This window comes from Marmota marmota, unplaced genomic scaffold (assembly GCF_001458135.2).
Source record: "Marmota marmota marmota unplaced genomic scaffold, marMar, whole genome shotgun sequence".
Lineage (NCBI taxonomy): Eukaryota > Metazoa > Chordata > Mammalia > Rodentia > Sciuridae > Marmota > Marmota marmota.
Genome location: NW_026000174.1, coordinates 18,087,449 through 18,143,437, shown reverse-complemented (window position 1 = coordinate 18,143,437; position 55,989 = coordinate 18,087,449). Strand labels below are relative to the sequence as shown.

General features: G+C 39.5%; 2 protein-coding genes and 1 long non-coding RNA gene across 10 annotated transcripts in view; 1 reads left to right on the top strand and 2 right to left on the bottom strand.

Moving 5' to 3' along the window:
• Trim34 (tripartite motif containing 34) overlaps window positions 1-1,415 on the bottom strand; it is a 21,635-nt gene extending 20,220 nt beyond the window's left edge. For 3 of the 7 annotated variants that reach the window (XM_048788190.1, XM_048788191.1, XM_015477543.2), the window contains exon 1: window positions 1,266-1,415. In XM_048788190.1, the coding sequence (XP_048644147.1) occupies window positions 1,266-1,337 (72 nt within the window). In that variant the 5' untranslated portion in view covers window positions 1,338-1,415. Of the gene's footprint in view, window positions 1-387; window positions 536-1,192 lie in introns of those variants that run through there. The other 4 variants (XR_001502587.2, XR_007342291.1, XM_048788192.1 and 1 more) reach the window with 3 other exon arrangements.
• A 15,788-nt stretch (window positions 1,416-17,203) lies between these two features.
• On the bottom strand, window positions 17,204-32,419 carry Trim6 (tripartite motif containing 6). 2 transcript variants are annotated; one of them, XM_015477548.2, is made up of 8 exons: window positions 32,222-32,419; window positions 24,878-25,364; window positions 24,285-24,380; window positions 23,427-23,657; window positions 21,109-21,131; window positions 19,556-19,656; window positions 19,247-19,273; window positions 17,204-19,033 (listed from the first exon to the last, which is right to left on the bottom strand). In XM_015477548.2, the coding sequence occupies exons 2-8, from the start codon at window positions 25,298-25,300 to the stop codon at window positions 18,468-18,470; spliced, it is 1,467 nt and encodes a 488-aa protein (XP_015333034.1). In that variant the 5' UTR covers window positions 25,301-25,364; window positions 32,222-32,419; the 3' UTR covers window positions 17,204-18,467. The 2 variants fall into 2 exon arrangements, with proteins under 2 accessions (XP_015333034.1, XP_048644151.1); XM_048788194.1 differs by having other exon boundaries at window positions 25,022-25,364.
• A 7,037-nt stretch (window positions 32,420-39,456) lies between these two features.
• Window positions 39,457-40,000, top strand: LOC125611987. The gene is made up of 2 exons (XR_007342219.1): window positions 39,457-39,509; window positions 39,851-40,000. It is a non-coding gene; the product is annotated as an uncharacterized LOC125611987 (long non-coding RNA).
• Window positions 40,001-55,989: the final 15,989 nt, after the last annotated feature.

Here is a 55,989-nt window from a genome sequence, read left to right as displayed (position 1 = left end):
AGATGTGTATAAGAGACAGATCTTATACATATTTGTATTTTATAACATTTCAGGAGGTAATAAATATGTAAGATGGAATTGTTGGGCTGAAGAGTACCCACATTTCCCCTTGAATACCTACCCCTTCCTAGCCTAAATAAATATCTGTGCCTCTAGTGACACCTGCTGAAATTCTTTTCTATCAATTATACCAAAGACCCCACTGGTCCTGAGCAGTTTCCTTCTCTCTCTGAGAACCCCTTGGGACTCTCTTCCGATTATAACTCTTTTCCCAGAATAGGTGTGCACAAGAGAAAGAATGATGAACAATTTCCAAGGCAGGGGAGGATAGAGGATTACATGCACTTCTGAAGTAAGAGTAAGCAAGTCAGGTGAAGAGGCACACACCTGAAGACCCAGCTACTGAGGCAGGAGGGTCCCAAGTTGAAGGCCAGCCTGGGCAACCTTGCAAGACCCTGTCTCAAGAGGAAAAATAGAAAGGGCTAGTAATGCAGCTCAGGGGCGGAGCACTTGCCGGAAGCCCTGGATTCTTTCCCCAGCACTGAAACAAAACATCAAAGTAATCAAGTGTATACAGAGAAAAACAAGCGACTGGAGCTCCAGGACACAAACTAAAAGGGGACAAAGAAGCAGACAGCAGTCAGGTCATCTAACCAGCTGTCCTGGGGTAGGCCAAGGGCTAGGGACAGGACAGGAAGCCAAAGCCTCTCTGTGGTTGCCAGGAGGCAGGTGAAAAGCGACATTCCATCTGCCATGGGCTGTGTTCTATCTGCTGCTAACAAGTTCACCTCAGGAGCTTGGGCTTTCACAAATCCAGGGTCCCTGAAATACAGGGACCCCTCTCCTCTGAGGAGGTAGAGTGGAACACAAATGAAGAAGCCTTCTGTTTCTCTCTTTGAAAAACAGAGGCCAAGGAGATTCCATTTTCCCTCCTGAGGTAGAAAAATCAAACCTACAGAACAGGAAGGCTGTTTAACAGGGATGGACTTGGCCTGGAGAAACAAGCACTCCTCTAGGAAATAAACAAGACCTCGGCCTCCTCATCACTCTCTTTCAAGGCAGTTAAGACTGTCTGCACTCCCTTCAGAGCAGACCAGTCTCTGAGCAGGAATTAAACTCCCCCGACTGACTTCACTTGTTACTTTCCTCCCAGGGTCTCCCACCCTCTGCCCCCTCAAGCCTCCCCACACACCTTCAGGCCCCAGCAGGGAAATCTCAACTCCTGGTTAAAGTGGTGGAGAAAAGCCAGGGCAGGATTCACTCACCACAAGCTGCTCAGCTGCAAGTAGTCCCTCCCAAAAGCTGGCTGAGAAACGAAAGTGAAATTCTTGGGGCATACAGGAAGAGGAACAGGGAAGAAGTTTCTGGGCCAAAGAACCTGTGGATCTTCAGGCCACTGGGGAGAGGGTGATAGATTAACAGTGTTTCTCCACGGGAGAAAGAGAAATGTTCACTGCAGGGAAATTCTCAAACTCCAAAGAGATTTTTGGTTGTCATAACAGAGGCTGCTACTGGTGAAGCCAGAATTAGACAGGCAGTCAGCCTAGGTAGGTCAGGCTGGATCAAGGAGGCCAATTTTGAGTGAGTCCAGGAAGTTGGAGACAGTCCCTGAGGGATTGAAATGTTAATTCCTTCAGAGCCCTTCTTTCACCCTAATCAAAAACCTACCCCCACCTTAATCTGCTGCTAAGGTAACCTGTCCCAGCAATTGCCCCTCCCTACAGGAAGCTATAAGCTGTTAATTAGTGAGTCCTGAGTTGCTCCATCCAGCCCTTCCCCCTTCAACCCACCCGTTTCCCACCTTTTGGCCATCCTACCAAGCATTCCTGGGCCTAGTCTGGTAAACTGAAAATAAAGAGATGAAGGGAAGAGGGCAGGAGAACAAAGGATACCTAGAACATATAAAAAGGGCAGAACACCTTGTTTCTGGGGATACCAAGATACCAGCTGTGGCCCCCTCCTCCCTCCCAGGAGAAATCTATGTTATCCCTTTTTAAATAAAACCCAGCTTTGTATGCTTGCCTTGGCGTGGGCGTGCTTCTCTAAGGTTCAAAGTTCAACGTGTGAGGAAGCAGAACTCATCAAGGGCAGTATCCCTTACCCTGAGGGTAAGGCAAATCTCCCGGTTGTAAGGTAGCGCTTTCTATCTGAGAGACTACTGGAAGAATTGATTCTAAAAATGCCTCCCTTTAGCAGCTTAAAGAGAACAGCACATTTTAAACATCAGAGCGGTAAAACAGACTAGTGAAAGTTACCTATGCACCTTAGGGAACCTGGGCAGCTTTTACTAATTATCCCATGCCATTCTCTCAGTCCTACAACCTGAATTGCTAACGATTCTGACCCGAGGAGGAAGGGGAGCATCCAGGAAGGAATGGATGCAAGGTTGGGAGTGTTGTGTAGCCCACATAGAGGCAAATATGATTGGGGCTTTCCCTCAGTGCCATTCATCTACCGATCACCCTAGATACCCCTTAGGGCTGTCAGGAGGGGACTCAAAGAGAAAGGAACCTTAGGAATACATCTGAGTGTAGCCCAGACCGGAATTCCGCAGTTGTTCCAAACTCCTTCCTCCACCTCCACGCATCCGAGGCAGATTGGGATTAGGGACAGTGTATACCCACGCCAATTGCTCTCTGGGCCCAGACAGAAAAGTTGGAAGCGGCTTTGGTAAAACCCAACATGCCTGCTCTGTATTGAAAAGGTGATTGAGAGCTGCCTAGACCAGGAAACCTCTCACCCAAGTCTTGAAGTCTTGAAGCGGCTGCACTAATTGTGTTTAAGTAGCCATCGAGTGCCCACCTTACCCTCCAGAAAGAAAGATGCACCTCAGACAGACATGGGGTGTGTGGAGAGGCGCTTACTTTGGTGTAGAATCTTGGTTGGGAACCTCCAATATGTTACCTCTGTTGACCGGTGACGAATCCTTGCTTCCCCAATGTTGAAGAATAACACCAGAGAAGCACGCGGAGGCAAGGTCAGAGTGGAAAACAGAAGTTTATTAAAGGACAGCAGAAAAGTCTTCTCCCGGAGGAAGAAGGGGACCCAAGAGGTGGAATCCATTGAAGGTCGAATGTGTTCCCCTTTTTATAGTTCTTTCAGTGATGGAATGTAGGTGGGAAGGCCCGAAGGGTGGGGCATAGGTGGGCCTAAGAAGTAATCTGGGCAGGAAGGACTTTTGAGTCAGCATCTTCAAGTTTGCTGGAAGCTGTTTCATTAACACTTCTTTGGGATAGGCTCTGGGCCTTGGGGACATTAACATTCCATGAGTTGTCCTGCATTTCCGGGACTTCATTAATATCCCAAGAGTTGTTCAGCTTTTCCCAGAATTCATTCTCAACATGGCCTTCATTTTGAATCTTACTCGATATTAGACCCGATTTACCTAACTACACTGACTACCTAATTTTAAATCTGGCTTCAACATGTGCCTGGATAACCTTGACTATGAAAGAAAATTAAGTTTTCTATGTGATCCTTATGTGAATCAGGCTGAGAGTTACTGGCCTCTCATACTGACACTGGTCTTTTGGGCCCTAGACAAAGAGGAGTGCTTTGAAAATGAGGTAAGCTTGAAACTTCTGATGGGGAGGAATCCTGAACTGGAAAAGTCACCCCTCTTCTTGTATACAGGATTATGCAAGCACATTGTGATTTCATGAAGAGAATTTAAGTTGATGGATTCATTTTCTATGTTTTATTTGAGAAAATCCTTGCTTCCTTCCTCCTGAAGATCTTGATGCAGAATGAACAGTGCTACCTTTGGAAACTGCTTGACGAGGTATAGTTGTCCTTTTGGCCTCTTTCATAATCTTACTCATGCTTTAGGACCCAAAGAAAGTCCCAGGGAGAAGGACGATAACAAATTTGTTGGAAATTTAGCAACTGTCCCATTAAAAAAAAAAAAAAAAAAAAAACAAAAAACTGCATCCAAAAAAGTCAGACATATGTTTTGGCTCACATTAATGGAGTCAAATATTATTCTCCCATTCCAGTTTCTACTCCTTAGTTCAATATTGGTAACTCATATCATTTAGATAGTTAATCATTAGGCAGATTTGTTAAATCATTAGTTGAGATGTGTTTACTAACTAAGCCCATGAGTTCTATTAAAGCAGGCCAGACACCCCCACCCAGAAACACTTACCATAATTAAGCAGAAACCCCCACCATATTTGTGGCATATAAGTTAGTTCCTCTTCTTCTCAGAGAGCTTTTTGGACAGAACATCAGCTATCAGCAAAAATCTACAGAAGGCATTGTGGTTTGTAGCTTCCTCTTTGTTTATACATGTCAGGTTTGCAGGAAAAAAAATGTGTGAAACTTCTGTCTAGAGTATAGAACGAAAAGTGCTTGTCATATGAACCTCCCCCTCACCCGCTCCCCACCCCTGCCAAAATGGGGGTATAAAGTTTAAATGATTTTTATCCTCATTGTTCAGGGGAGAATTTTTAGGCAACAGAGCCTGTCTGGACCCTACAATTAATAAGCCTGCTTCCTGAAAATTCCTCAGGTGTCCAGTGTCTTCTGTCCCACTTCACTGTGACATCCAATTTTTCATTCCTAGTTTGTTCATGCTGGGTGTGGTGGGTGGCACATTCCTGAAATCCTAGAAACTTGGAGCCTGTGGTAGGAGGATTGTAAGTTTGAGAGCAGCCTCAGCAATTCAGTGAGGTCCTAAGCAAATTAGAATGACCCATTTTCAAAACAAAAAGTAAAAAACGCTGGGAATGTAGCACAGTGATAAAGTGCTCCTGGGTTAAATCCCCAGTACCAAAAACAAAAATTATTTTGTTCGGTATTTTTTTTCCTCTATTTTTCTTTTAATTCATTTCTCTATGAATTCAACAGACATATAACCATGTCCTGTCTTTAGCTTCTGTTATCTTCTTAATTATTATCCACTCACAAATGTTAAAGGAAAAAAAAATATCACTTTTGGGGTATCAACAGTTCCTCTGCTGCTTCACTCTCAACTGAATCATGATACTGGGAGAAACAAATGATCCAGAAATAAAAATAAGCAAGTTTGGTCCATTCAAGAATCTGCAAGTATTCCATAGGTTATATTTGGAGCTATGGTTAAATAGAGAAGAGATTGAAAGAGGGGAAAAGAGATGTATCCCCAAGGCACAGAGAAATATCTGGGATTTATCTACTTACACCAGTGCAGAAGAAAAGCCTGGGCTTTCCCAGGTCCCTCTAGCTTGTTTTGCTCAATCCCCAAATTCTCCCAGTGCAGAATGGTACAGGGCTCTTTTCTCAGCTGGCTTCTGTTTGCAAAAATGCTTCAGAAGTCTGGAACTTACATATGTGGAAAATAATTTTATACATCTTTTAATTATTTTTCCTCCAGAAACATTTCTGGTTTTTTTTGGTTGGACATTTTAATTTTCATATAACTATTTTCCAGGAAGTTTCTGAAGCTTATTAGCACAGAACTGTACAGTACTTTTTTTAACAGTTTAATTATCTGTAATGAACCATTTTTTTTCATTTGCAATATTATTGATTTGCTACTCTCTGTCTTCTTTAAAAATGTTTAAAATGTTTGCTTACTTAAACTAAAAATTATTTTAGTATATATTCTATCAAAAATGAAATCTCCCCTGTATGGGGGGCGGGGGGCGGGAGACACACACAGCAATTTAGAGACAGAAGGAGCTGGGATTATTTTTTTAAACTTCAAATTGTGCAGTTGTTTCTACCTGTAATACCAGCTAGTGATAATTTGAATGACTCAGGGGAAACAGCTGGGAGTGGGGTGGGGTGGGGTGGGGGGTGGAATGCGATGGTCTTAGCAGCTAAATGAGGGGCTCTAAGCAAGATGGTCACCGTGAGAAGCAAACTCCCACACTTGAAGAGAAAGCTGTCTTTCCTTTAAAAGAGACACTGTTTCAAAATAAAATTTATCTTCAAAGTAGTTACTTGTTTCTTGTTTGTTTCAGTTAAAACTCTTTGGAGAAACTTACAAAGAACCAAGGCAAGGTTACAGGTTACGGAACCACTCTGACTCTGTTAGATGACCTAGAGTAAACTTGGCCCAGTGCAACATGGGCATGCCCAGAAGCATTTTTCAATATCCCCAAGAATAATTTCCAACACTTAGGATCTAGGAACACAAGTGTATGGTGTCAGTGGCAAAGCAAGCCTAAGGAGAAAAACCATTCCCCTCTTCCCACCACAGGGAGAATAGATGATTCACTGGAATAGGGAGGATGAAGACCTCAAAGAAAGGTACTGTGAAAGGGAAGGGATGAGGGGACCTATCTTAAAAATAAAACAAACAAACAAACAAAAATATGGGGCTGGGGTTAGGATCAAGAATTACCCAGCATTATTCTCACAAAAATGGAAGATCTCTAGAATTTCATATAAATGATGCCTGTATACCAACTCAAAATCCAAGGGCTGAGAAACTTCTGTTCGCCCCCTGGTGATGGCTCTGGGTACTGCTGCCTTCGCATTGCCCATAACCATCCTTCAAGTTAAAGACTGCTCATGCTTGGAGATTCTCCTGAACCTACCCAAACTTAACCCCATGTTATGCTCAAATTTGGGACCCCCAAAAGACCACCAGAGACCCAGATCGATGTAAGCAGCAAAGAGGTGTTTATTGCGAGCTAGCTCAGTCCTCCGCATGAGCCCAGAGTTTGCAGCAGTTTTATACACTCTTTGGGGAAGGCAGGGACTTCACATACATCATAGCATCTCTTAGAAAATCATCACACACCATGGGAAAATCATAAAACAACTCTAAAACATGATTAGCACATTCACTGGCAGGAACAAGTTGGGTAAGGGTGATTGCTTAGTATAAGAGGGGGATTCCTTTGAACTGATTGGTTTAAGCCATGAGGGGAGTATGCTGAACTACATGGTTTCCCAACATGTTATCAACCACCATAAACTACTGGGAGGGTCATCTGGCATCCCAGGTATTTCCCTGTCTCATGCTGATTGGTGGCTGCTAGGGGGTTGCTATGGGTCCCCACCTAGCCTGACTGAGTCAGGGACACCTGGCCCAGCAAATCTCTCCTGTTATTTGTAGATAAACAACTCAGCAGGGTGGGTATGTGCCTAGGAGTGCTCTGTGGGTCTTTCCAAGGACAAGGGTTGTTAGAGTCTGTAAACAAGTCAAAATAACACCTGGCATTTTGCCAGGGGAATGTTAAAGTTCGTAAACAAGTCTGGATGGTGCCTGGCAAAATGTCAGAGGGAGTGGTTTGAGAAGTAACAAAACCGAGCTATTAGGTGTAGAGATTCCTGATTGGTTGACTGATGTATCTAGTTTATGCTAATTAGATAAGCTGTGTGGAATGTATAAATACTGCTCCTGTCCTGCAATAAACGGCTCCTACTCCTGTTGTATCAACGTACACAAGTTATTCGTCACCCTCCGCTTATTTTGCCCAGCCAGCCGGGCTGCGGCAGATGGTGGCCCGTACGGGGAGCCCCGGGACACTCGGGGGTAAGTGACGAAAAAAAGCTGCCCGTCCATAGATAGGACGGGAGCAAATCTGCTCGTCCCTAGGCAGATAGGGCGAGAGGAAAAATGACCATTTCGAGAAAATGGAGAAGATTGATACAGTATGTTTGTGTCTTGTTTTGTCTCAGTGTATTGTATTGTCTTTGTGATGAAAATATGGAAGGGGTGAGAAGTAAATTACTAAGGGAAGAAGGCACCCCAGTGGAACCAAGAATAGTTAGGGCATGTGTTGATAAGAGCCCAGGAACTCTAGTCAGAAAGAAAAAGAAAGTTCAGAAGAAGAAAGATTATCAGAGGAGGAAGGATTATCAGGAAAAAAGTTGCAACAAAAGGCTATTACTAAATACTTTTCCTTACCGGAGGGTGCGTGAAGCGGAGAGGCGGCTGCCAAGTGTGCAAGCCGGTCACAGCGCAGCAAGGATTTTCCAAGAGGCGGCGGCGACTGGCCCTTCCCCGCCTCCTGGCCGGGGAGCTGGCTCTTCCACTGCCGCGAACCCAAATCTAGACCTGACCTGGAGGCACAGTCTCGCAGGCTCTTGCTCCCTGTGCCCAGTAGCAGTTTGAGTCCGGGACACTCCCCAGGGCCATCTGGGGCTGCCCAGGCACTACAGCCAGCAGAAGACGCTACTGGTGTCCCTGATGTTTGGTCATTTTCAATGCCAATAACTAAGCTACAATGGTTCTCCCACACCTGGAAGCTGATGAGTAATGAGCACTATTAATGCTTATTTCAAATGTAAAAAAAACCTTGAGATAATGTACTAAATTGTTCAGAAGGTTGTTTTCTTAGTAGAATGCTACAGGATTTTCTTTAGCCATCCGGAGTTCCTGCCTTCGTCCCAGTGCCGGTAAAGACCAAGGTGGAAGAATTTCCAGTGTTGCTGAAAACTGGATGAAACTTCGGCTGAGAAACAGACGAGACTTCAGAGCTGTTGCTGTTTCTGCTGCTACAGATTAAGCTAGCTACCTGCAGAACTTACCTGGACTGTGATTTACCTGGACTGTGAGTTAATCTATTGAGACACTGCTTTACCTGGACTGAGACAACAAACTGTAATCTATATCTTTGCTAACGGTGTCATTGCTGGTATAATTTTTCCAAGGGCTTCTTGCATGGAGCCATCAATTGGCTTGGTATTGTGGCATTTTGTATCCTCCCTTTCTGTTTGTAGCAGGTTATTTATGGTGTTTCTGTAAAAACCACTATGGTCGTTATTTAAATTAAACAAAAGGGGGAAATGTTAGAGTCTGTAAACAAGTCAAAATAACACCTGGCATTTTGCCAGGGGAATGTTAAAGTTCGTAAACAAGTCTGGATGGTGCCTGGCAAAATGTCAGAGGGAGTGGTTTGAGAAGTAACAAAACCGAGCTATTAGGTGTAGAGATTCCTGATTGGTTGACTGATGTATCTAGTTTATGCTAATTAGATAAGCTGTGTGGAATGTATAAATACTGCTCCTGTCCTGCAATAAACGGCTCCTACTCCTGCTGTATCAACGTACACAAGTTATTCGTCACCCTCCGCTTATTTTGCCCAGCCAGCCGGGCTGCGGCAAAGGGTCACGCCCCCTTCCTTGGACAGGCTTTGCTCTGAGGTAGAGGCTGGTTTTTCACCCACACAGTCCTAAAACCCTGCAATACAGGATGGCATGATTGCCACAGAGACCTTCAGAGTTGATGATTGAGGGAAAGAGAAGGGAGAGAGAGGGTGAGAGGAGAAGAGAGAGAGGGTGAAGAGGAGGAGAGAGAGAGTAAGAGCCCAGGGTTTTGCAGCAGTTTTATACACAAAAATATCCCTGTTGATATTTATGGGCTTAACACAGGATGAGGAGGAGTAAGGTGAGTGAGCTGTTACTTCTTCATTGGCTGAGAGTTCGCACCACTTCAGGGACTGGAGGTGACGGTTCACGCGCCCTTCAGTGCGTCATGGACCTGAGCTCCCGGAAGAGAAGCACTCCAGGTGCCATCTTTACCAACACTTTTTTTTTTTTTTTTGAGCATTGTAATTATACATAGTATCTGGGTTCCTTTTGACAAAATTATATATACAAGGAATTTGATTTCAATCTCCATTCCCCTACCCTTTTCCTTCCTTCTGCCTTTTCTCCCTCCTCTATTCTACTGATCTTCTTTTTACTCCTTATTGAAAGAAAAGTGACCACAACACTCAGAGCAACCAAGAGATCTTTATTGCAGCAGTGCAACAGAGGAGAAAAGAGAGAAAGAGAAGAGAGAGAGAGAGAGAGAGAGCGCACAAGAGAAACAGAGAAAGCAAGAGAGATAGCAAGAGAGAGAGGGGCCCTGCAGGAGGGAGTTTTTATAGCCCAAATTTAATGAGGTCTCTGGATCTGCAAGCTGCCTTGTTGGCACACAAGGGGGTTAAGTGTTCCGCCTTGAGGGGGGGCGTTGAGTGCTCAGCCTTGAGCAGGGGGGCAAAGCGCCCAGCCTTGAGCGGGGGCTTGGGTGTTTGGGCTTGAAGCAAACAGGTGATAAAGAACCAGACAGGGTTTGAGTGGCCAGATCACCCTGCAGCTAACTTTGTTTGGTATGCCCTGCAGACAACTTACTCAGCCTGTCCTGCACCTAACATTTATTTATTTATTTATTTGTTTATTTATGTACTACGAATTGAACTCAGGTGCAGTTTACCACTGAGCCACATCCCCAGCCTTTTTTATTTTTATTTTTTATTTTGAGACTGGGTCCCGCTAAGTTGCTTTGGGCCTCTCTAAATTGCTAAGGCTGGTCTCAAACTTGCAATCCTCCTGCCTTAGCCTCCCAAGTTTCTGGGATTACAGGTTTGTGCCACCATACCCAGCTATTTTTTTTATTCTTCATTAGTACTTTCTACATGTACATAAAGGTGAAATTCCCGATGGTACATTTATATGTGTATTGGCTATGATTCTGTTAGATTCAATCCATATTTCTTTTCCTTCCTTTATCTCTCTTTTATTTCTTTTACTCCACTGATTTTCCCTGTGTCTTTATGATATCTCATCCCCTCCCCCACTTCCATCTTTCCTTATTTTGTGTTAGCTTCCACGTGGAAATGGAGAAAATCAGGCTAAGTGAAATAACCCATTGGACTTTTTATGTTAAGTCCAGATCCTTTTCTTCTCTGGTCTTTTTGCTTAAAACAGAAAAACAGGAAGCAATTTACCCGCTTCATCATCCTGTCAGTAGAGGGTACCATTTCTGAGGTTCATGTGTTCTGTTTAAATTATAGGCTGTTGCATACACACAATTCCAGTTACTGAGAAGATTGAGGTAGATTCAAGATCAGCCAGAGTAATTTAGTGAGACCCTGTCTGAAAATAAAATAAAAGGGCTGGGAATGTAGCTCCTGTGTTCCAGGCATTGGGTTCAGTCCCTACTACCACAGTAACAAACAGCAAGGATAAGAAAGGAACCGGAAGTCTTTAGCACCCCTACAGCTATAACCAACATTAAATGCAGGTCCATTCCTAGTCACATAACATATAATTTCACACAAAAAGGCCTTTTCTTAAATTCCTCTTATTTGATGCATTATATCAGGTTTATAACAACAACAAAAATAGGAGGCTTGCCAAAAGCAAGAAAAAAACACTGAAGAGACAAACTAAGCATCAATAGGATTCGGGATCTCACATGGATTTTGGAATAATCAGACAGGGAACGTAAATATATAATTAAGTAGTACTTCAAGGAATATAATGTAAAAAGCCCATGAAGAAAACAGACAGGTAATGCAATCAGAGAGATGGAAACTGAGATAGGAAAGTGCTGAAGTGTAACAGAAGTGAAAAATACCTTTGATGTCTATCACTATTCTAAAAAACAGGATTGCATATTTTGGGATTGTGGCCCAAACCCCATCAAAAGGCTAGACATCAAGCCAGGCACGGTGGTGCATGACTATAATCCCAGAGACCAGGGAGGCTAAGGTTGGAGGGTCATGAATTGCAAGTTTGAGGTCTGTCTGGGCAACACAGTGAGACCCTGTCTCAAAAAAATAAGAAAGAAAATAAGAGAGAGAAAGAAAGAAAATAAGAGAGGGAGGGAAAGGACGGACTGGGGGGTGGGTGGGAGGAAGGAAAGGAAAGAAAGACTGGACCTGATCAAAGAAAAATCAGTGAACTTGAAGAGATGTCCATTAGAATTCTCTACACTGAAATATAAAGAGAAAAATGAAATGGAGAATATAAGAAGAGACAATTTCATAAGATATAATATGCATAATGGAATACTTTGAAGAGAAGAGACATACTTTGAAGAGAATAGACAAAAACTCCCTTGTGTGTGCGATAGTCAGTTGTTGTTTTGTTTGGTGGTGCTGGGGATTGGACCCAAGGATTTATAAGTGCTAAGCACCTGCTCCACCACTGGTTTACAACCCCCACCTGGTAATAATTTTTAAAGTATCAGGATTTGCATTCTGAAAAGAAAGATCAGAAGAAATATCTAAAGTAATAACGGCAAATAATTTTCAAAAAACATTGTCAGGCACTAAATCAAACATCAGAAAGGACACCAATCAGAGTAAGTTTTTTATTTTAATTTTTACTTATTTATTTAGATTGGTACTGGGGATTTAACCCAAGGGTGCTTTACCACTGAGCTACACTCCTAACCCTTTACATACACACACACACACACACACACACACACACATATATATATATATATATATATATATATATATATATTTTTTTTTTTTTAATCTTGAGACAGAGTCTCATTAAGTTGCTTGGGGCCTCACATATTTGCTGAGGCTGGCCTCAAACTTGTACCTCCTACCTCAGCCTCCTGAAAATACAACTCACTGGAATTATAGGTATGCACCACTGCATCAGGGAGAATAAGTTGTTTTAAAACAAATAAAAACTACATCTGGAAAAAGAACATCCAATCATTTTTTTTGTGTGTGTGTTTTAGTGCTGTTATTGAATCCAGGGACTTGCACATACTAATCATATGCACCTCAAATCAGTTTTAAACTAGTATGTCAATGAGATTTTTTTAAAAAAAGTTGGGAATAGGATCACAATAAAATTTTGTTTTACAATAGAATTGTTTATAAAGTGATGATTTTCTTTTCTTTTTCTTCCTTTCTTGTTTCTTTTTCTTTTTTTTAAGTACTGAGGATTAAATCAAAGATATATCTCAGCTCTTTTAAATTTAATTTTGAGATAGTATCTCCCTAAATTGTTGAGGCTGGCCTCAAACTTGCATGAGATGGAATAAAAAAAAGAAAAAAACTTCTTGAGGCTTGACAGACACTAATAAAAAATACAACTCAATCTCCTTGTCTTCTTGGAATCTATCAAGATTATATTAAATAATTAGCTGTAGAGAACCTAGCATATACATTTACTAGAATAAAGGCAACTTAGATTCTCACTATTAAAATACTTCTTGAGATAAAACATAATGGGGAATTTTTCCAATCATAAAAGGAAAAATGCTGAAGGTACACATGTTCTTTCATAAAATAGAAGAGAAAGGAATTCTGTATAATTCATTCTAAAAGACCAGCATTATTCTGATATCAAAACTAGAAAAAAGACATAAAAAAGAAACAAACAAAAACTACAGACTGTTCCTCATGAACACAGATGCAAAAATAATGAGCAAAACTTTAGCGATCAAATTCAACAACACATGGAAAAGATAATGCATCATGACAAAGTGGGGTTTGTTCTAGGGATAAAAAGTAGGGTTAACATTTGAAAATAAAGTAATATAGTGTAGCACACTAACAGACTATAAAATATCTACACCTTACACGCACCCCCCACACACACACACACACATGCCAGGCACATTGGCACATACCTGTAGTCCCAGCTATTTGGGAGGGAGGTTGATGCAGGATAATCACTTGAGCCCGTAAATTCAAGGCTGGCCTAGGCAACATAAGAAGACCCCATCTCAAAAAAATAAATGAGTAAATAAATGATTTATTTATGTATATTGCTTGACATGGTGGTGCATGCTGTAATCCCAATGGTTCAGGACACTGAAGCAGGAGGATCGCAAGTTCAAAGCTAGCCTCAACAATGAAGCGAGGCCCTAAGAAACTTAATAAAAAAATTTAAAAGACAGGGTTGAGGATGTGACTCAGTGGTTAAACAATCCTTAGCACCAAAGAAACAAATATACATAGTATAAATATATAAATATATTAAATGCAAATTTTATATATAATATTATATATATATTATATATATAATTTTCTTGGTGAATAAATGTCACATAATTACCTATATAATCAATTCTATGAAAGTGTTAAAAACTACTAAAGCTAACAAATGAGTTTTAGCAAGATTTCAGTATGTAAAATCAGCATACAAACATAATTATATTTCTAGAAAGTTATAATAAATTAGAAATTGAACAAATACAATAGCATCAAAATATGAAATGGTATAAAGATGATAAAAATGTATATATTAAAAACTATAAAATGTTGCTGAAGAAAGAAAAAAACATAAGTAGAAAAAATACATGGTTAATAGATCAGGTTACTCAAGATTTGTAAGATGTCAATTCTCACTCAAATTAATCAATAGTTCAATGCAATCTTAAACAAAATTATAGCAGACTATAATTCAGAAATTGACAAACTGATCCTAAATTACATATTAATACAGAGTAACATCAAAATGAAACAACTCTCTGATTTCAAGATTTATTATGCAGCCACAGTACTCAACACATGTGGTACCAGTGCAAAGGTAGCCAAGTGGATGAATGGAACTGACCGAGTCTAAAGAGACCTATACACATAGGATCAGTGGCAATATGACAAAGATGCAAAGCTAATTTGATGGAGAAAGAACAGTCTTTTAACAAATAGTAATGCAACAGTGCATCTATACATACAAGGGAGTGGATTTCATTCTACACCTTGCACTATTTAAAAAAAAAATTATCTTAATACAAGCCATAGTCTGAATGTAAAATCTAAAATTAAAAAATTTCTAGAGGAAAATCAAGAGAAATTCTTTGAGACCTTGGATTAGGAAAGATTTCTTAGATAAAACACTAAAAGTCTAATCCATAGAGAAAAAAAATCTGCCAGGTGAACATCATCAAAATCAAAATTTTTTTACTCTTTGAATGACACTATTAAGAGGTTGAAAAGGCAAGCCATAAACTGGAAGAAGATATTTGTAAATTTCATATATAATGAGCGACTTGTCAGAACAGTGTATAAAGCTTTCAAAACTAAGAAAATACACAACCACATTTTAAAAATGAGCAAAGAGTTTGAAGAAACAATTCATCAAAGAAGGAATGCAAATGGCTAAAGGCACATAAAAAAATGTTTGATATCCCAAGTTATTAAAGAAGTGAAAATTACACTTCTATTAGAATATTGGGCTGGGGTTGTACCTCAGTGGTAGAGTGCTTGCCCAGCATGTGTGAAGCACTGGGTTTGATTCTCAGCATCACATATAAATAAATAAATAAAGGTCCATTGACAACTAAAAAAAAATATTTTAAAAAAAGAAAGAATATCCAAAATCAAACACAAATCACACCAAGTGGTTGCAAGTATGTAGAGCAACTGAAGTCGATATGCTGTTGAGACAGACGTAAAATGGCACCATCACTTTACAAAATCGCTCCACAATATTTTTTTTAATTAACTATATACTTATTACTAAACATTAGCTTTACTATATAACCAAGAAATAAGAATCACGTTTATTGAAAGACTTTTATAACAAATGTTTATCACAGTTTTATTTGTAGCAGTCAAAAATTAGAAGTAACCTACACTTACAAAACAGATAAATGGATGAATTGTTGTCTATCCACTACTTGGCAATACACTTGATACAAACAACAGCTTGGTGAATAGGGGTAACCAGATAAAATTGTGTGATTCACTTCATACAAAACTCTAGGAAATGCAAATTATAATGATAAAAAGAAAAGTGTTTGCTGGAAGATAGGAGTATGGTGGGGTGAGAGATGGAGGGATTACCAAAGAGTAGGAGAAAGTTTTTAAAGGTGATGAATATCTTTCTTATCTTGGTGGTCATGATTTCACCAGTCAAAGCTTATCAAATTATATACTTAAAATATGTGAAAAGTACCTACATTGTATCAAAACAAAGATGTTAAGAAAGCTCCTGTCTCTTATACACACACACACACACACACACACTCACAATCTATCCTTTTAAGTTGAATCAAATTTAAATACCAGTTCTAGCCAAGACTCACTTATTAGGAAACATTAAGAAAACTGTCACTTACCTAGAATTCTGGCCACAGAGTTCTCTTTTAAGAACTACACTATAGGCTGTGGGATGGAATGAACAAAGCTCCACAAAGAACTGGGATCCTGAGTCCTCAGTAGTAAGAATGTTTAGGGTTCCCTTGTGACAGACTACTGTGTCTCCACCAAAAATTTTCCCTCTTTTGAGATTTGATAGTATATGATTACAAAAAAAAGAAAAAGAAAGAAAACCCTTCTTTCTGTTAGGTATGGCCACATGACTATTTTAGCAACAAAAAATGAGCAGAAATTATGACTCCCATATATGAAGTAGGCATTTAAAAAGCAAGTTGCCTCCTTGAATTTTATTAACCCTTCCACCATATTGATGCTAACAATATGGTCCTTGGGTATGACTGAGCCACAGGATGAAAGAAATCCTACATGGTCCATAAATTCCACATGGAACAATGACACTCACCACTAGTTAACACTCATGTTAGAATTCTTACATGAGCAAGAAATAAATTTCTTCAGTATTTCATCCATTATACATAAATAAAATTTTATTTTTAGAGTACATTATCCTACTCTAACACACCAAAAATTGCAAAGGTCAGGAAAACCTCTTCCCCCCCATACAGGGAAGGATCAATGTTGCCAACTTACCCTAATGATTTTCCCTAAGTCTATTTGGGCAAACCTTCCCCAGAATCTCAGGTAGTACTTCTATTTTTATAATTATTTAAGGTCATTGACTGATCTCTTTTGATTCTCCACATGAATTTAAGCTTTACTATGTAGGTAGAGCAGAGCTGGTCAATCCTTTTATCTTGGAGCTACTGCATGGGAAAATAAGTGGGAAGGCAACAATTACTGAGGGAGATTTCTCCCTAAACTTCCACCAGCCCCTTGGGCGCTGGTCTTCCCACTCTTATCTCCTTCCTATTTCTTCCAATTGATATGCAGATCAGGATGAGGAGTATCTATCTGGTCTCTGACCTTCCACAGATTTATCTCCCAAATGAAACTATACACTAGAACCAACTAGTACAAGCGGATTCTTCTTATCCCAGACATCAGAGTTGGTCCTGAGGGTGAATTAGTATTTTCTCAATCCATGAAGGAGCTCCAAGTGCCCAACAGACCTAAGGCTAAAGGCAGGGGCCAAATGCAGTAGTTACATATTCTCTTGCCTTACTATCATCTTTCAAAAGTTGACTTTGGGGATATATTGAGAATTTCTTTCCTCTACCACTACCCTTTATAAAAATTCCTTAGTGTGTGTGTGTGTGTGTGTGTTGCGGGGAGGGGTCGTTGTCAAAATGTGTCTCTTAATGAACATTTATACCCTGGTCCATAGGCTGTTACACCAGGGCTCCCTTTGGGATAGAAATTTGATCACAGAGTCCTGTCCAGAGCTGTCCAGTAGGAATATGATGTGAGCCAAATATGTAATTTTACATTTTCTAGTTATCAACATTAAAAAAGGAAAATGAAACAGATGAATAATAAATTTTATTTAACATAATGTATCCAAAATATAATCACTGCAATATACAATATAAAGGTTTATAGTGAGATATTTTACATTATTTTTAGTCAAAAATCTAGTATGCATTTTACACTTACAGCATGTTTCAGTCCAGACTGGTCACATGCAAGGTGCTCAACTCCACTAGTGGCTCCTGGCTATGGTGACAGACAGCTTCCACCACTACATTAACCTCATAATATGTTTATAGTTGACTCAGAAAACATATAGCACAAAAACAAAAAAGAAAGCACATGGCACCCCTCCACCAAAATCACAGTGGCTCATACCTGCTATTTGTGCTGGGCATAAATAAAAGGGGATATGGAGTAATGGGGAAAAAAAATCACCCTCTTCCTCAAAGTGTGTTAATTATATTTTTGCTTCCCATTTTTTCTCCCATTCCAAGAGAAGAGTCTTTATTAGGCTGATCATTTTCTTGTCATCCTCCCCTCAACTTTTTTTTTAAATTTTAATTTGCTTGGGAGGCATATTTCTTTTTCATTTTTTGTTTGCTTATCCTTAAATTTTTAGGTCAAGTCTAAAGTTTATGGTAGAAGTTAGAGGGAAGGATGAATTTACAATTTCTTTCTTCATTTTGAACTTAAAGCCACTGAAATCACAACGGGTTGTATTTAGCACTGGATTCTACATTTAATTACACAGTAATTTCTTTGCTCATTATTGCATTTTTTAAAAGAAATCATAAGAATATAAAATTACAGGTCAATTTCTTTCATAACAGATAAAAATAAGACCTAAACAAAATGTTAGCAATAATGACACATGGTTTATTTGCCTCTAATGATTAATAATAATTTATTTCAGAAATTTATGGTAGATTTAACAACTGAAACAAACTGATGTACTTGTCCCTGATAGCAGAATAAAAATGACAATTATCTCAATAACTACAGGATATCTGTTGAATTCAGTTTTTCATTTAGTACAAAAACTTGAAGCCAATTAATAGAAGAGAATTTCTTAAGTTGACCCCGTGTGTCAATAGAAATCTTTCCATCAAATACGATGTCTGCTTAATGATAAAATAGTGAAAGCTCCCCTGATCTTCTTTAACATTGGTCAAGGATGTTCAACATCACCACTGGGTGTATGTTCAACAGGAAGGGAGTGAGAACACAGAAAACTGATCAGAAAGGAGACTCATGCAGATGAGCTGCGGGGTGAAGGTTACTACTCAGCTGTGAGTGGGGGCAGCCGAATACTCAGGAGCTTGGGCGACGCAGGGTCATCGGGACTACACAGTCGCAAGGATTAAAATATGGACAAACGGCAGTAGGAAAGTAATATTTGGTGAAGGTGTAGATGGGCAAGCCATGGTTCGTGACATTATAAAAGGAGACAGTGCCAGCCTCATAGTCTAAGAAAACTCCAACGCGGCGAGGGGGCACTGTCATAGACAGGAGCAGGGAAGTGGAAGCATCCTCATAGGCTCTATATTCATGTTTATGCTGTAACCCAATCACCCAGTATCCAGTCTGTGGTTGGTATCTCGAATAGGCATTCTGCTTGTTAGCAAACTGGCTGCCAGAGAATGCAGGTCCCATGGAATTGCTACACACTCCCAGGATCCAGGCAGTCTTCCTGGTCACGTCTACTTCCCAGTAGTATTTTCCTGAGGAGAACTGCTGAGAGCCCAGGACACTAAAGTCATGATGTTCTTCCAGACAGGAAGTCTCAGACAGCTTAGTACCCACGAATCTCACCTGTCTCCGGTTTTTCGACAGGACAAGATTTAAATTAGCCGTGTGGGGATTCATAGTCACGTCCACTGTAGGAAAAGGTACAAATATCAGATAAGAATGGGCACAGGGGTCCTGTGACACAAAGAAGGGAAAGAAGAGATGGTTGGGAGGAATTGGAAGTAGGTGATAGGGGACAGGAATGTCTCAGACCTGAGAGAATGTGTGAATTTGTTTGGGGTGTGGAACATGTGAAAGGGCATCAGACAGGTCAACTCAAAGAGGCCATGGTTTCCACTCACCCCAGTAGCTCTGGACATCTGTCAGCTCTGTAAGATAAAGAGTAAAATATGTTGAATAGAACCAAGGTTCTTGGGTCTGACATCTCTCCCCTTACCAGACTGAGCAGAATGCGAGGGAATGCTGTGAGCATATGAACTGGTCATTTCCTCTTCCCTTAAGCATGAATGACATCTTTAGTACAACCCGTCCCTCACTTTGTGTCATCCCTCCTCACCATTATTCCCAAGAGCAACTACACCCTCTATCCTCATTATTTCTTACCACTACAGTAATTCCACATCCAAACTCTTTCTTTACATTCTCCTCACCTCGAAACACTCGCAGCATCTTTTTCAGATCTGGGGCTCGGAACATACTTCTCAGCTTGGTAGGGAGAGCTGGGGGGTCCCTCAGGGTCCAGAATTCACTCCTATGGAGGACAGACATTATGAGCTCCATAATGTGACCCTGGGTTCCTCCACAATTCTGTCTCCCTCACCTCTCAGGCCTATTGATGAATTTAAGATTTAACTTCTTAACGCCTCATGTTTCTTTGTTTTTCTGTTGTTATTTTTATAAAATGCAATGATTTTTCTTTTTTCCTATTTCCTAAAAATAGTGGGGAATTGAGGAGAATATTGGCTAGGTAATCCTCTGCTACCTCTAAAAAAGGTACAAAATATTTAAAATATCAGTACTGTATCAGAGGGTCCACCAGGAGGGCTGTGGATGTCAGAGCAGACAGGTAAAACCCAGGAATCTGCTCCTGGGGCTTTGGAAGTGCCCAATGCAGAGCTTCCTTCAGTCTGTGGGCTTAGGCCCTAGCACCACTAGATGCCCAGCAGGAAGGCTTTTAAAACAGGATCTCAGGATTCATTGTCTTTAGGGATGTTACACCTGGAGAAACAAGATGTCCTCACCTTCAAACTGAGTGAAAATAGACTCTGTGCTTCATTGTCTATAAGGAGCCTGAAGGTGCTGGGTGTGCGGGCAAATTTAGCTGTCTGTCATCTTGTTGGATAAGATTCTATACTACGTGATGGAGAAGAAAACAGCTCTGGGACCAAAACTACTTTTTTCTTATGTCTCAGGTCTATATTTTTACTGAAACTGAGACAAATGGAAATCTGAGAACTAGGTGCTAAGGCCTGGACTATACCAAAGCCAGTGGAGAAAGGCAAATTTAAGGCTCATGCCCCAAGAGCAAATGCTCAAACCCATGCAAACAACACAGATGGAAATTTCCCTCAATAAAATGCGGAGGCAAAGAACATCCCTGTGCATGCTGAGGTAGCTTTAACCAGGGATGAAAGCAGAGACAGAGGTTTGTGGAAAAGGAGTCATGTGACACAGAGTATGCAGGGGTCACTGACACTATAACCCTTTGTCAGCAACAGTACTTCTCAATGGCAGACAACTTTATTTCCTCCCATCATTCAAATTCTCCTATCATGGAATCTGCTCCCTTTATTTTGTGATCCCCAAATTTTCATGTGACAAGTGATTCAAGACACCACAGTACTAAATCTTCCCTCTCTGAGACTTTTTCCCCCTCTTTCCCATTTACTACAATACAAATCTGAGTAGGATCTTTTGTTAATCAGGAGAATCAAAAGTTGGGCATGGCAATGCATGCCTATAATCTCAAAAACTTGGGAGGCTGAAGCAGGAGGATTGTAAATTCAAGGCCAGCCTCAGCCACTTATCGAGACCCTCAGCAACTTAATGAGATCCTGTTTTAAAATTAAAAAGGTTGATTGTGTGGCTCAGTTGTAGAGTGTCCCTGGGTTCAATCCCTAGTATCACAGGAGGAGGAAAGAAAATAGGGAGGAGAAAGAAAATAAAAATCACAAGGGAAACAGCTCATGTTCTCTACACATACCTCTGCATGACATCACTCACATCCTAGAAAAGAAAAAGACAGTTTAAGCCAAGGCATAACAGGTCATGTCCTCAGCCCATTTCTACCACGTCATGATGCAAAAGGAGTATAGTCACAAACGAGACAAAAACTTAGGGCAGATTGACCCTTAGTACTCATGTGAAGACATCAGAGACAAATCATTATTCCTTTATTTTTACATTATGTGTGTGTGTGTATGTGTGTGTGATGTTATGTTTATACCACCTATTATTTGCCATGCACTGTGCCTTGGGAATAATGAAGTCATGCTTCCTAACCTTGAGAGACATTTTACTCTGGCTACTGCAGATGCAAACTCAGAGTCTTTTAAAAGGTTATCTTGCAAACCTTATCTTCTCTGACCTTCTACCTGACCTTTGCTGACTTCAACCATTGCCTTGATTTTAACATACATGTATTGATGATTATCAAAATCTGTACTTCTGCTGAGGCCTCTATCATCATGCAGATTATATATATATATATTTTTTTTCCCAGCAAATGAGCTACTAGTACTGCAATGACTATCTTGACTCCCAGCCTCCTGAATGATACTAGCAGCCACTTAGTCCCCAAACATAGACAAAATACTGTCATAAAAGCCACCATATATCGATCTGACATCTCCTCTTTGACCATGCCAGTTCATCTCACCCCCTTGCCTTCTTTTAGCCACCTGTCAGTCACCTTCATTATTGCCACTTCCTGGCTCATTTCAGCAGCATTGACCACTTACCTCCTATTTGACTTTCTAATTTCTGCTGTGTATACCTGAATGACCCCAAAGACAGGGTGGAATGATAAGAATGAGGAGAAGCTCCAATAAGGTGGAAAATTACTATTCCACGATTCCAATGCTAGCACCCAGGAACAAGTAAAGAAATAATTAGTTCACCAGCAAAGGCAGAGTGAAAGGAAAGCAAGAAGGTGAACAAAAAATAAGGGACAGCCTAAAGGTTCCAAGATAGGTCTACCTGGCCCCCACTCTTTAGTCTTACTCATCATTCCATGCAGTAACCAACCGTTTTAAGTTTCAACTCAGTTCAAGTTTCAGTCTCAGTTCAAATTCCTCCATCAAATCTTTCCAGACTGGATACCTTGTATTCTTCCAAACCACCCACACTTAGATCAGAGACCAGCCCCAAAACCTGTTCAAATATCTGTTACTGCAACCTGCTCAATGATTCTTTCTTAGAGAAGAGAGTAAAAGCAAAGAAGGGCTGGTAATTATATATCCTCTAAGAACCTGAGCTTGGCATGCATCTTCCTGTGACTAAACTGAGCAAATTCCCAGTATAGCAACAGAGACAGGAGGTGCCTGAAAAACAGTGGTTTTCAAGTGGGGGCAGGGTTTGATATGTTCTCCCTGGCAATCTGGGGATTGAGAAAGAATTGAGTATCACTGGATATAGGAGGTCTTTCCACACAAAATCAAACAAACTTTTAGACTGCCCTTCATAAGTAATAAATAAAAATATAGCATTTGTACTCTAAATTACCTTACGCTTTCTATGGAGAATCCTTGGAAAATTGGGAATGGAACCACCTTTTGACCCAGCTATCCCACTCCTTGGTCTATACCCAAAGGACTTAAAAACAGCATACTACAGGGACACACCCACATCAATGTTTATAGCAGAACAATTCACAATAGCTGAACTGTGGAACCAAACTAGATGCCCTTCAGTAGATGAATGAATAAAGTAAATTTGGTATATATACACAATGGAATATTACTCAGCATTGAAAGAGAATAAAATCATGGCATTTGAAGGTAAATGGATGGAGTTAGAGAAGATAATGCTAAGTGAAGTTACCCAATCCCCAAAACAAATGCCAAATGTTTTCTCTATCTAAGTTCATCTATTCTTCCCATCCCCCCCNGGGTGGGGGGGATGGGAAGAATAGATGAACTTAGATAGAGCAGAGGGGTGGGAGAGAAAGGGAGGGGCATGGGGGTAGAAAAGACGGTGGAATGAAATGGACATCATTACCCTAAGTACATGTATGAACACACGAATGGTGTGACTCTACTTTGTGTATAACCAGAGATACGAAAAATTGTGCTCTCTATGTGTAATATGAATTATAATGCATTCTGCTGTCATATATAACAAATTAAAATTTAAAAAAAAATTACCTTATGCTTTGCCATTCAAAAGGGAAGAGGCATTATTGGGCCAAAGGATTTAGTTTTCCTCACCCCTACCAAGCTGTTGGTTCTGTTTCCCAGAAAAAAAGGAAAGTTGGTTTCTCTTTTTCTTGACTCTCACATTTGAGGCTCCATTAAGTCTTACCTGCAGCAGATCCATTACTGAGCCCTGGCATCGATGCTCCAGATTTGAGATAAGCTCTTCCAGTGACTGGCTCTGGTAGATCACCTCCTCCTCGGCTTTCTCTATAATGCTCAGCCCCTTCCTTTCTTCCTCCTCCAGCTTCTTCAGTTCCCGCTGTTCCTCTTTGTCCAGGATGCTTCGCAGCTGACTAAACTCTGTCTGGATCCTCTGTCTCTCGGGCTCCATCTGAGTCTTCAGTATCAAGGAAGAAAAAGGGGTTGCTGTTGGGTGAGCTGAGTGTCTCTTCCACAGGGGATGAGGGAGGCAGGTTCAGCACTGCTCTCCTGGGCCAGCCTCACTGAGACAGGAAATGCCTGCAGGTACAGATCTGTGGTAGCTATTTCTTTTTTTTCTCCATTCTTTTGTTTTCAGACCAATAGCCCCAGGATGCCTTATCTAAGCCTTTTAGATATAGACTAATTCCATAAAGGTTTAGATTTCAGGGCAGCCTCTCTAGCCTCTCCTGGTTCTGTACCAGCCTCTGCTTCCAGGGATAATAAGGTCGTTAATTATTGGCCTATGACTAAATTGGCATTCCCAGGAACCCAAACTAAAATAAGAACCAGAATTATGAATTTGGGACAACTTCTAGCCCTGGTTCCTCTGCTAGGTGATTGCTTCAAAGACCTGGGTTCACTTTTGATACGTTATATAACTCCATCTGAGTCCCCCTGCACATGGGAAATGCTCTGGTCTGGAAGAGATGCGGCCAGGGATGAGGCGAAGGGAAACACTACTAGGCATAATTTCAGGAACAGACAAAACCAGGACTCCTTTGCCCTCTGCTCCTATAATACCCTTGGGAGGAATCTTTCTTGCCTTCCAGGATGCCCTCTTCTCTTTGATAAAAGCTCTTAGCTTCTCAGCTTCCTGCTGTTCTTTCCTCAACTTCTTCAGAGACTCCTGGAACATCTCCTGGAAGAAACACATCAGGGTAACAGGGTCAAACTCGAGATTGTTTCAGTACCTAGACGTGCAATAAACTAGGCAGAGATCATGCTGACCTTAGAAGGAGGCTGTCCTACCCTGGGATGAAAAATTGAGACAGCCCAGATCATCTTATATACACAGGGATGGAGATCAACAAGAATGGGCCAGTTATCTTTCTCCTGGGCAAAGAATCTGACCACAAAACAACTTCACTCCTTTACTTTCATTGCCAATGTACTTCCCACCTTCAATCCACTGGCTTCCTTTTTACCCCCAGCAGCTCATTCTAATCAATCTTGTGCAAGAAGGAAAAGACAAAGTCTACACTCCTGACCAGAAGGCATTTTCTAGGCTCATCCTTTGGGTAAACAGAGGGTGAGGGCGTGGTGGACTACAAAGAAGTTAGATCAAAGCATCATGTCAAGTTAAAACTTGCCAAGGACCCTGCTCCTCCCTGTCCTCTTTCTATCCCGGGCTCCCACCTGGTACTCCTGGGCGACCTCCTCCATGAGAAATGTATGGTGGCCACGGTGTTCCTGAGAACGCTCGCAAAGCCAGCAAATTAGCTTCCCATCCTCTTTACAGAAGAGCTGGAGTTTTTCTCCATGGTGTGCACAAAGAATTACCTGCAGCTGCTTCCCTGGGCACAACACTACCTCTCTGAGCCGCTGCGCTATGTTGGCCAGGTGCCGATTAGGCCGGAGGTTCCTAGGCTGGTAGCTGGTCTGGCACACAGGACAATTGCGCTCCTTGTCCTGGCTCATCTCTGATTCCTCTCTATTCTCTGTGATGCAGGCCTGGCAGAAGCTGTGGCCACAGTCTGTGCTCACGGGTTCGGTCAGGAGCTCCAGGCAAAGGGGGCAGGTCACCTCATCGCGGATGTCCCCCAGAACTGTTGAAGTCATTGTAGCTACTTTGCTGTCTCCTGCCTGTCTAGCCCTGCTTCAAAGGTGGTCCTGCTATGGAATCCTAGGTAAAAGAACAAACAAACAAAAGAGGCTCAGGCTAAGAAAGGAGATGTTTATTATCCTGTGCTGGATACAGGTCCGACACTTGGGGCAAACTTCTCATTCTAATTTCCAACTCTTTCTTTACCCCAACTCATATGAGACACCAGTTTCCACCTTATCAGAGTGATGATTATTATTTTTTCTTACTCCTATTGGATGGAAGGACAAAAGGAAACCCTGAAGAGAAGAGGCCTTGTGTGAGCCATCATCTGTCTGACCTTCCAAAACATCAAAATACATTCTCAAAGTGAAAAGCATGAAAACAGACTATGCCTATGGATTTTTTGCATTTGTTTTTCCCCCTGCAAGAGTGACCCTTCACCCTGGTATCTGTGTGACTCACTCACTTCTCGAATTTTCCTTATCTGAAGGGTCTGCTCTGTCTAGCCAATGTACATTGCAGCTACCATGGAATCACTCTCTGAATACTCACCAGCCTTTTCTTTTTCTCACCGCCTGATATGTATCTTCCTTGTCTGAATATTCCCACTGGAATGTTAAGCTCTCTAACATCAGACTTTTGTATTCACAGCTATAGCCTGGGAAGCTAGCACAATGTGCCTGACACACAGGTCCTCAACATTGGATGAATAAAAATCTAGAACCTCCTCCTCCCTCCATGTATCGATCACATCTTTCTCTCAAGCTTTTTGTTTTGATCTCTTTGCTTCACTCTCAGGTATCTGATCTCTGAGATCATAAACACCACTGGCTGTGAAGATACTGCCACGTTCCACTCCATACAGAGCTCTTTCATCCTTCTGCTCACCTTCCCAGCCAAGCCCAAAGAAACAGGAATGACTACAATAAGGGGAAGAAATATTTTTATAACTAACACTTCTACCAGTTGTGATTTCTTGCTTTCTTTGTCCTTCATAGGACAACTCTGCATAAGTAAATAAATACAATCTTGGTCCTTCAACAAGGAAATAGAGATGTTAAGTGACTTCAGAAAATCATGCATTTTCTAGGTTATAGAGTTGCCAGAAGCCTATTCTTTTCAGGGTCCTTGTTCAAAGCTGTGTCCTCAATCTCATACTTTTAACCAAAAATAGTTGGTGCTAAATGCAGTAAGAGTCAGGCATGGACCCAGTGCTTTTTGAGTGTGGAAATGGGAACGATCCTATTTGTTGAGGGGATTCCACGGAGGCCAGTCATAGCTGTTGACAGGATCTGCAGGGGCCTGTGTGTAAAGAAGGGGTCATTAGGGCAGGTGAGGCCTTATATCCTTCTTGAAAAACACCACCTTTACATTCAATTTATTTTTCTTGGAAGTTTTCAGTTGTTCAATTCAATTACCATCATTTGAAATCACACTGAGAATATTGTTTTGACTTTTAAAAAACTGTTTCCAGCACTGAATCATTTTCACTTGGATTTTTTTTTTTTCTTCCCCATTTGCTCTGCTTGCCTAACTGGTTTTGGGAACAAGCGGAATTCCATAATTTGTCTGTGGCTGGTCCTCAGCAAAAGTCATGTATACTGATGCAACATGATCAGTGTGGGCCCAAGACCACAAGGCCCTAAAAATTGTACCAATTTCCTCCCATCTTGACAGTCAAACAGGTTAAAAAAAAAGTATATATATATATATAAGCTCTCTGAGATCAGACTTTTTTGTTCACAGCTATAGCCTGGGCAACTAGCACAATGTGCCTGAAACACAGGTCCTCAACTTGGATGAATAAAATAGTTTGGAAATAAGAACACTTCCATCAGAACAAAAGGCCTTAGAAAATGCCCCAGACTACGGGGTGGGGTGGGGTGCGGGGGGATGCTATAGGACATAAGCATAGCTGAGGAAGGTGACTGTGAGGCACTGTGGCAGATCCAGTGAGTTGAAATGGGACTTCAGTACTGCCACCTAGTGGTCTGTGATGCTCTCACAGGTCCTGGACCTGGTCATCCCTCTACCCTGCTTAGTAAGAACAATGCTAATGTGAAATATTAACATTGACAGCCTATTAGGTACCACACACAAATGTAATTGTTCTGCATGTACTCAACACCACCATGAGTGTCCCTTAGGCCCCATTTCATAGTTGTATTAACTGAAGTTAAGAAGTCAGCTTAAGCGGTGGAAAAGGTATTTGAATACAGACATTCAGAGCTCTTACTACTCCTTTATAATCTTTCTCTCCATGAACATAATTGTTGACAAATTAATGAACCCTGAACACCTAATTAGTATTACTGATAAGTATTACTGTGATAGTATTTAACCACCACTAGAGACACTGTTTGACCAGAGTAATCACACCTGAGAGATCAAGTTGGATTTTCAATATCTCCTGTGACAGCCACACCATTTCACTTAGCACAAGCACTGTGAGGCTGTACTGTCTTTGTTAGATTAGCAGTGTGAAGGCAGAGGTGCAATCTCTCTTGACCATTCCTTGTAACCCAGAACCTAGCACTGCACCTGGAATAAAAGAGTAATTAATATTATTTGAATTTCAAATTATATTTGGATTTGAGCTTATATTTGGAGTTGATGATGGCATTGGAATATGGAAATAAATGTGCTAATGTATGTAATAGCTAATGTTAAAAAAACATTGTGATAGTATTATTCTTACTATTATTATTATTATTATATAGTATTATTCTTACTAAGGTCCACCCTATCTCCCCCAACACACACACACACACACACACACACACACACACGCAAAATTATATCTCAGGCAAAACTGTACTTGGAATACGCAATCCTCTTGAAGAAGAGTTTCAACCTTATAAAGGCATAAAATGGAAAGTCTATGAGGCCTTTAACTGGTATATGGACAAATTGTTGTATATGCATACAATGGCATATTACTAATAAAAGAAAAATTACAATAAATTTAAATTTGCAAATTCTAATTGGTTTTATTTGCAATTCTCAAATCAGGCAGCAGTCTGAACCAAAAATGGTTTAGAATACTCTTTCCTACTAGGTAGGCCAGTTATATTTATAACCAGAGAAAAAGAAGTGCCATGAAGGTGCCTGGCGATGTGGTGCACACCTGTAATCCCAGTGGCTCTGGAGGCAGGAGGATTGCGAGTTCAAAGCCAGCCTCAGTAACTGTGAGGCCTCAGCAATTCAGTGAGACCCTGTCTATAAAATAGGGCTGGGGATGTAGCTTAGTGGTTGAGTGCCTCTAAGTCTAATCTCCAGCACCACCACCCCCTCAAAAAAAAAAAAAAAGTGCTAGGAAGAAAACTGAAGTGAGGTTTAGACAGTCTGATTGGTTCTGGCAACTGCCTGTCTTATTTGAACATGGTTTCGTCAGTTGGCTGCTTGTGATTAGCTGAGACTGCTATTTGGTGGAAGGATAGGTTGCAATCTGTTTACCCAAGAAGTTAGGTTACAGTTCACTATGAAAGATGAAATCTTTATGTAAAAATTCAAATGCAGGAAAGCCAGCTTAGGTCAAGTTTAACATTACCAGTTAAATGAAAGTACTGATCCATACAACAGGATAAATCTCAAAAAGCATTACATAAGGGCTGGGGTTGTGGCTCAGCAATAGAGTGCTTGCCTAGCATATGCAAGGCCCTGGGTTCGATCCTCAGCACCACATACAAATATATAAACAAAATAAAGGTATTGTGTATGACTAAAAATAAATATTAAAAAAAAAAAAAAGCATTACATAAATTCAAAGCTGCCTGACACTAAAGATACTGTATGATACCAATCATATAAAATCCTAGAAAAGGCAAAGTGATAGCATTTGAAAGAATATCAGCGGAAGCCAGGCTCAGAGGGGATGAATTGGAAAGGGACACAGGGAAACATGGAGGGTAAAGAAAAGGCCCTTCATATATCATGATTTTGGGGGTATTACACAACTCTCTACATATCTACATATCAAAACAGAACTGCATGCTTATAATTTGCAACTTATTAGATATAAATTACAACTCAATAGAACTGACAAAAACAAAATAATCAGGAAGAAATGCAATGAGAAAAGGTGAAGGCTTGACTTGCTATCTTCTAAGCGAGAAGTAGAACTCTGCTGTCAAATACGCTAGCCAAATGTAGCTATTGAATATTTGATGTATAGATAGTAAGACAAAAGTATTGAAGTGTAAAATACACATTGGATTTTGATGATTTAGTAAGAAAAAAATCTAAAGTACCTCGTTAATAATTTTACTGATTATATATCTTAATAGTTTCCATGTATTGGGCTCAATTAAAAAACATTAAAATTAATTTTACCTGTTCTTAACTTTTTAATGAGGCTACTAAAAATATTTAAATTACATACGTGGCTTCACTTTTATTTCATTAGACCCTCAACCCTCATCTAATGCACTACTTTAGATATTCAAGACAGATTCCTGAATAGAAAAGATGATATACAAGTTGATATGTTTTGTCAAAGGGAATAACACTGAAGCTAGGTAAAGAAAAGAAATTGTGAAGGGGAGGAGTCAGCACAGGTTTGAGTGACCATGCTTATGTACCAGCAAGTCCTGGCTCTTAAAGAGAAGACAAGAGAGGCCATGCCTCAGAAGCAGTGTGGACAGGTTGAGAGGGTGTAGTCTGACTACATGAAGTATGCAGACCAGGAGAGCCTGAGGTCCCACAGTCCTAGGGGCTGAATCAGCAGATGAAAAAGCCAAATTCAGAACAAGGGGAGACTAGTCAAATCAGAAACAAATGCTTGGAAAAGGAAGTCATGTGGTCCATAAACCAACAGCATTGGCATCCACTGGAGCTCTTCATGCAAAATCTGTCTCACCCAGATCACTCACAATCTGTACTTTAAAAAGATCTCCAAGATGATTGGTATGTATGTTAAAGGTTCAAAAGCTCTGCCTTAGTGAAAAGACCCTGTTTCCGGGCTGGGGATGTGGCTCAAGAGGTAGCGCGTTCGCCTGGCATGCGTGCGGCCCAGGTTCGATCCTCAGCACCACATACAGACAAAGATGTTGTGTCCGCCAATAACTAAAAAATAAATATTAAAATTCTCTCTCTCTCTCTTTAAAAAAAAAAAAAAAAAGACCCTGTTTCCCAAGTAGATATATTTTAGGGTGCAAAACAGCTAGAAATGGGGAGGGAAGGCCAACGAATGGAGTGATATTAAGATCTAAAGCATCTATTACAGTGGAAGATGACATAATATCAGAAAGGATTTCAGAAAAAAAGTCAGTGACTGAGCAGGGGTTATGGTGCTGATTCAGGCTAGGGGCTCAGAAGAGAGAGAAATGAAAAGGGCAGGCTCCAGGGAGCTGAAGTGCCAGTGGGATAAAACAGTTGCAGTTACACTCAGAAGTGAGTTGGACTACTTGTGCTTTGAGAATCACATTTTTAATCTTTATGTAGGGCTATATATCACTTTATTATCTGGAATTGCTCTAAGAGCATTTTATATGCATTTGAATTAGAACATAATCAATTTTAAATATTTTTAAGCTTATCTTCAAATAAATTACTCACCTATATTTCAAAAAGTTATAATAATTTAATATATTGTCCTGCACAGGTTTTCTTCTAACTTGAGTCAGTGTTAGATAATCCATTAACTTTTTTTTTAAGGCCAGAATATAAAATTCTTATATTTCTTTCTGCATTGTGATATCTCACTTGTAATTTTTTATTTAAAGAGAACTTATAAATTGTGGTATACATAATTGCTGCATTTTTTTTTTTTTTTTAAGCTGGGTATGGCCGGGCATGGTGGCACAGGCTTGTAATCCCAGCAGCTGGGGAGGTTGAGACAGGAGGCTCTCAAGTTCAAAGCCAGCCTTAGCAACAGGCAAGGCGCTATGCAACTCGGTGAGAGCCTGTCCCTAGTAAAATACAAAATTGGGCTGAGGATGTGACTCAGTGGTTTAGTGCTCCTGAGTTTAATCTCTGGACTGCCACCCCCCCCCTCCCAAAAAACAAAAAACAAAAAACTGGGTATGGAGTTGTCAATAATAACTTAATTTACCATGTCAGTCAGTCTCCTGTGTGGTTAAACCTCCCTCAGTTAATCCTTCTCCAAACTCTAGGATGCACACATTACTCTGTCCATGTTATAGTTAAAAGAAATTAAAACTCAGAGAGGTCAAGTAACATGCCCAGGGCACACAGCCAGTGTGCACCTATGCTCTTAACCACCCATTTCTGTCTCAACTAATTGATTCGTTGCTTAAATGAAATATCCCCCAACCTCAGTGAACTCATTCCCAATGAGGAAGATTAGAAATATAGTTTCCTTAATTATTAAGAATTTATTATTAATAATAACTATCTTTATTTCTATATTATCTATATTTCTGAAAGTGAAGGGATCTTATCTCTTTCACCTCTTCCAGAAGTCACAAGTGATTGTCACAGAGCAGTAGCCATCCTCAGAGAAGCTTCAGATGTGAGCAACATCAGACAAAGTTCTCAGAGCAAATCAGGCAGTCTTAAATTAATTCTGGGGAACAGAGGGTCTCTCACTGTTTTTTATCCCAACTTAACCAGCTTGGCTCTGCTTCCTTCTGAAAGGCAGGACTCCCTCCTCAGCCAGCCTCAGCCAGCCTCAGGCCTTTGCAGACACGCAGAGAAGGCAGTGTGGCTCATCGCTCCCCTCCCTCTGGGAGAAGGAGGACCTCCCGCAGTGGAGGATGAACGGTGTCACTTCCTGGAGCAGCAAGGCTGGAGCTGGGGGAGGGGATGCTGACCTCTGAATCCATGCTCCTTTCCCAAACTTGAGCCAAAACTCAAAACTGCCGCGAACTCCTGCGCCTTTCCTCCGCCCGTGAACCCCAACCCCACCTGCAAGGTGCAACCAACTCGGTTCTAGAGGGGACAGCGCTCTCCTGAAAATGGATTTGCTCACTGACCTGGAATCTGTGGCCTAGATCAGAGCCCAGGATTCGCAGCCCTGCAGCCGCAGCCGCCTCCACCGAAGCCGAAAGACTCAGGGGGAAAGGGGCGGGGCCAGAGCGGAGGTGCCGCCAATGGGACCAGATCTGTCCAGCACCGCGTGAGACCCTGGGGACCCGACCGGTCTCGCAGGGTGTGGCCACCGCCGCCGGTCACGTGGCAAGCCACACCGAGATCGCTTTTGAAGGCCGGAATGGAAAACTGTTCGTCTTCCCTGATGAACACAATTCGTCAGGCGTTTGAGAACATCAGACTGCCACAGATGGCACTTGTAAATTAATGTCGGTTTACTTTAGTCTTCCAACATGATTTCACCGTTCAATAAAATTGGTAATAGGCCTGGACTCTCTATTAATATATAAAATGTCTAAATAAATTTAAAAAAAATCTAGTTATATGAGTAAAAGACCACCACTTGGCACTCCAGCATGTTTTGCCAGGAGATCATTAAAATTTATCAATTTAAAATTACATATATGTATGCCGGGCATGGTCGCACAGACTCCCAGCAACTGGAGAGGCTGAGGCAGGAGGATTTGAGGTCAGCCTCAGCAACTTATCGAGGTCCTAACCAACTTAGTGAGACACTGTCTCAAAAAATAAAAAGGGCTGGGGATATAGATTAGTGGTAAAGTACCCCTGGGTTCAATCTCCAGTACCTCCATCCCCACCCCAAAATTAAAAAAAAAGAAATAAATGACATATATATGCATATATACCTTGTGTGTGCACCTGTAATTTTAACTTATATAACTGAGAGGCCATGACCATGAATCTTTAAGTCCTCATACCTATGGACATGCAAAGCTTATAGAGCTTAGGAATTTTAATTGTAGGTTTTAATGGCTCAGAACTCTGACAAGAGAAAAAAAAAAAAAAAAAGAAAGCTAAACTTCCTGACCAATGAGACTAGCCAGATGAGTGTCACTGGCTGTAGAAATTGTTTGCTTGCCGGTGGGGTGGGCAGGAGGGAAGAGATGTGCAGATAAAAGTCCGGACAGAGGTCGGACAACATGGGGAGAACTTGATTAGGTATTAAAAGATTGTCTTGAACAGTCCTCTAGCAAATGGAAGACTCTTGGAAAATCAAATCTAGAAATATAGGCGTTTGTCTCTATTCTAATGAGTACCTCGGGTTCTCAGGAATAAGATCACGAAATGTACTTCAAACCACCTCTCATCACAAGGGGTCTAGGTCTGACTGACTCCTCATTCCCTGCAGAGATGTGCAGGTTGAAGCCTGCTGGTGTCCTGAGATTCACCCGCATCTGCCCAAACTGCCTAGAGTGGATTTAAACCTGGCCATAGCAAGTAGGCTGAAGAGACCAGGCAGTAACAAAAATGCCTAAATCCAGGAAGAGGAAACATCTGAGTTTGGCTGTGATAGGGAGAGAGAGAGAGAGAGAGAGAGAGAGAGAGAGAGAGAGAGAGAGAGAAGAAACAAAAAACAAACAACAACAATAAAACATTAAAATGGGTGTTACAGAGAAAACATAGATTTGTGAAACAATTGTTTTCTTCTCCATACAATTTGATGCCAATGTGTAGATGGGAACTAGGAATAAGTAACCTTATTATTCAGGAAGTGAAATACATCAAGTATTCTCTTACATCTTTTTTTTGTGTGTGTGGCGCGCTGGGGATTGAACCCAGAGCCTTGTGCATAAGAGGTAAGCACTCTACTGACTGAGCTACACCCCACAGCCCTTCTCTTGCATCTTAATGACAGACATTAAGAAGAATAGGTAAGTGAATTGAGACCAACGGTGTCAAGTAAGAAACGTGCTGTGACATTTAGGGGAGCACACTGAAGGGACATATTTACAGGGACAGAGCAGAGGGCCAAAGAAAAGCTCAAAGGAGCACTGATGTTAAAGGCAGAGGTAGGGTCTGGAAGAAAGATGTGAAGAAAGGGTGATATCTAGCACAGAAATTGTCTCAAACTCTTACTGCTTCAAAACTCTTTTGGGGACTAGGGTTGTGGCTGAGTTGTAGAGCACTTGCCCAGCATGCATCAGACTAAAATTTTTTAAAAATCAAAAATAAAAAAAACAAGAGGGATGAATAAATCAAAAAGTTGGTAAATGATGCCAATGAATACAGCTTAAATTTTTATTTTAACTTATAATTCTTCTGAGACTAGTTACTTCAAAATTCAAGTTAAAGATCCCACCATACCTGCTGTTTTGAGCATCATTTTTTTTTAAGAAAGTTTGAGTTCTACTAACAAGTGTTCCTTGTTCTCTCTTATTCCCTTGACGTCACCCCACAAGGTTGAAAAACCCCATCTTAAAAACAAAACAACCTAGCAGCCCTAACTTTTAAATATGCTTTAAAAAAATAATTTGTACTTAAAATGCAGCTTGTCACAGAGAAGATAAGGAAGGAAATTTGCTTTACAAAGAAACTCCCACAAGCTCAATTTGCATTTGTTTGCCTAAAGTTAAATTTCGGATTAGGTACTAAATAGGTACTGTCCTGCAATGTGTATGCTAACCTACTTTTTAGGCAGTACATATATATTCGGTGAGGTTTGATTTTATTTTTTATAGGCTTTGGAAAGTACAATTGTTTGAATTTCGGAGAGATCTCTTGGGTGGCTGAGTAAGGGGATTTGGAGGCACAAAATTCTGAAGTCAGGGAGAACAGTGGGTACACTATTGAACCAGTGGTGAGAATATGCAGGAACTACCAAAATAGGGTGCTGATGTGGAATGATTATGCACAGTGACAGCTGCATATAGAAGGAGGAAAGAAAGAATCTAAGAGAGATTCTTGTATTAATTTACTGGGAGAATGAGGAGGTCCTTCACTAATATGGGGATTTATGGAAAATTAGCAATTTAATCGAGAAAATATATATTTACTCTTTTTTTTAAGTTTTTTTTAATGTGGTGCTGAGGATCAAACCCAGCACCCCGCACATGCCAGGCAAGCACACTACCGCTTGAGCCACATCCCCAGCCCTATATTTACTCTTTTAAAAAATCAAGTTAGCCTTTCCTGTTTATCCCCCAGGTGAAATTAATAAATTCTGAAGTCCAAGTAAAGTCTAGCCACAAGTATAGCTTTTAAGTCATAACATGTTATAACTTATGTAAGTTATAATACTTGAGGGTTAAAGTCACAGTAGGAGAATGTATCGAGCAATAGGAAACAAGGGTTGGAGAATAAGCACACAACACTCTTAAGTCAGAGATCATTTCTATATTCATTGTGTATAAGGACTTAGTACAATATAGAGAATATACTAGTTATGAAAGAAAGGAAGGAAATGATTTCCTTTTTAGGATTCAGATGCATCTAAAGAAGTAGTCAATCTCCCCTGTGCCCTGCTGAATCTCAGCTTTTAGATGCTGGAGATCTTATTTTTAATTTATTTTAAAAATCTTTTGTATGACCTTTGTTATTCTCTGGATCATCTGCTTAGAACCAAAGCTGTTTTTATGATCTAAATCCTAAGACTTTCTGAAAGTTATCAGTATTTTGTGATTTCTGAACTTAACTTTTCTTTTTTTCTTTTTTCCTACAGGAAGTACAAATTGTCCTTAAAAGGAATACATGCATGGGTGGGACTGGCATGAGGAGTGAGTCATTATGCCTTTGAGGTATGGTATAGCCCTTGCAAGAATCACTGAGCAGGAGAGATGGGATATTGAGCAGCTAGTAGATAAGGGTCAATGACCTTGGTATTAAGGATTTATGATTAGCACAAATGAGCAGGTATCTATGGCAAGAGAATTTGGTGGGGTCTCAAGGACACCAAGTGTGGAATGAAAGAAATCTTAGTATTGGTGATTCTTCCAGATCTAACTTGGTTATTGGGGTATATACTTCATTGTCAGTCATACTCTGTCTGCTGGTCTCAGCATTAGGAGTTCTCTGACCAATTTGTTTCTTCAAATTCCAAATTGATTCTGGTATTTATAGCTCCCTAACCCTTATTTTCAATCATTGTTAAAGGAACACCAGGGATTTTGCTCTCAGGTCATATGTACCTGAGATAATAGGTTTTCTTTTTCTTTCTTTCTTTCTTTTTTTTTTTTTAGATTTTATATAAATTCAATAGTTTTTTTAAACCATAACTTTGTACAAATCAGAAATAACTAAGGTTTATGCATTACAGTCTGTTCATGTAGATAATAGATTTTCTATAGTTTTTTTTTTTTTTTTCATGCTTTCTCCTATGGGATTGAGGGTATTTTAGTTAACTGTTTTCTGACTGCTTCTAGCTCTTCCCTTAATCAAGGTGATTTGTCTTCTATGAAAACTTGACCTTAGTTCAAGATGCAAAGATTCTGAGTTTCTCTAGACTATAGCAGATATTCAAAAGTTATTTTAAATCTAGAACACTGAACACTGCTTTGCTCCCTGGAGTGGAACCACTTCTGCAAGGGGCTTTGTACTGATTGTATGCAAAAACTTCAAAAAAATCAAAGCAGAACAGAATGACTAAAATTTTTTAAAAATCAAAAATAAAAAAAACAAGAGGGATGATGGGCTTTTATTAGAGGTATGAGCTGTCTGCAAAGTCTGACCAAGGGAATGGTAAAGAAAAGGTAAGGTAGAAGGTAGGACCAGGAGCTACATTGTCTCTTAAGCAGTGAATAACCTCCTTCCTTTAGTTTCCCAGCACCTCTATCAGAGACCTAAAAACCTGGAGCAAAGACAGGAAGATGGAGATTTCCGTTCTCTTTTGTACTGAGCATTTGCTGAGCAAACGTCTAGTCTGGTGAGGACTTGGAAAGCCCACTCCTGAACAAACTTTCTATTGGTTTTCTTTCTTGACATTTGTATGATACTTAGATTTCACCACAGTCTTTCAAACCATAATTCAATTTCTATGACAAGCCCTGGAAGATAAATTAGGCAAGGTTTACTATCTTCATTAAGAAAGGAGGAAGATGAATTTCAAAGAAATTAAGTAATTTACTGAAGTCTGTGGAGCATGTAAATCACAGCACGGGACCTCTGGCTGCAAAGTCAGTGCTCTTCCCCTCTCCTGAGGTGAGGCTTCTAGCTCAGGAGGAGTATGAGTTGGTAAAAGGCAAACAATAGTGAGCATCACAGCATCAGAGAGGGCAGAGGCATTAGGATCTGTCATCATAAAAGGGAGACCCTCATCTTGAAGCATCCAGATATTTGGACAGAGCTCCAAGGTGCACGATGAAGGTATGAGGAAGATGCTGAAGATGCTAGAAGGTGAGGAGATGCCAAAGGACAGAGAGGGAATGTGAGGGATATGGGTGGAATATATAAGAGGTAGTAGCATCATGGAGTGGTGATTAGAGAGGAACTTGTTCAGAGAGGGAAGATCAAGTAATGCAGATGGAAAAATGCTCAGGTATGTCTTTTATATCCATTAAATCAGAGTTGCCTGGCTGTACATTTAGATTTAGGAAAGTTTGAATGGGTATAAATTAATGAGGCATTGGAGGAAGCAAAATGGAATTTACCATAATGGACCTCATGTCTATCTAGAGTTTTAAACTAATTAAATGATTTACAAGATTCCAGAAACATCATTATCAAGAAAAGTGGCATGTGAAAAAAAAAAAAAAAAGTGGCATGACCTAATCATCAGATTAGAAGAACTACCCATTTGGGAACAGTGTCAAAATTTGCTGGAGAGTCACCTAAATCCAAACATTAACCTTTTTGTTGTTGTTGTTGTTGTTGTTTAAATAGAATAAAAGAGGCATGATGAGAAACTAATGAGACCCTGTCATAGGAATTAAGAATAAAAATATGTTTTGTTGGTAGAAATTATCAGATTTGGGACAAGAATCTATAAATAACTTCAAAAACAAATATTTTTAGTTTTCACTGTATAGGTCTTTCACTTCTTTTGTTAGATTGAGTCTGAGTTGTTTTTTTTTTTTTTTTTTTCCCTTGAGGCTATTGTGAATGGAGTAGTTTTTCTAATTTCTCTTTCAGTAGATTCATTGCTGATATATAGGAATTAGTATGGGTATTGATTTCATATCCTGCTACGTTGCTGAATTCATTTATTCTAGAAGTTTTATGATGGAAATTTTTGATCTTCTAGGTATAGAATCATGTCACCAGCAAATAGTGATAATTTGAGTTCTTCTTTACCTATTTGTATCCCTTTAGTTTCTTTCTCCTGTCTAATTGCTCTGGCTAGAGTTTCAAGGATGATGTTGAATAGAAGTGGTGAAAGAGGACATCCTTATCTTGTTCCAGTTTTTAGTGGGAATGTTTTCAATTTTTCTCCATTTAGGATGATGCTGGCCTTGGGTTTAGCATATATAGCTTTTACAATGTTGAGGTATGTTCCTACTGTCTCTAGTGTTTCTAGTGTTCTGAACATGAAGGTGTGCTGTATTTTGTCAAATGCTTTTTCTGCATCTATTGAGATAATCATATGATTCTTGTTTTTAAGTCTATTAATATGATAATTATGTTTATTGATTTCCATATATTGAAACAACCCTTCATCCTTGGGATGAATCCCACTTGATTGTGATGCACTATACTTTTAATATATTTTTGTATGTGATTTTCCAGAATTTTATTGAGAATTTTTGCATCTCTGTTCATCCCCTGATGGTTTGAAGTTTTCTTTACTTGATGTATCTTTGTCATGGATAGGCAGAATTAATATTGTCAAAAAAACAAAAACAAAAACAAAAACAAACATATTACCAGAAGCATTATACAGATTTAATGAAATTCCTATTAAGATATGAATGACATTCTTCATAGAAATAGAAAAAGCAATCATGAAATTTATTTGGAAAAATAAGAGAGCCATAATAGCTAATGCAATCCTTAGCAAGAAAAGTGAAGCAGGAGCCTCCATAATACCAGACCTTAAATTATACTACAGAGCTACAGTAACAAAGACTGCGTGGTATTGGCACCAAAATAGGCTTGTAGACCAGTGGTACAGAATAGAAGACACAGAGACAAACCCACATAAATATGGTTGTCTCATACTAGACAAAGTTGCAAAAAACATTCACTGGAGAAAAGATATACTATTCAACAAATGGTGCTGGCAAAATTGGAAATCCATATGTAGCAAAATGAAATTAAACCTCCATCTCTTACCCTGTACAAAAATCAACTTAAAATGGATCAAAGATTTAGGCACTAGAACAGAGACCCTGTGCCTAGTATAAGAAAAAGTAGGACCAAATCTCCACTGTGTTGGCCTAGGATCTGACTTCCTTAACAAGATTCCTAAAGTGCAAGAAGTAAAATCAAGAATCAATAAAGGTTAGAAATGATGGTGGAATGTGATAGACATTTTTATCCAAAGTACATATGAAGACACGTATTGGTGTGAATATACTTTGTATACAACCAGAGATATGAAAAATTGTGCTCTATATGTGTAATAAGAATTGTAACGCATTCTGCTGTCAAATATAAATAAAAATAATTAATTAAAAATAAAGAATCAAAGGGCTGGGGATGTGGCTCAAGTAGTAGCATGCTTGCCTGGCACTGGGTTCGATCCTCAGCACCACATACAAATAAAATAAAGATGTTGTGTCCACCAAAAACTAAAAAATAATTACATCTTTAAAAAAAATAATAAAAAGTAAAGAATCAAGGGGATGGATTCAAATTAAACAGCTTCTTCTCAGCAAAGGAAACAATAATGTGAGGAGAGAGCCTACAGATTGGGAGAGAATATTTACCACAAGCACCTCTAATAAAGCATTAATCTCTAGGACGTATAAAGAACTCAAAAAACTTAACACACACACACATATACACACACATACAAAAAAAATAACCCAATCAATAAATGGGCTAAGGAACTAAACATAAGCTTCACAGAAGAAGAAATACAATTGACCAACAAATACATGAAAAAGTGTTCAACATCTGTAGCAATTAGAAAAATGTAAATCAAAACTAGTCTGAGATTTTATCTCACTCCTGTCAGAATGGCAATCATCAAGAATAGAGGCAACAATAAATGTTGGCAAGGATGTGGTGAAAAAGGTACACTCATACATTGCTGGTGGGACTGCAAATTGGTGCAACCACTATGGAAAGCAGTATGGAGATTCCTCAGAAAACTGGGAATGGAACCACCATTTGACCCAGCTATTCCAGTCTCTGGTTTATACCCCAAAGACTTAATCAGCATACTATAGTGACGCAGCTACATCAATGTTTATAGCAGCTCAATTCACAATAGCTAGACTATGGAACCAATTTGGGTGTCCCTCAATAGATGAATGGATAAAGAAAATATGGTACATATACTCAATAGAATATTACTTAGCTTTAAAGAAGAGTGAAATTATGACATTTCTCAGTAAATGGTTAGAGTTAGAGAATATCATGCTAAATGAAATAAGCCAATTGCACAAAACCAAAGGCTGAATATTTTCTCTAATATGCGGATGCTAATTCACAATAAGGTGGGGTGCACTAGAGAAGAATAGCATTACCTTATATTGGGTAGAGGGAAATGATGGGAGGGGAGAGGAGGCAAGGGTATGTGGGGATAGGAAAGATAGTAGAATAAAACAGACATTATTATTTATGTATATATGTGACTACATGACCAATGATTCTGCAACTTGTAAACTCAGAAAAATGAGAAATTACATCCCATCTATGTATGATATGTCAAAGTGCATAAATGCTTTCTACTGTCATGTATACCTAATTAAAACAAATAAAACATTTAAAAAACCAAAATTTGAATATGTAAATGAGAATAATAATAATTTCTCAAGTGGAGCAGCCCATTCCAAATTCCATAATCATGTTCTAATAAATCTATTCCCTCTCCCCAGAAAAATTCTTTCTATTTTTTCTATTTCTATGACTGCTCATCTCTTAAGTTACACTGATTGTCCCGTCCTGCAGGACACATCAACGTGGGCAGTGAACCTAGGTGGAGAGGAATGAAGGGACAAGAGACACAAAGGATGACAGCAAGACAGGAGTTCTGATCAAGCTGCAAACTTTTATTGTTCACACAGGGGTATTTATATGCTGGGGATGGGGAAGCTTTCTAATCAGCAATTGCTGGATGTGGGTGGTAAAACTGCCAGCTGCAAGATGTCTGATGATCCTGATAACCGCAGGATGTTCCAGGGAGATAGGTAGCTGCAGGATGTCTCCCAGGCAGGATGTCTCCCAGGGGGCTGTCAGGCTATTCTTTGAAGGAGAATTTCCTTCTAGCCCCTGACAACTGATCTCTGGAATCCTTTTCCCAACCCCACACACACAAACATTTAGAAACAGGTTTTCCTACTTCATGGTTCTCACCCTGTCTTTACAGACTTCAAACATGGTTCCTGGGACCAAGGCTAACTAAGTCAAAGACAAACCCAACTGGAGTGAGTAGTCCAAGAATGGCCTTCCTAGTGTGTGATCTGAATAATGCCTTAGGACACCATGGTATTTTGGATGTTTTAAAATTTTTTCCCCAAAGTAACACATATGTTTATTGGATTCTTTGTTAAGTTGATTAAAAGAAAATAAATCTTCAGCATTTAAGTTTTGATTCTCAGGGTTTTCAATGCTGTCAACTCCACAAAGGATATGCAGGGCTTGGAAAAATCTTTTCCATTTTCCCTTAGGATGTGACCCATAGACCCAGAAAGGATGAGTTTCAGTCATTTGCTTTCTCCTCGATAATTGATGGAAGAGTATTATTTAATCCCACCTGCAGCAGTACCCAGGCTGACCCAGGACTTGGCTTGCCCTCGTCTCTAATCAGCTCATCCAGCTCCCTATACAGTTGGATCAGTTGGGCATCAGCTGCCTCCAGAATTCTCAGACTCTCTACTCTTCCTACAACCGCCTCTGCTCCTTCTTGTTTAAACAGTGTCTGGAACAAATTATGAAAGATCTATCATCCCACAGTTTTTGCCAGATTCTGCAGAGTCAGCCTGAGGGAGAAGATATCATGGTGTTCAAGGAGGAGAGGATTCATACCCTGGAGAGGTTTACAGAAGAAGAAGTCCCTCCTCTGTAATCGGCTCTCTTTTCACCTTCTCACTTTACCCATGTGTCTCCAAAATTTCCTTCTCTACCATTTCTCTATGGTTAAGCTGGACATTCAGCTCAGGAAGGGGAGGATGGAGGTCGATTCTAAATCTTGGTTTCTGTACCAGCAAGTCCTGAGTATAAGTTTTTCTCTATATTGTGTATACTTCTCAATTCTGAGTCTCAGGAAGTCCTAAGTCAATGCCTATTGCATCCTTTTCACCTCCTACCTACAGAGTCTTCATGGCGCTAAATGTGAGTTCTTTAGATAGAAGCAAAAATCTGGAAAGCAGGAACTGTCACTATTTAAGGTTTCTTCTTATGTCTTTCTTAAATCCCTTGTTTGGTGAGGATCCTTTCTCACCATATAGTTTCCCCAAAAGAGAGAAAAGAAGAATAAGGATGGACCGTCTAATAAGGCAGGGGTATTCAAAGCATGGCTTGCTGAGCAGCTGCTGAGCAGTAACAAATTGTTACTCCTATATAATGAATTAAGGAGCTTGTGCTTGAATGTAAATCAACAACATATCCAAATTTAACTTAGTTGTCTGTAATTTTTTTTTAGTAGCAACACTTTTTTAGTAAAGAAAATATAGAACTAATTTTCACTGGGTGGAAGCTCCAAATACCATTTGAAAGGGCATCTTGATAGCATTGATCTCTAAAAAGTCAGCATATTAACCCTTTGTCTTATATACTTTGTTTTTTTTTTTTTTTTTTTTTTTTGGGTACTGGGAATTGAACTCAGGGGCACTTGACTACTGAGCCACATCCCCTGCCTCATTTTGTATTTTATTTAGAGACAGGGTCTCACTGAGTTGCTAAGCACCTCACCATTGCTGAGACTGGCTTTGAACTCAAGTCTGGCTTTGAACTCAAGATGTAGGAACTCCCTGGCACTAGGAATACAGGTGTGAGCCACAGAGACTGGCTTAGATTTGTATTTTGAAGAACAAATCAGATAGTAGTCAAGGAAGTTTGGAAAAGACCTGAGGGGAGAAAATTTAGAAATGAAGGGATCACCGAGGAAATATATTCACCCAAACCTTAAGAATATAAGATATATTGGGGACAAGGAAAATGTTACAAGGAAAATGGAAAATGTAACAAGGAAAATGGAGAGCTAGGATGACTTCCGGCATCAGAATTGAATGTGTAAATAAATAAATAAATAAATAAATAAAACCAGAAAGGTACACAAGATTTAGTTATCATCATTGAAAGACTAACAAGAGAAGAACCAACTAACTGTTATAGTTAGCTTTCAGATTAAAAAGATACATTGAGCACACAGAGAACTTATCCTAAACTTAATGATTTTGAGCATGTTTTCTAGGGGGATATGTCTCTACAGAGTCATGAAGCATTTATAAAAGTTAGCCAAAGAAACCTGGTCTGGAACATACAAGGAAGAGATGCTTAATGACATGAATACTATGAATGTACAAGAAACCTGGGTGCACGAAGTTTGGACTTTTTTTGATGTGACTGCCTTAGTCAAGGTTCTTCAGAGAGGGGCTGGGGATGTGGCTCAAGCGGTAGTGCGCTTGCCTGGGTTCGATCCTCAGCACCACATACAAACAAAGATGTTGTGTCCGCCGAGAACTAAAAAAAATAAATATTAAAAAATTCTTTCTCTCTCTCTCTCTCTCTCTCTCTTTTTTTTTTTTTTTTTTAAAAAAAAGGTTCTTCAGAGAAACAGAACCAGAAGATTACAAATATATATAGAAAGGGATTTATTTTAAGGTAGCGAGTCCCGTGATTATGGAGACTGGCAAGTTTAAAACTGGTGGCCTGGGCCAGCAGGCTGGGGACCCAGGAAGAGGTGATGCTGCAGTTTTCATTCAAAGGCATTTGCTAGCAGAATTCCCTCTCCCTGGTGGGAGGTCAGTCTTTTGTTCTTTTCAGACCTCAGAATAAGGTCCACCCACATTATGGACTGCAGTCAGCTTCACTCAAATTCCTCCTATTTAAATGCTGATATCATCTAAAATGCCCTCACAGGAAGATCCAGAATTAGGTTTGGCCACACACATAACTGGGTGCTCTGGGCAAGTTGACCCATACAATTCATCATCATAGTGATTAAAAACAACAGAAACCTTTTAAGCAATTATTTAATTTCCCTTTCCAATTCAGAGAGGGAGCCTGGATGCTATGTATTGGGACCTGAGAAAGCAGGACTTGGCCTTGGCTACAGGAGAAATAAAACAGAAATCTTATGCACTCACCACCCTAACTGATTTGGATTTATGTTAACATATTTTCTCCATTACTCCAGTCTTTCCAACATTAAATGTATACTTCCATTCCCAGGGGTTTGAATGAGGGCCAACTGGGAGCTGGAAAGAAATTGAGTTTATCATTGTTAGCTGTTTAGGGAAATGCAAATCAAAACCAAAATGAGGGCTGGGGATGTGGCTCAAGCGGTAGCGTAGTCGCCTGGCATGCGTTCGGCCCGGGTTCGATCCTCAGCACCACATACAAACAAAGATGTTGTGTCCACTGAAAACTGAAAAATATATATTAAAAATTCTCTCTCTCTTTAAAAAAAAATGAGATACCAATTTATACCCACTAAGAAGGCTAGAATCAAAAAGACAGATAATAATAAGATTGGAAGAGGGTGTGGAAAAATTGAGATCTTCATACCTTCTAGTGGAAATTTAATATGGTGTAATCACTTTGAAAAACAGCCTGGCAGATCCTTAAAAGTGTAAACATAGTTACTGTACTACTTAGCAATTCCACTTCTAGGTTCATAACCAAGAGAAATGAAAACAATTCCACACAAAAAATTTGTAAACAAATGTTCATAGCAGCATAATAGAAATAATCGAAATGTGTACCAGTTAACATATGGATACATGGTAATACTAAAAGGATATCATCATCTGTGGGGTCGGATAATGATAATGCTCTAAAATTGTTGGTGACAATGGTGGCAGAGCTCTGTAAATAAAAATGGAATTGTATGTATTTAAAAAGTGAGTTGCATACTATGTAAATTATACCTTGAGAAAACCTCTTATGTAGAAGAAAAGAAAGAAATCACCCTCATATCTGGAGCAGAAAGGGAAGGGGTAATGTGGGCTGCTGGTCTCAATCCATCCTGGTCTAAGGGAATCCTCCTAATCCAAGGATTCAGTGCCTCTTCTCTCATCTCATTTAGCTTCCTGCAGCAGGCTCTGCTGGGCACTAGCCTTTTAACAGCCACCTCTTGGTCCAAGATTAGTTCTCCTGTGCTGCCTCCCCAAGCTTGGGTCACACTTTCAACTGTCCAAATTCTTACATTTCTTCACCAAACACCAGCAAATTCCTGAGGTTAGGTAGAGGAATCGAAACTCTCAGTAAAGAATGTGAGAGGTGCCCGTTTTCCATAGCCTTTGATGGATATGCAGATCTGGACCTGGACGGGACAAGGAAAACTCCTGGGGTGGGGGAGGGGAAAGGAGACAGATGGGATGCAGAAGGGTCTTGAAGGGATTTAGGGGCCAGAAAAGCCTGCCCAGAGGGCCAAGTTCAAGTAGATCCAGTCATTCCCAGCTGTGCTTTGTTCAGGGATGCTGCAACACCCATCCTGGAGTGGTGGGAGGTAGACGATGAATTCCCTTTATGGCCAAAGCAAGGAAAAGCCGTGGCAGGATCTTAGAGTCCAGGTATGTTCTGATATTGCCAGAGTTCAGTGGATGCTGGTGTTGGGGTTTTAACGTCAATAGTGTTTGCTTTTCCCCCACAATTTAAAGCAAAAAAACACAAATAATATATACATACACATACCCACATTAATAATTAGCAAGGAAAGTGAACTGAAGTATAACAATATGCTTCATAAATAGTAAGCGTTCACTAATTTTGGTTTTAAACTGTCCCCTCATTCCATGAGGTCAGTATGTTATTGTTTTAAGGATTTAAATATTTTTATAAGTCCCGAAACCCTATCATTGTGTGCTTAAGGGGAAGAAAAGGCCTAGGGAGTACTTGACTATGCTGTGAAGAGCAGAGAAGTTTCTTTTTTACCCATAAGGAAAGAGGAATGTTGGGGGATGCCCCAGGAATCAGGAAGAATACTTGCCTGCTCCAGAGAATACCAGCTCCCACCACTGTGCCCCAACCTCCCCAGCCTTAGCATTTCCATCAGCTGCAGCAAAAAGCAGTGGATTCTCCTGCATACTCTGCTCATACCTCCCTCCAGATGATACTGCCACTCAGTGCTTTGAGACCACAGGGAACACTGAAATTATGCAGTTTATCTCTATTAAGATACAGGAAGCTCAAGATTCAAAGGCATTGCTCAGATCTCCATCCATAAGGCTCTGTGTATCCCTATATTCAATTCCATATGCCATTCCTCTGCCACCTTTGATTTTCTTTATTGACAATCAGGAACTTAGCTATCAACAAAATTCCCTGTATGGCCAAAATCTTTTTGGAATTTTCCTTTTCCTTTCTTGGTCTAACTGACTTCTTGCTTTCCACAGGACAATTCTTTATTTTCCCCCACACTTCTTATAATGTCTTGTCCTGGAGTTGGGGTTAGTTGTTTTCCCTATAATATACCACTGATTTCCTCCCTTCTCTTAAAACAAAACATACCCTCCCCCCACATCTTTATTTCAATTCTTTATTTAACAGCTTTCACTAATTGTCTTTAGGCCAATTATCTGCTCATGGTTGACATTCCCCTTCTTTCCTTAGTAGTTTCTTAGTCTCTCTTTCCATAATTCTTTTATCATGAGTCTTGATGACTTTGGGACTCTTGCTTATTCTGTCACTTCTAGTCATCATTTTCTCTAAAACGAATGTGTCTTTCATCCTCCTTTCAGTCTTTAACTCCAACAGTCATGCATCACCCCTATTATCACCAGTAATTACAACCTGCCTGTAATCTTAATTTCATATAGTTTGCTATGTTTCTTTATCCGTTAAACTTCCCTCTGTACTATCATCACTCCAATTTCTTCTAACCTGTGAGGATTTATAATCTACTGGCTCCTGTCACCTTCCCCTGTCCACAGCACCTCCACGGTGTCCACACTTCCTCCCGTTTGCTCAATTTAACTTTCAGTACTATAACCACTCTTTGCCATATGTATTCAAACACTCTATCATTCTCCATCTTCATTGGATTTTCCTTGCAAAATGTCAAGACTATTTAAACTGGGTATTTAAATTTCTCTCTTCCTCATTCAACCCAGGTTGGAGACACATACACATTTATACACAGAGACTTTTTCTTTCTTTTTTTTTGACACTTTTTCTTTTTACTTTAAATTTATAATCACAAACTCAGGTGAGTCTGCATTGCTACTTAATCAGTATCCTCTCTCCACTTCCTTATCTTCTCTCTCTTGTTAAAAAATTTAAAACCAAGGTAAAATCATCCTATTCATACAGCTATAAGATAACTCGTGCCAAAGACTTATTGAATTTGTTAATTAATGAGGAAACCATATTAGAATCAGCTCAAGTAAAAATGTGACTTCAAGACTAAAAAATTAAATTGTCTACCTCCACAATTTATTGTCTCATTAAAAAAAACAATCAAACAAAAAAACTTACTATCCCACTGTATTTGTCAAGATGATTTCATAAAGCTCTTGAATAAGAAGATGTAACTTTCTAATAACTTTATTATTCAACCCAGAAATACATTTAAGTGAGCATCAACTTGTTCAATTCTTCAACAGATAGCAACAAATAATAGTTTATTCCTCAGACAATTTTAAGCACCCTATTTAAATATTCTTTGCTGTTTTCATCAACTCTAAACTGTTATCTTTATTAATCCTAATCAAGCCCTTGAATTGAAAGAACCATTTTAAACAAGACTCCAAATTTTTATAAATATTTCAACTTTGGCTTCCTTCTTTTGAAGACTATATCTTACTCTGTTAAGATTAAACTCTGCTTTGTCTTTATTTTCATATGATTTATTTATTTATTGGTATCAGGTGCTTAAGCACTGAGCCACATCCCCAGCCCATTTTATTTTTTATTTTGAGACAAGGTCTTAGTTGCTAAGTTGCTGAGGCTGGCCTTGAATTTGTGATCTTCCTGCATCAGCCTCAGGAGAAACTGGGATTACGGGTGTGTACCATGGTTCCTGGCTGAAACTGAGGTTTAAAAAGGTTAAAAATATTCTACTGGGACAAACAGCTACCTAGTATGTAGTGAATATGGGTACTAAAATACTAACCCAAGTCTGTGTGCCAACAAAGCTTTTGAGTACCTGGGTAAAAGTTACCGAATTCTTACATTTCTAGTAAGCATTAACATGTAAATTTGGAATCCAGAAATTCAGACTCCATTTTCGATGTCTTATATATTTTTAATGCTACAAAATTTTACCATAATGACTAACTTTGTGAACATGATACTTTGTACATGTGGAGACATATCTGAAATGTAATTTCCAATAAATATGATTTGTAAGTTAAAGGAACAATGTATAAGAATTTTGTGAAATATTTCCAAATTGAACAGAAATACAATCATATGATCCATCCATAAGCAAAGTATGAGAAGACCTGATTTCTGACATTATGGGCAACAGAGGGTTAATGCTTTTCATCTTTGCCAATCTGACAGGCAAGGAATGGCATCTTGGTTTGATTTTCTCTAATTGATGATAAGTTAGGATTGTTTAAATTATGTCTTTTCCCTTTTTGTTCTTCGAACTTTTGATTACTTTTTCCCTCTATGTTTTAAGGACCTCTTCTACAGAAGGACAAATGAGTCTTTCATTTGTAACATAATCTGAAAAATGATTCTTCCTAGTTTGTCATTGACTTTTGTTTCTTTGCTTATAATGCTTTTTACATTTATTTTATTTTTTGTCATGAAAAAAGGGAAACATATTTGTTGTTTTTACTGGGAGATTGTAAAGATGTTTCTGTGGAAGAGACATATAAACAGAGAGCTGAATGGAAGAAGGGAACTATGTGGGTGGGGGGGGGAATCCTGTGAAGCTATGTCTCAGGCGACAAGAATAACAAGTATGAGCCTGAAGGGCAAAGGAGCTTGGCATGCTTGCAAAACAGCAGGAAAGTCTGTGTATCTTGAGTGGCATGGCTGTATTTAAAGCAATGTCTGCCATTTAAAAAAATGTGCTTAAATTTTACATATTAAAATAATATTTTACTGAATTCAGTTATTATAAACAATGAAGTAAAAAACATTTTTTTTCTGTTTTTTTAAAATTATTTTCTTTTTCCTGTTTCTCCTTCTAGAAATGAAATCAGAGTATTAGACCAGATAATCCATCTGCTTAACTGTGAGTCAGCAAATGAGCCCTTGATTAACAATAATTGAAACAACAATACAAATAAAGCTATCATTTGTAGAGCATTTATATACCTGCCAAGAATTGTTTCAGGAAAATGTATATATTAATTTCTCTCTCATTAAGTCATTAAGAGAAAGGTACTATTAATTGCTTGCCTTTTAAAGATAAGAAGGTTGAGACAGAGAGGTGAAGCAGCTTGTCCAGAGTCATACAGTTAGTCCATGCAAGAGATAGAATCTCTAAAAAGATTTAGAACTTAAAAACTGGTCACTACTCCTGTAGAGTTTTCTCATTCACAGAGTAAGAATGCTAATATCTGTTCTTTCTAATTTTCATTATCATCATTACAAAGATGTGGAAAGAGCTTTGTGGGAAGAAAGAAGAAACAACTATACTGAACATTTATTGAATGCTTACTAAACAATAGGTATACAATGATGTATCATTCTCATCTCCTTTACAGATGCGTAGAAAAGTAAATTCACTGATGTGCAAACTTTTAAGCTCGTTGACCATGTCACTAGTATATCTGGGTTTTAAATTCACATCTTCTGGCACCTAGCACTGTTCTTTTGTCTATGTTACACTGAATCCCAGGACTTAGTATTCTCTCAAAGAAGAATGAATGGAGAGAAGAAATGTGACATTAAAATTTTTAATAAGAATTTTGTATACATACACATACATTGCATTTCACGAGTAGGTTGTTCTGCTTTAGGCCATGGCAATAAAAANTATATATATATATATATATATATATATATATATATATATATGGCTGAGGATGTAGCTTAGTGGTAAAGCACTTGCCTCACATGCAGAAGGCCCTGGGTTGAATCCCCAGCACATCAAAAAAGCAAAAACAGGGCTGGGATTGTGGCTCAGCGGGAGAGTGCTTGCCTAGCATGGGCATGACCCTGGTTCATTCCCCAGCACCACATTAAAAAAAATAAAATAAATAAAAGCATTGTGTTAAAAAAAAGCAAAAACAAACAAATAAACAAAGGAATACAATCTCTGTGAGTGCAGACTATAATAAGCTTTGCAATAGCCTCAGGCTCTACACAGAGGACTGTGGTCCTACAACAGAGGACAATAGCCTCTGCAGATGTTGTGGAAGAATAGAAAAATAGGGTTGAAGGTGGTGGGCATTGCAGATCCTGCACTCTTTCCCCCCAGGCACAGATGCTCTGATGAGTGGAGGCAGTGAAAACAGCTATGGCAGTTAGAAAGGACCCTGGGAGCTTGTAAAAAAAGCCTAGTCAGATAACTGCTTCGTCAGTTATTAACTGTGGCTATCTTCAGTGCGTTGTTGGACAATTCACTGTATTCTCTGAGTAACAATTTTCTGGTCTTTAAAATGAGCATAATTTTTATCCTGTTAGTATATTAAATTAAATTTTTGTCTGTGAAAGTCTTACTAAACTGTGCGATGTTTTCTGAGTCCCCAAGTCTTGTGAAATGTGGTATAATTGTCTGGAGTGGGAAGGAAAATGCTTCTTAAGTATGGCTCTGAGACTAATGTCATCAACATCCTCAGGGAACTTGTGAATTCTGCAAACCAACTGAATTAGAAAATCTGGGCTGGGGAACTGCAACTGGTGTTTAAGCAAGACCCCACTCCCTACGATTTAGATTGATTCTAATGTTTCTGAACCAGCGATAGAACCTTTAACTTTCTTCTCTATCCCTAGCAGTTGTTCATTGCTTCTGCCAGGATCATAAACTTCTCAGTCTCTGTGGGTTTCTGCTGTGTTACCCCTGAATGTGTTCAGGCTTCAACTCAGTCTAATTAGTGCTCTCTTCAGCTCACATAGTCAGGATCCAGTGGAGATGATAGCCTCAGAAGCAATCTTCGTGATGTATGAGGGCACTTAACACTGCCCTCCCCAGTTCGATTAAATTATTCTCACAGCAAATATGCTATTCTTATCACTGTCCAAATCCTGTTTCTCAATTGAACTTTTCTCCTATATAGCAGACTTCAAAACTAACCAGGAGCCAACTCATATGATCATTCTCCTCCTATAAATTATTTACCCATTTTTCAGTTTGAAAGAAAGTGGTGTTAATGTCTCTCTGCTATTCAATATTTCCTTTGTCACATTGTAATATATTTTATTTTACCTAGATATAAGATCCTTAAGGGTTTTTTTTTTTGTAGTTTTAGGGATCAAATCCAAGGCCTTATGCATGCTAGGCAAATGCTCTACCTATCAGCTATGTCCCCACACATCCCTTCTCTCTCTCTCTCTCTCTAACAATTTTCTGGACTTTAAAATGAACATAATTTTTATCCTGTTAGTATATTAAATTAAATTTTTGTCTGTGGAAGTCTTACTAAACTGTGCGATATTATTAAATATCTTTCTTTCTTTCTTTATTCTCTCTCTCACCAGGGATTGGACCCAGGGGTGCTTAACTACAGAGTCAGTGAGCCACATCCAGAGCCCTTTTTAAAAACATTTATTTAGAGACAGAGTCATGCTGAGTTGCTTAGGGCCTCACTAAATTGCTGAGGCTATCATTGAACTTGTGATCCTCCTGCCTCAGCCTCCGAACCCCTGGGATTACAGGCATGTGCCATTGTGCCTGACTGTCTATTTTTTAATTAGACCTTTATAGTTATACATAGCAGTTGGGTTCATCCCAACAAACTCATAGATGCATAGAATTTGATTTCAGTTTATGATTCCCCCTTTTCTTTCCCCCTTTCCCTCCTCTTCCCTCCCCTCCCCACATTCTCCTTCCTCTACTCTGCTAGACTTCCTTTCACTCATCTATTTATATATTTGATTCTTTTTCCTTATGCATAAAGGCAAAATTATCTGTGGTATATCTATATATACTTATAACATGATTTTTTTTATAACATGATTTTTTTTAAAAAAATGAATTCTTCATTGACAGCCTTTCTTAAGTTATTTTAAACACACACACACACACACACACACACAATTGCAAATCTAGGCAGTTTCCCCTGGAACCCCTCTGTCATCCTTTGACTCATTCCTTATTGGTTCCTAAACCCATGATATGTCTCTAGGGCTTCTCTTCTCTCTTCTCTTCCAAGCTCCAGTACAACAAATCTATACTGGGTTGTTCTGGTTTATCTCTGCCAGAAGAAATCCAGATCTTCAAACACAAACTCCTTTCTTTCTTTCTTTCTTTCTTTCTTTCTTTCTTTCTTTCTTTCTTTCTTTCTTTCTTTCTTTCTTTCTTTCTTTCTTTCTTCTCTAGCTGTCCTTTTCTGTCTTTTGATTTTCTTCTTTCTAGTGGATAAATTATCCCTTTTACTATTCTAGTGTATTCCCATCACCTGGTTTTGAATTCTTTACCTGACTTCTCTGTCAAGGAGCTTGACCCTCAAGTCCTTTGCACACGATTCCCATGCACAGGAGTTAGACTTTTCCTTCCACCCTTCCTCAATGTTTGGGGATAGGATCCAAGTGTAATTTATGAATCATGCACGCTCCTTAGGAGCCAACGATCAATTACCCACCAATATCTCCATCCTTACCTGGAAAGTGACCTCCTAAGCTGCGCTTCTCCCACTCCACTCCCCGGGAAAACAGTGACTCCAGCTACCCCAGCCCATTCTTCTCTTCAGCCACCCGCCCCTCCGTGAACACTGCCACAGAGCTATGCACTCATTTGGTATCCTTTTCTCACCTCTCTTTTGTATTAATACCTCTTCTCCATCCTCAAAAGTATCTGACTCAGACTTACCTCTCTGATGCCACCTTCTTAGACTCAGATTTTCTCAATTCAATATTTCACAGGGAGCATAGGCTTCCTTAATAAAAAGAACAGAATCTCACATCTTGCCTCAGTGTTTATTAAAACCTCTTCTCCTCTGGGAGCTGAGATTCTCTTGCCTCTGTGTAACATTTCCTTTCTCAGTCCCAATTCCCTCCAGCAGTGTTTGGGTCAATGTGACTCATGTTTAACACAGTGACAAAAGGCACACAGGTACACGCTTGGGCACAGAGCTAAATGGAAGGGCTCTATTAACAGACACTCTGGGTCATCTGGGGGCAGGGCAGGGCTCAGCAACAACTCAGAGGCTCTCAGCCTGAGTTGCTTTTCATTTCCTGTTCCAATACTTGTTCTCTCCTATGCCTTCAATCCCACATTTTTTTTTTCTCTTCCCATTGCTCTTCTTGAAAGCATTTTCCTTGTGGGCTTTATTTCATTCATTACCTTTCTAGTGTCTGCTTTCAAACCCATGTTTCTTTTTACTTTAGCCTTCTCTTCACCCCTCCACTACTCATAAGTATCTCTTACATTCTTTGTCATCCTAAAGAAAAGGATGGATAGGGATTATTGTGTCTCGCTCATTTATCCGTTTAACAAAGCTTAATCCATCCCTTCTGCAGTCAGCATTCGAGGACAATAGACCACCAGTGATTGTAATACTTGTGATTAAAACATGCTATGGGAGCCCAGAGTGAAGGGGAATAATTCTACGTGCTATGGTTAGGGAGTCTTCACAGAGTGTCATATTGTGGCTGGGACTGAAAAGTGTGTGTGTGTGTGTGTGTGTGTGTATGTATGTCTAAGATTATTGTGCCACTGAGGCAAGGAATATGAAAAGATATTGTAAATAAAATATATGGTGATACTAATTAGTGCTTTGGAGAATTCAGATGAAGGGTTATCAGGGGAACTAGAGCAGCAGAAAGAAAGCAGAAATATTAAAGGCTAGTATTTAGGAAGACAGGAAATAGGATACATCTGTCTCAGCATCTTCCAAATTTAGGATGACTGCCACTTTGGGGCTAGATTTTTCTTAGTCTTTTTAAAAATCGAGGTACGATTCACTTACCATAAAATTAACCCTTTTAGGGTATGAAATTAATTTACTTTTAGCGTACTCATTAGATGGTGCACCTGTCACTATTACCTAATTCCAGAACTTTGTTTTATACCTCACAAAGAATCTCTCTATCCATCATCAGTCACATTTCATACCTCACTTTACTGAGCCCCTAAAAATGACTAATTTTTCTTCTGTCTTTAGGGATGTACTTATTTTGGACATTTCATATAAACAGAATCAGGATTATCTGGCCTCTGTGACTGGCTTCTTTAATTTAGCAATAACAGCTTTTAGTGTTCATCCATGTTGTTGTGTGTGACATTATTTCATTCCTTTGTGTAGGCACATTTTTAAGGCTTAAAAATTATAATTAGTAATACACATTAACTGTAGGAATTAATGGGATTCACAATGATACTTTTATATGTATAGATTATATATTGATTATGTCATTCACCATTCATCTGCCCTCTCTGCCTTTCCTTTTTTCTTCTGCTCACCCACATAGCCAAATATTTTAATGCATGGACATAGTGCGTTTCATTTATCCTCTTATTGGTTGGTTGATGTTTGGATTATTTCCCATTTGGGGGCTATTGTGTTGTGGTTTTTAGTTTTTTGCAGTACTAGGGCTTGAACTCAGGCCCTTGTACATGCTAGGCAAGTGCTCTACCACAGAGCTACATTCCTAGCCCTTTGGAAGCTGTTATGAATAGTGCTGCTATAAATATTTGTGTTCAGGCTTCTGTGTGGATATGTATATTTTTTTTCTCCTAAGTATAACTAAAGGTGAAACTGCTAGGTTATATGGTAACTCTATGCTTAATTGTTTGAGGAATTGTCAGGCTGTTTCCAAGTGGCTGCATCATTTTATACACCCACCAGGAATATATGAAGATTAGTTTTCCCCATCTTCATCGAAGCTTGATGCTACCTGAAAGTTTGCTTCTAGACACTTTAGAATGTGAGCTGATGATCTAATTTTAATTTTGATATGAATTTCTCTGATGAGTGTGTGGTCATCTGTGCCCATGCTCAGTGGTCATTTGTGTATCTGCTTTGGAGGATATCTATTCAGGTCTTTTGCTCATTTTTATAGTTTGGACATTTGATTTTTTATTATTGAATTGTAAGTATTCTTTATTTCTGCTAGATACAAGATGCTTATCAGACACATGATTTGTAAGTATTTTCTTTCATTCTGAGGGTTGTTTGTTTACTTTTATTTATTTATTTATTTTTGGTACCAGGGATTGAAACCAGGTGTGCTTGATGACTGAGTCACGTATTCAGACCTTTTTATGTTTCATTTTGAGACAGGGTCTTAATAAGTTGCTTAGGGTCTCCCTCAGCTGCTGAGGCTGGCTTTGAACTTGTGATCCTCCTGTCATGGCCTCCTGAGATGCTGGAATTACAGATGTGTAGCACTGTGCCTGGCTGTTTATTCACTTTCTTGATGGTGTGTTTTGAAACCCTTTTTTTTTTTTTTAATTTTGATCAAGTTGAATTTATCTGCATTTTCTTTTATCACTCAAGCTTTTTGTGTCACATGTAACAGTATGTCGCCAAATTCAGGGTCATGAAGATCTGCCCTTATACTTTCTTTTAGAAGCTTCATAAATTTT

Excerpts from the sequence above, each read along its gene's own strand:
- Trim6 (XM_015477548.2), bottom strand. The coding sequence starts at position 25,300 with ATGACTTCAACAGTTCTGGGGGACATCCGCGATGAGGTGACCTGCCCC. Across the intron at positions 21,132-23,426 it reads CAGTAATGGATCTGCTGCAG|GATGTGAGTGATGTCATGCA; the intron begins GTAAGACTTAAT and ends TTTCTTTTCTAG. Across the intron at positions 19,274-19,555 it reads GATGCTGCGAGTGTTTCGAG|AGCTGACAGATGTCCAGAGC; the intron begins GTGAGGAGAATG and ends TTTATCTTACAG.